The sequence below is a fragment of the Garra rufa genome, chromosome 13, assembly GCF_049309525.1.
Source record: "Garra rufa chromosome 13, GarRuf1.0, whole genome shotgun sequence".
NCBI classification, from domain to species: domain Eukaryota; kingdom Metazoa; phylum Chordata; class Actinopteri; order Cypriniformes; family Cyprinidae; genus Garra; species Garra rufa.
In genome coordinates, this window is record NC_133373.1 from 45712459 (window position 1) to 45773286 (window position 60828).

Below are 60828 nucleotides of genomic sequence, written 5' to 3' on the forward strand. Positions count from 1 at the left end.
AATTGCTTTAAGTTTTAGTAATTTATAGTGTTTTATTTTTTTCTGTTTCAGAATTTTTTGTATATTTATTAAAAGTTGTTTTTATTTTTATATTTAGTTTTTTTGTAGCCTTTTTTAATTTTAGAAATTTTGTAGTGTTTTTGTCATTTTTTATTTATTTTTTGTCTATTTTTATTTCTGTTTCAGTTTAGTTGTTTTAAATAAAATATTTAGTATTGTATTAATATTTATTAATTTATTATTAATTTAATTACATATTTTCTCTCATTGTGTGTGCGTCCATAAGCACTGCTGTTTTAGTATCGTTAATAATATATTTAATCATTAAATATTAATTTATTTTTAATATTTATTTAAATTATATCATTCATGTTTATTAGATTTTATTTCACAATTTCCTGCTTTAAGTTTTAGTAATTTTGCAGTGTTTTATTTTTTCTGTTTTAGTTTAATAATTTTATGTACTATAAAATATTAAGTATTTAATATTTATATAATATAAATGTAATGTAATTATGTATGTGTGTGTGTGTGTGTGTGTGTGTGTGTCATTTTTATATATTTATTAATAGTTGTTTTATATTTATTTTTTGTTCTTTTTTGTATTCATTAATTTTTATTTCTGTTTCAGTTGAATTATTTTTAAATAAAATATTTTATATTTATAAATTTTTTCTAATTTTATAGTTTTTAGTAATTTTTTATAATTTTGTAGTGTATTTTTGTTGTTTTTATTTTATGCTAGGTTTTACTAATTTGTAGTGTTTTTGTCATTTTTATATTTATTTTAATATTATTTTATATCATTTATACATACATATATATATATATATATATATATATATATATATATATATATATATATAGTATGTCTATTTTTTATGAATTTTTGTTATTTTCAAACAAAAATATTTAGAATTTAATATTTATTAATTTAGTATTTAATATTTGTTTCAGTTCAGTTATTGTCAGTAATTTAACAAATTTAAACAAATTAGCATTTAATATGTAATCATTTAATGTTATTTTGTTATTAATTTAATTGTAAAATGTAAATATATACAAATATTTAATTTTAATATATTTATTCGTTTTTATATTTATACTTTCAGTTGTGTTTTTAATTTGAGTGTTTTGTAGTGTTTTTTTTTGTCATGTCTATTTATGTTTTATTCATTTTTATTTCTGTTCCCTTTTTTCAGTAATTTTTAGTATTAATACTAAAACATCTAGTATTTCATATTTATTAATTTAATTAGTTTTTACTTTTTTTGGTTTTCATTTTATTTTTAGTTTTTTTTATTTTGTGTTATTTTTAATAATTTTTATTTTTATAATTATTTTAATAATAAAACAGAACTTCAGTCATCTGACAAATGTTTTTATTACATCATCAAGGTCAAGGTCAGATTTAGGGTCCACAAGATCAAAATACAGCACAAACTGATGGCTATACAGTGTGTTTCTGACGTTTTTATTAGTGGTTTTGTTGGACTGGAGCTGGTCAGAGTTCATGAAGCCCTCGCTATTAGCACAAAACCACTGAAACCACACTAAACCTGATTATGAGGACGTGGCACGAATGCGATAGCGCTAATAACGCCAATAAATATCTACTTGACCTTCTCACAACTTTACTCGTCTTTCACAAACACTTTCTGAATCTAATAACCAGGTGCTTCAGGTTATTGCTCTTGTGGTTAGTAGAGCCAACTCCATTGGTTTGCACTGGTAATCAACACATTAAGTCGTCTTGAGAAAGCCAACTAACTGAAATGCTATTTAAACTTAATATTCTTCTTCTTCCGCTGAGACTAATATTTCTGACTACTCTTTCTCCTAGAGCTTTAACTCTCCAAACTCCAAACTCAGGCCAGATATTCAGACTGATCTGACTCCAGTTGCTGGATCTTTTCAGACTGATCCGACTTACGGTTTTCCTAAAAATAATGATTAAAACTGGGAAAAATCCCATAGACTTACATTGAGGGAATGTTCATATGATCAACACTATTCAAACTCCAACTGACAAAACTCCCACAATCCTTTGAGACTCAATCAAACTGCCCTTCTGTTATATTTCTAATCCATTCAAACTAACTCGCTAATCATGCTAGAAAATTGCTAGTAACATGCTAATCACGCTAGAAACATGCTAATAACATGTTAATCATGCTAAAAACATGCTAGCAACGTGTTAATCATGCTAGAAACATGTTAACAACTTGGTAATCATGTTAGAATCATGCTATCAACTTGCTAATCATGCTAGAAACATGCTAGCAAAGTGCTAATCATGTTAGAATCATGCTAGCAACGTGTTAATCATGCTAGAAACATGTTAACAACTTGGTAATCATGTTAGAATCATGCTAGCAACTTACTAATAATGCTAGAGTCATGCTAACAACATGCTAGTAACATGTTAATCATGCTAGAAACATGCTAACAACTCGCTAATCATATTAAAAACATGCTAGCAACATGTTAATCATGCTAGAAACATGTTAACAACTTGGTAATCATGTTAGCATCATGCTAGCAACTTACTAATCATGCTAAAAACATGCTAGCAACATGCTAATCATGTTAGAAACATGCTAACAACTTGGTAATCATGCTAGAAACATGTTAATCATGCTAGAAACATGATAACAACTTGCTAATCATGTAAATCTATCAAACATTAAGCTTTTAAAACTACTAAACTTCAAATTATTTCATACTGAAAACCCTCAAACTTAAAACGTTTAAAACTTAGAAATCTACTTAAACTTTTTAAACTTTTTTACACTGTTCAAACTTTTTCAAACTTTCTTGTCCAGCTTTCTCAAGCCAACTTATCTTACTTATCTAGTTTTAAATATTATTTTATGTAATTAATTTAATTAATTAATATAAATATATATAAAAAAAGGTTTTAATAATTTATTAATAATTTATTACAGAATTATTTTAAATATATATTTAATATAGTAATAAATTATGTATTATTTAATATCATTTTATTTTCATTGTTCATCTTAATGATTTAATTAATCAATACAGCTTTACATCAACTCATGAATCGGCAGTTTGGGAAACAGTTTGGGAATGTGTGTGTGTGTGTGTGTGTGTGTGTGTGTGTGTGTGTGTGTGTGTGTGTGTGTGTGTGTGTGTGTGTGTGTGTGTGTTGAATTCTTATCAGTGTTTCTCTCGTCCATTGGCTCAGTGTTTGTTCGCCAGTCGGACTTTAGCCTGTTCTTATCTGAAGGTGAGGCTCTGGATGCCCACCTCTCTCTCTCTCTCTCTCTCTCTCTCTCTCTCTCTCTCTCTCTCTCTCTCTCTCTCTCTCGCTTTTCATGTGTTCTATAAATAAACACAAGCAATAAAAAAACCAAGCAACAACCAAGCGAGTAACATTTCAGAGTAAATCTCACGATGACGCACAAAAACGTGTATTCTTCAAATGAAAAATAAATTATGAATATTTTAGAATTTATTGTAAACATTCATATTTTTGAACAAAGATTACATACATTTGTTAAATAAATGAATAAAATAATAAATTACTGAAATGCATTTTTTTAAGATCAGCATTAGATTTAGATTTATATGTTTGTTTTTTTCATTAATATTTATTTAGCAATTATCAACTGAGGGAACTCCATTATCCTATTTTAGTGTTATAGTATTTTCTTTATATTTTAATTTATATATATTATTTAAATTTTTGTGTGTTTTTGTCATATTTTAGTAATTTTTTGTTGTTTTTATTCTATTTATTTTTAATTATTTACTTTTTAAAATATATTTAGTAATTGCTGTTTCAGTTTAGTTATTTTCAGCCTTACTTTTATAGTTTTTATTCTTATACTTTCTTTTTATTTTCATTTTCATTGAAGTTTTTGTGTGTTTATTATATTTATGTCTATTTATTTTTATTTCCTTTTTTTAGTTTAGTTATTTTTAGTCATAGTTTTTATTAGTTTATTATAGTATTTTATTATGTTCATGTATTTATATTAATTTTAAAAAAGTTTTCAGTTTTATAGTTTTTTAAATATTTTTTGTTTTTATAGATTTTAGTAATTTGTAGTAATTGTGTAGTGTATTCTTTTTTTTAATGTCTGTTTATTTTTATTTCCATTTTAGTTTAGTTATTTTCAGTCATAGTTTTAGTTTTATATTTTCTTTTTTCTTTTTAATATGTATTATTTTAATTTTTGTAAAAGTTTTTTGTGTATATTTTTTGTCTACAGTATATAGATTTTAGTGTTTTTTGTAATTTTGTTGTTTTTGCTATTAGTATGTTTTATTATTATTCATATTTTTTATCATTAGTATATTAAAATTATTATTAAACCTTCATATTTTTAACAAAGATTTTTTTTTGTAATATTAAAATATTTTTGTTTAGACAAATAAAGTTTTTTTTCTGTGGCATTCTGACATATCTGTAATATATTTTCATTTTTTTAATAATTAATAAAATTTGTAAAAATAAATTAATTAATTAATAAATTACTGAAATGCATTTTTTTATCAGCAAGCATAAATTAAATTCATTACAACAAATAATGCTTTATTGATAATGCACTTTTGACCTTTTTTTTGCACTTTTGCACGTTTGTATTATTAATTTTTCTCTATATTATTTTATTGCATGAGGTCATCTGAGGGAACTCCCATAATCGATTAATTTGCATTCAACATCATAAAACTTTGATAAATATGCAAAACATTTCTTCTACTTGACTCTATATGAGAAGTTTCAGGACAGATGTCAGGCAGGGAACCTTCAGTTAGTGAGAGCGTGCCCTGTGATTGGTCAGAAACGAGCCAATCACAGAGGCAGGAGTTTTGTGACCTCTCTGTCACGGCGTGTGATGATCCTGATTGGTGAAAGCTGATTGGCCGTAAACACGAGAGGTTAAAGGTAACGTGTGTTCAGCGAGGTTGGGTGCGATTTAGAGAGCACTGATCTACAAACACCCTACAACAACACAAACACACTAAAGCCATTATTACACACCGTCACTAAACCCATCACACACATCGTAACTCTTACTGACAACACGTGGTATAACTGCTCACGGATTGCACTTTCATTGCTCAGGAGACAGAGTTTTGTTTGATTTCAGTATCAGCTTTCTGACGCTTCTCCTAAAATTCCTCAAAATAAATAAAAATAAGACTAGATTTAACTTGTTTAGATGCTGATGAGAAATGTTTAAGTTCATATTGAGAAATATGAGCAGTCTGAAACATTCAGCATCAATTGCCATATATCATTATAACCATAAGAACTTTTTGCTCAATTGTTTTGTGTTTTTGTCAGTTTTATATATATTTTGTCTTTATAGATTTTAGTCATTTGTAGTAATTTTTAAGTGTATTTTTGTTGTTTTTATTATTTGTATATTGCTCTTTCAAGACAGAGTTTTCAAGTTTTGTTCGATTTCAATTTCAGCTTTCTCATGTTTCTTCTTAATTTCATTAAAATTTATAAAAATAAGACTGTAAAAAACAATTTGTTTAGTCAATTTAAAACAATTTGTTACCTTGCTGCCTTAAAATTTTAAGTTCGGTCAACTTTAAACGTGAAGTTGTACTAAGTGACAACTTAGATATTTGAGTTGATTCAACTTAAAATTTTAAGGCAGCTGGGAAGCTTACCTAGCTTTTAAGTTTAACAAACCAAATTTGTTGTTAAGTCAACTCAAATATCTAAGTTGTCACTTAAACTCTTAATGAGAAACATGAGATTATTTACTTTCTTCTGAACAGAGAATTTTTTTTTTTTTTTGCAAATGTGGGTGTCTTGACAGACCTGAGCACAGTTTGAGACATTATTGAGATATTCTTTGAATTTCCTAAGGAGAAATGTGAGATTTTTTGCAAGAGAGATTTTTAAGAAAAAACAATATCTTGGCAAGTCTGAGTACAGTTTGAGACATTGCTGAAATCTCTTCTTTGGAGATATTCCCCCTTTTTTTTTTTGCAGTAAAAACATCAGTTGGAAATTTAAGACTCAAAACTCAACAGTCTCATTTCTGTGCAGAAGAAAAATCTGAGATATTAGAGATCTCATCAAGGATTTTCATACCAATTCGCATGTTCAGATTGTAATCCGATAATCCTCTCCAATCCTGTCACACTTGTAGATGTGATGAGGTGATCAGAGCAGCTCTGCAAACACACACAGACACACACACTCATGTACACAGTGACAGATAGCAGTGATCAAACACACTCACACTCAAACGCCTCTGTCTATAGACACTCACGATGCGGCTCTCAGTCGGCCTGATTCTGACAGGATTGGCTCAGAGAGATAACACGCTGTCCAGATAAGAGCAGTGAACGTACCTGAGAGAGAGATGGTCATCGATCGCTCTTAATTTCATCACATACACACATATCAGAGTAAGATGCCAACAAAAAAACAAAGGTCAAACATGTCTGCTGCATCTGAAAAGATCTTCAGTGCTTGGTGGGATTCATTTAAGCTCTTTAAGATTACTTTTTTGCATAGAATTGAAGCAAGTAGTCAGAACAGCCACACATAATTTCCTAGCAACACAGTATATACCACACTATATACCATAGCAACACCCTGGTTACAGCCTAGAACACCATAGCAACAGCATTGCAACATAATATATGCCACTCAGAACATGACATAGCAACACCCTGAAAACTGCATAGCAACACGCTAGAAATCTGCATAGCAACACCCTGGCAACCATACATAGTAGCAATGCCCTAAAACACACCTGGGATGCTATAGCAACAGTATATGCCAGTAAGAAAAATCAGCAACTACATAGCAACACCTTCCAACTGTATAGCAACACACTAAAAACCACTCAGAACACCTTAGTATCTGCATAGCAACACCCTGGTAACCATATACAGCAGCAATGCCCTAAAATACCTACCCAGAACACCATAGCAACAGTATACTAGTAAGAATACATCAGCAACTACAGCAACACCTTCTAACTGTATAGCAACACACTAAAAACACTCAAAACACCTTAGTATCTGCATAGCAACACCCTGGCAAATCATATTCAGTAGCAATGACCTAAAACCGACATAGAATGCCATAGCAACAGCATATGCCACTTGGAACACACCAGTAAAAAGTATATGCTAGTCAGAATACATTAGCAACTGCATAGCAACAGTCTGGCAACAGTATAACCACACACCACACTAAAAAACATTTAGAACGCCCTAGTATCTGCATGGCAACACCCTGGTAACCATATACAGTAGCAATGTTCTAAAATCTACCTAGAATGCCATAGCAACAGTACTAAATAGCAACACCCTGGCAACTGTATAGCAACACACTAAAAACATATAGAACACCTTAGTATCTGCATAGCAACATCCTGGTAATCATATAAAGAAGCAATGCACTAAAAACATAGCCAGAACACCATAGCAACCGCATATGAAACACATCAGCAACTGCATAGCAACACACTAAAAACCACTTAGTAAACCCTAGTATCTACATAGCAACACCCTGGTAACCATATAGAGTAGCAATGTTCTAAAATCTACCTAGAATGCCATAGCAACAGTACTATATAGAAACACCCTGGCAACTGTATAGCAACACACTAAAAAGCACTCAGAACACCTTAGTATCTGCATAGCAACACCCTGGCAACCATATACAGTAACAATGCCCTAAAGTCTATCTAGAACTCCATAGCAAAAGCATATGCCACTCTGAACACATCAGCAACTACATAGCAACACCTTGGTAACTGTATAGCAACACACTAAAATCCACTCAGAACACTTTAGTATCTGCATAGCAACGCCCTGGCAACCATATACAGCAGCAATGCCCTAAAGTCTACCTAGAACTCCATAGCAACAGCAAATGTCTACCCGAACAGGTCAGCAACTACATAGCAACACCTTGGTAACTGTATAGCAACACACTAAAAACCGTTCAGAACACCGTAGTATCTGCATAGCAACACCAAAAGAATTTTCAGAAAAATAATAATCTAAACCTTGCACATGTTTCCTGAAGAAAGGAAAAATCACAAATGTGATTTCTTTGATTTTCTTCTAGACAGCAAATAATTTGAGCAGCTATCACATTCATTTATTACTGTGTGACAACTATTGACTCATTTGCCTGTTTTTATATCTCCTCAGGTATTTTAGGAGAAACCGCTGAGGCAAAGTCGATTCTTTAATAAACTGTAAGTGGGAATGAAAGAACAAGCTTACATGTTCCTTTGAATTATCATCAATCAAACACATTTCTGAGTCTCTTTGTGAATGCGTGTGTCACTTGTTTTGAGCCGTTTCCTCATTTCTTAGGTTTTGTCCTCAGTGTCCAGGTCTTGTTCTGTCAGTGTTTTCCGTCTGATCCTCCGATGGATGCTCTTTTGAAATGCTCTTCCTGGAGACAGGGGGTCTGGCTGCGCTCTGACCCAGAGGAAGAGGGGCCATGTAGGGCCACCGACCCTGTCTTGAGCCCAAGAGTCTGCACAGAGCCACACAAGGACATGCATCCATCAGAGAACAGGGAAATAATAATGCATCATATTGCTGTCTATATTCTGGACAGTCCTCATGTCAGGAATGCATCGGTAATGGCTGCACACAGTTTGCATCATACTTGTGTGAAGTATGTTGTTTTCTCTTTAAATGCTACAGAGTCAGGACTGTAGGTTTGCAGACAGAATGATGGTAATATTTATTAGTTCACATTCCACCATTTTGATTTTCCGTCTTGCAACACATTCAGTTCTCCAACAAACACACAGTCCTCCCCCCACAGTCAGTCTCATCTATACTATCTATCGTTTCTCCCCGTCTCTCCCTCTATCTGCTCTCGTCTTCGTCACCAAACACCTCGTTCATACTTGCTCTGACAGTGGTCTGGCCCCGAACGAATTACACAGGCGCTTCTGAGCCCAATGTTCAGATAATTCGCACATACCTCACGCAAACACACAAAAACACACTTAGAGACATAAAGAGAAAGAAATAAAAAGCATATGCGACAAGAGAAATGTTTCTCTTGTTATTGTTGGTGTTTTCGAAATCAGTTATCACTAGTGAATGATTCTTTAAATCATATGTCTCAATAAAAAGAGGTGTGTTGTTGCTACCAGTCAGCAACCGCCTAGCAGCCAGAACATCCTGGCAAGTTGAAAGCATGCCTAGCAACTGCATAGCAACACCCTAGCAACCACCCTGAATAAAATGTTAACCACACAACTGTACACAGAAATAAATTCAGAACACTTTAGCAACTGCATAGCAACACCTCAGCTCCAACAACCCCCTAAAACTGCCATAGAAACACATAAAAAATAAGGTGGAACCTTGTAGAACCTGCATGGCAACACCCTGGAAATCACCAAGAATACTATGGCAGCTTTAAAAACAAACAAACAAACACAAAGAACACTTTATTAAAATCATAGCACCACCTCAACTCCCACAACACCCTAAAAATGGCATAGAAACACATTCAAAATTATTTGGAACCTTGTAGCAGCTGCATAGCAACACCCTAGTAACCGCTCAGATCTCGGAATCTTTGGCAACCACATAACAGCACACTGAAAGGCATTGAGAACACTTTACCAAATGAATAGCAACACCTTGACTCATGCAACGCTTAGCAACACATTAGAAATGACTTAAAGATCTTTGCAATCACATAGTATTTATGTGATTGCAACACCTTGACAACCACCCAGAACTCAAAATCTATGGTAAACACATAGCAGCACACTAAAAGACATTCAGAACAGTTTAACATATGCATAGCAATGCCTTGACTCGCACAACACCCTAGCAACTGCATAGCAACACATTAAAAATGGCTTGGACCGTCTTTGCAACTGCATAGCAACACCCTGGGAACCACCCAGAATTTAGAGTACTATTGCAACCACATAGCAACACACTAAAAGCCATTCAAAAACTTTAGCACAGGCATAGGAACGCCTTTACTCATGCAGCACCCTAACAACTGCATAGCAACCACCCAGAATTCAGAATATTATGGCAACCACATAGCAGAATATTAAAAGCCTTTCTGAGCACTTCAACAGATGCATAACAACACCTTAACTTGCACAACACCCTAGCAACTGCATAGCAACACATTAAAAATGACTTGAAACATCTTTGCAACTGCATAGCAACACCCTGGGAACCACCCAGAATTTAGAGTACTATTGCAACCACATAGCAGCACACTAAAAGCCATTCAGAACACTGTAAATAGAATGCTATAACAACCACTTAGCAATGCATTAAAAGCCTCTCTGTGAACTTCAGTAAATGCATAGCCTTGGCAACACCCACCCAGAACTCAGAATCTATGGCAACCACACAGCAAAGCAACATCTAGACTCACACAGAACCCTAGAAACTGCATAGCAACACATTAAAATTGACTTTATACACTTTAGCCACTGCATAGCAACACCCTGGCAACCAGCTAGAACCCAGAATATCATAGCAACCACATTGCAACACTGCAACACTTAAAAAAATGACTTTATATATTTTAGCCACTGCATAGCAACACCCTGGCAACCATCTAGAACCCAGAATATCATAGCAACCACATTGCAACACTTTAAAAATGACTTGGAACATTTTTGCAACTGCACAGCAACACCCTGGTAACCACCTAGAATTTAGAACACTGTGGCAACCACACAGCAGTACACTAAAAGCCATTCAGAATACTTTAGCAACCCCTTAGCAACCATCCAGAACTCAGAGTACCATGGAAACCACCTAGCAGCACATTAGAAGCCTTTCTGTACACCTTAGCAAGTGCATAGCAACACTTTAACTTTCACAGCACCCTAGCAACTGCATAGCAACTCATTAAAATGATTTGGAACATGTTTGCAACTGCATAGCAACACCCTGGCAATCACCCAGAATTCAGAATATTATGGCGACCAAATAATAGCACACAAAAAGCCTTCAGAACGCTTTAGCAACTGCATAGCAACACCCTAGCAACCTCCCACAAAAACAAAAAAATTGAGCTTCTTTTGTAAATAAATCTGAATTGTACTGTTTCTGCAGATGATGCAAATTCTCAAGAGTTCCTGCCTTCTGTTTCATTGTTGTTCATCAGTGAGGATGTCAGCATCACTTTTATATGTTAGATTTATTGTATTATTGTATATCTATGTTCTTGTAAATTATTTTATATGCTGCAAATCGACAATAAAGATTTCGAGACTCATCATTTTAAAATGACTCCTCTATTATTTTGATTATTCTTAAACAGCACTACAATTAAATCTTCATTTCAGAGCCTCTTTAATATATAATGCTTGTATTGTAGAAGCAGAGGATTTTCACGCTGACCAGAAACTTGTTTATCAGACGTGTGATTAGAATCACAGGCCAGCAGCAACAGCAGCTGTGGAAAGCGTCCCATTGAGCTTCACAGAGCCATGAGGATGGAGACGGAGCCGCTGAGGAAGCAGGGAGCGATATGGAGGAGATCTGCTGATTTTCCAACTATTCCAGAACCTGATTAACTTAACCTGCATCCTGCCCTCATCACAGCAGGGTTTGCTTTGGACTCACTATCAATAATATCCTCTGTGATACTGATGTATGTGTTTGAGACCATTATCTACAATGCAGAAATCCAATTCATTCACTCATTTTCCACTAAAAAAATGGTAAATTTGACTCTGGACCACAAAACCAATGTTAAGTAGTACCAGAGTTAGGGAAAGTTACTTTTAAAAGTAATGCATTACAATATTGAGTTACTCCCTAAACAAAGTAACTAATTATGTTACTTAGTTACTTTTTATAGAACTACATTACATTACTTTTGGTTACTTTTTAAATCTGACCAGGGCTTGCTTGTTTGTTTTTAATATAAAAAGTTCTATTTTTGTCAAATGTAAAAGCCTTTTCACAGCAAAAGCCTCAGGCTTAGAGAAAAGTAAATTGACGTCTGTCCAGTAGACTGCAGAAGAAAAAATGTCAACTGTTCAGCAATAAAAAAAAGAAAAACAAATGTTAGATTATCTTGATTAATTTTTGCTTATTAGTATGGATGAATTGGATCATCGAAGCATCATCGGTTCATAAAATGGGATTAAATACATAAAGGATATTTGTATTATTTAACGTATTTAATTATTGCAGGTTTGCGTTGAGTTTCACTGTTTTTATTGATTTTGAAGAACACTGTATCTGTTTTTTTAGTGAGTGAGATGAATTAATGCATGTTCACATTTATTCTAGAACTAAAGTAACATCTTACTCACAATTTCTCTCAACATGGGGACAGGAGAGCTTTTAATCAATAAATGAGGGGAAAAGTAACTGTATTTGAAAAAGTAACTCAAATATTTTCTTGTCAATTAAAAAGCAATGTGTTACTTTACTAGTTATTTGGAAAAAGTAATATTATTATTTAACTTGTGTTACTTGTAATATGTCACCCCCAACACTGAGTAGCACTAAATTTGTAGCAATTGCCAACAATACATTATATGGGTCAATTTTTTTTATTTTTATTTTATACCAAAAATCACTAGGATGTTAGGTAAGGATCATATTCTGTGAAGATATTTGGTAAATATCCTACGGTAAATTTATCAAAACTTAATTTTTTATTAGTAATATGCATTACTAAGAACTTAATTTGGACAACTTTAAAAGTGATTTTAATTTTCTCAGATTGCAGATTTTCAATGAATTGTATCTTGACCAAATATATCCTAACAAACAATACATCAATGGATAGCTTTTTTATTCAACTTTTATATAATGTATAAATCTCAATTTCGAAAAATTGACCCTTATGACTGGTTTTGTGGTCCATGCAACAAATGGGTTTTCCATTTATCTTTATCTTGAAGTAAGCATGAAGACTTACACAGAGTGTTTTAAATGTAAATATTGTCTTCTTATACAGGTTTTAATTGCTAATATTGATACAGAATGAAAAAAACGACAACTCTCTGAACTCTAATTCTCCAAATGGAGCCAAATAAAATGCATTTTTAAAAGGGAAACAACAACATGAAACTACTGCCCGGATGTTCTGTGTTGAAGTGGCCTGGATATTGACGCGGAAGGCGCATATGGAGACGCATAATTGTAAAACGAAGGAAATCGAGTGCATGAAAGTCTCAGTTTGTTTATAAAGAAAAGTGAAATGACAGTAAAAAATGTGTCATTGAAAACAACAGCAGAGAGACTTCCGACCAACACGAGCTGCGGACGCGCATGACGTCAGTGATGCGCGAAACATCAATCATATTAATCATTCTTCCGCGCTTCAGAAACCACTGATAAATGTGACCCTGGAGCACAAAACCTTAAGTAGCACGGGTATATTGTAGCAATAGTCAAAAATACATTGTATGGGACAAAATGATCGATTTTTCTTTCATTCCAAAAATTATTCATGTTCTATGAAGATATGATGATCCTACCGTAAATATATCAAAATGTAGTTTTGATTAGTAATATGCATTGCTAAGAACTTCATTTGGACAACTTTAAAGATTTTCTCAATATTTAGAATTTTTTGCACCATCAAATTCCAGATTATCTCGTTATCTCAGGCAAATATTGTCTATAAACCATACATCAATAGAAAGCTTGCGTATTATTGTAATAGGCCTATTAATATATCAAATATGCGCATTAGTTATGTGAAACATGTTTTTTTGTTTGTTTTACTTTTAAAAGTGACATAATAGAAATTATGCATAAAATTGATATAACACAAGTTTTCTTTATTCTACTGACCTATTAAGTTGAGTGTCAACGACAAAAAATGCATATGGCTTAATTTAAACAAAAAATATTATAATTTAATATCTGGATCATATATTTTATATAATTCTAAGGAAATAATATTGCGATAAAATAATTTAGATCAATTGTACAGGCCTTTATGTATTCCTATATAATCATCATTTTAATTCGGAAAGATCTAAAACTCCTCCCTGCTTTTCTCTATAGTTCCTCTTCTTTTTGTCTTCTTGTCAGTTATCACGCCACATTTAAATAAATTAATCAAAACATTTAGCCTATTGGGGTCCGAGTTAAGTGAGTTTTATCTTTAAATGTGAGTTTTTATATATTCTTTTAATCTATAGCTCATTTCTTGCAATACAGAAAAATAATTGCTTTCCTCTGTGCATGGAGCTATTCAGTAAAAAATGCCTTTTTCCTCTAAGGTTTTCTTTTTTTTCTTTTTTCTCTCTTTTTTAAAATAATGTTTTTAAAAATAGTGTTTTTAATTAATTTATTGATTTATATAAATATATTTATTTATTTTATGCTTCACTGTAAGATCAGTGTTTTAAGGCTAGAACATTAAATGTAATAAAAAGCTAATGGAAAAAAAGTTTTTGTATGACCATATTTTCCATCTTTCTGAAACTGGAGTCTCAGAATGAATTCTTATGCACATACGTTACTATAGGCTACATAATGCAAATATTAGGCCTATGCGCTATGCATATTAAATAAATACAACATGAATTGTTATTTGTGTGCATCACAATGCTTTTAGATACAAATTTATATTATATTAACAAAATATAGCTAGTGTGTTGTTGATTTGCATGACGTAGACATGATCGGAATTAGTTTGCTCCTGGGTCGGTGACCCGAACAGAAATGAGATGCGCGTTACCGGAGGCGGAGAGACTCGGAAAGACGGGGAGGAGTGCTTAGAGAGACTGTCCACCCTCATCATCCTCTGCCGTCAAGTCAAGTAAAGTGAAGCAGAAAATGCTCCCGGCGGGCGCAGGGTGAAGGTCAGCCCGGTAAGATCGACAAATGGAATGATCGCTCACCTGTGGACATGTATCAAGGTGTAACGATGAGCACGAACCACGGACCCGCGTCTTACGAGCCCGGTTTCCTCCACAACGCCGCCTCGGCCGCCGCCTCGCCGGTGTACGTGACACCCACCCGGGTCACCCCGATGATCCCAGCGCTGCCGTACCTCCAGACGCCGCAGCAGAGCAGCCCGGCGTCCGGACACTCGGGATGGGCGCAGGCGGGCGCGGATACGGTCGCTTCTTACAGCTCCACCGGCGGGCACCATCATTCCCCGGTCTCCAGGTTCGCGTTCTCCACGAGCCCTCCGTTAACCTCCGGGGTCGCGACGGCCCGGGACACGGTGAGTTACACCAGCCCGCTGAACATCTCCTCTGGCGGCCGGGAGCACTACGGGTCCCGCGGTCTGAGTGGATCCTATCACAGCGGGTACCCGGCCTACGTCAGCCCGAACATCGGAGGCTCTTGGACGGCGTCGCACTTCGACAGCTCCGTGCTGCACAGCCTCCAGAGCGGAGGAACGGCCGGTGCAGCGCGACACCCGAACTTAGGTGAGTCAAAATGGTTTTCGTACTTTTTTCTTAACCATATCGAAAAATTAGTTATAAATGGAGTCAAATAAAGTTCACTGGAAAACAAAGTGTTATAGAAACGATTTTCACTCAGAAATTGCTAATGAATTTCACAAATAAGCAGAAAGCTCATTTGAAGCTGAAAGACTAAAATTCTTTTTCTTGTGAAGTTTACTCCAATAAATTGATTGTCAGCTTTGAAAAAAATAGGCTATAAGAAGAGTTAATCTGCAAAAACATAACTACAATTTCATAAATCGTGTTTCATTGTGCATACAAATTAATATCAATCAATATTTTGAAGTGAGATTTATTTTGACAGAAAGTAAAAATAGCAAACAAAAAAAAAACACGATTTTCGAAAATTATTTAAAAAACTGTCATCTGTTTTTGCAAATAAACTCTTCATAGTTAAAGAGATGCATTTTTTGGTGAAAGGGATATTTGAGATCTTAGAATTACGTAGAAATTGTAATCGATCGTTTGATTCTGATGTGAATTAGGGTTTAAATGTTAGTTTAAATGTTAAATTGCACGACAAAACTTATTAGTTATCACCTGCATTGAGAATAGGATTAAAAATAAAACGAAAGTAAAACATATCGTGCACATTTAATGCTTATAAATGTACTGTTTTCTTGCGTGAATGTATTTTATTGTTGATGAAAGTTTAAAATTATTTTTATTTTTAACGTAAGGTTGCGTTTTTGAGAGCATGTTTGTAAAAAAATACAAAATTAATATTCTTTTCTATAATATTTGAATTTGTTTTCAGTTTCTTTTCTGTGCAGAATTACAATACATTTATGACAATACATTTAGTTTAGGCAATTATATGTATTAACAGCAGCTTTTGTAAAATATACTGTCTTTTGATCATTTGGGCCTCATATATGTTAGCCGAGATTTTGTTTTAATTAATGCAAAGAACGATTACGGATTGGACGTGTTTATAATAAACAGTTCTGTATTATATTATATTACATTATATAATATAGCCTATTATACACAATGTATGTAAGCCGAGAATGTCTATGAATTCACTCTGATTGGATCTGTCATATTAAATATGTATTGCAAAAATGTCGAAAATCTAAATTAACCACAAATAAAGACTAATATAATGTGAATATGTGAAAATTTGCAGCTGTCACTTTATTCCTTTAGATGTATTTAGTATAAAAATACCAAATTAAATGGTCAAGATGATTTATTTGATCCGAAGCGTCATTTGATCGTCTTTTAGATTTATTTTTCGTTCTTTTGTAGGCTAACCGTTTTGAAAAGGTGCATTTACTGAATTAAAATGAATTAAATTATTTAATAATTACAGTTTTACTATGTCTCTCGCAAGTAAAAAGTAATTATATACACGCCAGATAAAACAATATCATTATTTAGACATGAAATAAACACAGCATACTAAAAAATATCTATTATACGTGTTTGATTAATATATTTTCGTGTTTATTAAACGAAAGCGCTTACTTAGTGAACCAGAAAGTGAAAGTTTCACGTATTAAGGCTTAAAATAATATTTAAATTTTGCATGCTTTATAATAGCAACATTATGTCTTAAAGTAAACATAAATGACCCCAAAAGACGAAATCAAATATGTTTTATGCTTTTCACTTCCAAAACAAATGCATTTTAATCTTTATTAGAATAAAATAAGATTTATTTCGTATCGTTTTTCACCAAAATGCTGTTAAAACCCAACGATACCTTGAAAATATATATATAAAGTATACTTTTGACTATTTATAATCGTGTTTTGTCCAAGTTTGATCAGCAAAATAAATTCACAAACGAAGCAAAATGTTAAGCAGTAAATGTAAAGCCGTTTAATTAACATAAAGTGACACTGCGGGAATTAAAACTCGATTAGTTTATATCTTTATAATAATTATTAATTAATCTATCATTATATAAAACAAGCATATACTCGAGGTCATGATTGTCGCGTGTCTCTGATAAACATTAATTCGCGACTAATTAAAAAGTGTTGAGTAAGTGTGAAAAACACAATAAAGCCTCATTAGTAAACTTAGCAAGTGTTTTCATTAACGCAAAACCATTCGGACATATAAACATTAATGTTTATCATTTTTAAACATTAATACTGATAAATATTAATACGCGACTAATTTAAAAATGTTGGGTAAGTGTGAAAAATCACAATAAAGCCTCATTAATAAACTTAGCAAGTCTTTTCGTCAATGCAAAACCCTTTGGACATGTATCAGGCCTGCTGATGATGATATTAATGCAATAATAGCAGGTAATCAGTAATCTATTCAATGAATCAGTCTTAAAAATCATTAAATAAGGGATCTTTTTTTAGATTGGCCTGACTTGTTTTTTGTGTCTTAATGATGATAATAATTCATAATGACAAAAAACAGTGAAAGTGAAAAAAAGTGCATGGTTTTGTATTTAGTTTCAGTGTTATATAATAATAGTAATAATATTATAAGTAACTTTTAACCCACATGGAATTGTATTAGATTATTTTATACAGATGACACTGGAATAACTGAGGAATTCATGTAATAATGATAAACAATCAGCTGTCATGTGTGTTTTATTTATCAATAACCGCACACTCATTATAATCAAGATTTGATAACGAATAGTTTCTTTCATTTTATTGTTATATTGTGGCATTGAGAGTAAATCTGTGTGCAAGGTATATCATGTTTGCCTTTGGAATAAAATAAACTATAGAAGCAGATTTTTCATTAACCTAATAACTGATAGGAATAAATGTGACCTTTGTCTGATCATGTGCTATTAATAGACGGTCATAAATGAACTAGAGATGGACTTTAAGCTTCCCTTCATTTGTCTTTGGTTCTGTTTTGAGCTCATTTCTAAAGGTTTTGCAGCTTCTAATGACTTTATTACAAAGAAAAAGCAGTTTCATGTGATGCAGATCCATCCATTTCTCATAATTGTGCTCATGTAAAAAAAAGTGTTTGACCTGTAGTGATTAACGCTGACAAACAACTTGTTATTTGCCAATTGAGCTGACGGATTTGTGAGGCGTTTGACAGGCTTTTGTTCGCTTTTCCTGCGGTCTGGGTTGAAATCTCAAGGTTGGAGCTGCTGTCAGCCTTGAGTAAAGGCCACTAACACAAATCTGTTCTGAGAACGTTGCGCTAATGTTCTCTTTAGGTTATGCAAATGTTCAAGGAACATTCTATTTTAGAATTTTGTGAACAAAATGACAATGTTACTTTTGAATGTTCTTGGAATGTTCAGAAACAAGAAGTAACATTTAAAAAATGTTTTGAAAACATTATTTCTGAGTTTTTTTAATGTTTTAAAATGCAACCATAATTTTGCAAACACAAAGTTACATTTGAATGTTCTCTTCAGAAAAAAAATACATGAATAATGCATAAATAATGTTTCTGTGCAAAGTTATAACATTATGAAAGACCAGAGAACTCTTATCTTGCAGTATTGTTTTCAGTATTTGCATAAAGTTTTCATTTTATTTTGCATTATTTTTTCTTTTTGTGTATTTTTTATTGTGTATTTATTGGTTATTTTCTTTTTTTATTTTGCACTGTTTTTATTATTGCAGTATTTATTGTTTTACTTTGCACTTTTTAATTATTGCATTGATTATATTTATTTGTTTTATTTCTCACTGTTTTATTGTCACTGTTTATGTTTCTTTTTTTCTTTTTTTATTATTGCAGTGTGTGTTCTTTTATATTTTGCACTAGGTTTATTTATCATTTTTTTATTTTTCAGTTTTATGTTTACTTGTCATTCACACTTTTGCCCTTTTTATTGCATTAATTGTATTATTTTATTTCTCACTGTTTAATTTTCCCAATATATTTTTTTTTACAATTTTGCACTATTTTTTATTATTGCAGCTTTTTGCTTTTTGCACCTTTTTATTATTGCATTGATAATATTTGTCTATTTCATTTCCCACTGTTTTATTATTACAGTTTATTTTTTATTTTCCTTTTTTTTTGCAATGTATGTTCTTTTTTATTATTGCATTAGGTAAATTTATCCATTTTATTTTTCACTGTTTTATGTTTACTTCTCATTCACACTTTTGCACTTATTGCATTAATTGTATTATTTTATTTCTCACTGTTTAATTTTCTCAATATTTTTTATTTTTATTTTGCACTATTTTTATTACTGCATTTTTTTTCTTTTTGCACCTTTTTATTATTACATTGATTATATTTATATATTTTAGTGTTTATTCTTTGTTTTGCATTATTTTTTATTATTGCAGTGTGAGTTTTTTTTATGTTGCACTTTTTTATAGGCTTATTTATCCATATTATTTTTCACGGTTTTATTATGCTTATTTTTTCATTTGCACTTTCATTTTTCCAATTTTCTTTTTTATTTTGCACTATTTTCTGATTGAAGCCTTTTCAGTGTGTGCAGGAAGTTTATTATTATATTTGTATTATTTTGCATTATTGTTATTATAGCAGAGTGTATATTTGCATGTGCACTATTATTATTGCATTGAATATATTTTTGGATTAGTATGCAATATATAATATAATTTATATAAAAAGGGTTATTAAACACTATTAAAGACTAAATAATAAAACAGTGAAATGTTTTATTTAATCTTTAATAGTGTTTAATAATCTATTTTTTAGCATTTAAAAAAGTCATAAAAGTTGCTGTAAAAACTGAAAAGACTGCAATAAAAAATAGTGCACAATAAAAAATGTTAAAAACTGCAAAATAAATCTTAAAAATGAACACTGCACTAATAGAAAGTGCAACAAAAATTGCTGCAATAAAACAAAAACACTAAAATAATAATAAAAAAAAACTTTCTGTAAACACTGTAAAAATTGCAATAATAAATGAAGTGTTCACTGTTAGCTCTTTTAATCCCATGCATAATCCTCCGACTCATCTGCAATTAGTCTTTCTGTGTCTTGTGTGTGGGTGTTGATATATGACAGATGATTTATGATACTGAATGACTGTGACAGTAACTTGTGCTGGGTTAAAGCAAACAGCTTGTTAAAGGTGTTTGAAAGGCTGTAGAATGGTTTAGTGAGAGAGATGAATGATTATGCGTCTGTCTCATTTGTCCACATTGGTGGGTCGCTCAGTGTTGTAGTTAAGGGCCCCTCAGGGGCCGTCTGTGATATATGAGCGCTGTTTCCATTTATAAAGATTAGCTGAGTTTGTGCAGGACCAGCTCTTATGTCTGACAGAGACACAGCAGACCTCCACAGGCCTGCATGAGCAACAGTGCCTCCTGCTGACCAGGAGCCTTCAGATGCCAAAGGAAAGCCAGACTTCACATTTTTTGCTTTGTTTGAATATTAATGAATGTCTGTCCATCTGTCTCTCCTCAGAGCTGTTTGATGATTTTGCTGAGGGTCGTGAGTGTGTGAACTGTGGGGCGATGTCCACTCCTCTGTGGCGGCGGGACGGGACGGGTCATTACCTGTGTAACGCCTGCGGTCTCTACCACAAGATGAACGGGATCAACCGGCCTCTCATCAAACCCCAGAGACGACTGGTGCGTTACACTGACAACACAACATCATTCTACCTCATATCTACACCTACTGGGATTTGAGAAACTAAAATGTTTCTCTTTCAATCTTAAAACCTATGTATGACTGTATAAACATGTTGTTGAGATATCATAATTAATAAGCGGTATAAAATTATATTTAAAGCATGTGAACTTTGCTTCAATATTATTTATTGTCTATTTTTTATTGCATTTTTTCACTTTTATATTTTTGCACTTTTTTTAGTTATTTTTGCAATATTTTCAGCAAATGTGTTTGTTGCATTACTTTTAATTATTGCAACGTTTATTTAAATTTTTTTATTATTGCAGCGTTTATTTTTTGTGCCATTTTTTCAATATTTGCAGAATTTTTATTTTTATTACTTTTTTATTTACTTTTTTAATTTTTATTATTACAGATTTGTTTTCTATTTTGCACATTTTTCATTTTTATTATTTTGTACTATTTTGTTATTACATTTATTATTGCATTATTTTCAATGTAGCAACGTTTTACATTACATTTTTATTATTGCAGTTTTTTATAATTTTTTTATTGCATGGTTATTTTTATAGTTTTTATTATTACATTTGTTTTTCTATTTTGCACTACTTTTATTATTGCTAAGTTTATTTTTTCAATATTTTGTTGTTATTGCATTGTTTGCAGCAATTTTTGTTTGTTTTGCACTGTTTTTTATTTTAGAGTTTGTAGCAACTTTTTACATTTCATTTTATTATTGCAGTGTTTAATTTATTAGTTTTTATTATGACATGGTTATTTTTGCACTATTTTTAGATTTGTATTATTACAGTTTTTCTACTTTACACTATTTTTATTATTGCAAAGTTTTTTTGCACTATTTTGTTATTACATTTATTATCTGATTATTTTCAGTGTTTGTCGTGATTTTGTTTGTTTTGTACTTTTTTAATTATTTCAGGATTTGTAGCAATTTTTTATATTTTATTATTTCAGTGTTTATTTTTTTATTTTGCACTGTTTTTGCACTATTCTTTTATTACATTTATTATAGCATTATTGTCAGTGTTTGCAGAAATTTTTGTTTGTTTTGCACCTTTTTTATTTTAGGGTTTGTAGCAACGTTTTACATTACATTTACATTGCAGTTTTTAATTTATTAGTTTTTATTATGGCACAGTTATTTTTGCACTATTTTTATATTTTATTATTACAGTTTTTTATATTCTGCACGATTTTTATTATTTTAAAATGTATTTTTGCACTATTTTGTCATCACATTTATTATTGCATTATTTTCAGTGTTTGCAGCGATTTAGTTTGTTTTGCACAATTTTTTTATTTTAGGGTTTGTAGCGACTTACATTTCATTTCATTATTGCAGTGTTTAATTTATTAGTTTTTATTAATGCAGTTATTTTTGCACCATTTTTATTATTACAGTTTTTCCATTTTGCACTATATTTGATTACATTTATTATTGCATTATTTTCAGCGTTTGCAGCAATTTTTGTTTGTTTTGCACTATTTAGTTTTTTATTTTAGGGTTTGTAGCAACTTTTTACATTACATTTTATTATTGCAGTGTTTAATTTCATTAGCTTATATTATTGCAATTATTTTTGCACCTTTTTTATTATTACAGTTTTTCCATTTTGCACTATATTTGATTACATTTATTATTAGTAGTTTATTGCATTATTTTCAGTGTTTGCAGCAATTTGTGTTTGTTGTGCAATTTTCTATTTTACGGTTTGTAACAACATTTTACAAAACATTTTATTATTCCAGTGTTTAATTTATTAGTTTTTAATTATTGCAAAAGTTTCATTTTTGCAGCAAGTTTTCTTTTTTTTTTAATTTGGCACTGTTTTGATTATCTTGCAACATTTTTATTTTTATTTTTGCATAACATTTTTCAGTGCAATCTTTTATTATTACAGTGTTTATTTTTGTTTTGCACTTTTTAATTATTGCAATTGTAATTATTCTGTGCTTCCAGAATATTTTTATATTTTGCATTACTTTTTAAGTAATTTAACTTTTTACTTATTTGTAGACTACACTAACCTGCTGTTTTGTCTCTCGGTCAGTCTGCATCCAGACGGGTTGGTTTGTCCTGCACCAACTGTCAGACGACCACAACTACTCTCTGGAGACGTAATGCAGAAGGAGAGCCGGTCTGCAACGCCTGCGGACTCTACATGAAACTCCATGGGGTGAGACAGACTTTCAAACATACAAAAATATACTCTGTTTGCTCTGTTATAAGTTCACCTTTTCCTTTGGCAATGCAAATGTATAATTTTTTGTGCCAAAAACTCAGTAGTTACACATGTAACCAGCAGATGGAGTCAGATCTCAAAGTTTCTGCTCTTGTGTTCAGGTTCCTCGTCCTCTCGCCATGAAGAAAGAGGGAATTCAGACCCGCAAACGCAAACCAAAAAATATCAACAAGTCCAAACCTGGTTAGTGCAAATACTGATCACTGAACACACGTCTGACTCACTATACAATGTCAAGTTAGAATCATCTTGATGCAGATGAAATCATGTGTGACCTTTGACCTGTCTGTGATTTGTAGGGTCATCTGAGGGTCAGACGCCGTCCAGCGCAGTGAACTCCAGTCCCACAGAAGAACCGCGACCCATAAAGACAGAACCGGACACGGTGTCGCTCTACACACACCATCACATGAACACACCGGTCAGACAACTTATTGACAATTATTCATTTATCAAATGTAAATATCCAAAACAAGCAATTCATTCCAAGCAGACAGTAACACAAAGTTTTTCCTTGGTTCATCCAGGTCTCTGCGTTTCCATCTTATATGGGAACTCCTAGCTCAAATTCTGCTCTCAAACTTTCTCCAAGTGGATCTTCCAGCTCCAAAAGTGAAGTGTGGAACAGTTTGATTCTGGCATAAAAAAACCAAGATACTCCTGCCGAAAGTGTCACTCCCTCTAGAGCTTAGAGATACTTGCAGAACCTCGTCTGAGACCAGAAGAACCGCTCTGTTGGGGGTCAGAACCAGAGAGCTTCAATGACATGAAGATGCAAGAAATTTCTCTTACATCGAAAGATACTGTGCCTACAGTGTGAACTGAACAATGTTCTGGATTCACATCAACAGAGCAGTTGTAGCAGAAAACCCTGGACCTGATTGTAAACATGCTGCGAATCGCAGGAACCAAAGACTCTTCAGTCCCAGCAGATCTTGAGAACTTTACAAAACCTGAATGGACTCGTGCCATAGATACACGTGTTAAAGCAATAGTTCATCCAAAAAATGAAAATATGCTTCATCCAAGATGTGGATGAGTTTGTTTCTTCATCAGATTTGTAGAAAAATGTCATTCCATCACTCAAAAGTGGATCCTCTGCAGTGAATGGGTGCCGTCAGAATGTGAGCCCAAACAGCTGATAAAAACATTACAATAATCCACACCACTCCATTCCATTAGTTAACATCTTAAAAAGACAAAACCTGAAACTACCTAAAATACATTAAGTCCATAATCCATAATAACGCTTCCTCCAGTAAAAAAGTCACATCAAAATCCAGCCACATATTTGTTTAGAGCTGTTTTGGCTTGTAAACGGTGCTTTATCTGTGCAGATTTCTCTCCTGAATTCAGACCTGACCTAACTTTTTCAATGGAGGAAGCATTATTATAGATTATGGACTTGTATTTGAGTATAAAACATCTTAATGATGCATTTGTTTCATCTTTTGTCTTTTTTAATGTGTTAACTAATGGACTGGAGGTGGATTACTTGTGGATTATTGTAATGTTTTTATCAGCTATCAACAGAGCAGTTGTAGCAGAAAACCCTGGACCTGATTGTAAACATGCTGTGAGTCGCAGGAACCAAAGACCGTTCAGTCCCAGCAGACCTTGAGAACTTTACAAAACCTGAATGGACTCGTAGCATGTACTTCACTCATCTTTAAGACTTTGGTTTCATTCACTTTAAACCATTTGAGTGGCATTCAGATGCCATAGATAAATGTGTTAAAGGAACAGTTAACCCCAAAATTCATGTAGATGAGTTTGTTTGTTTATCAGATTTGTAGAAAAATGTCATTCCATCACTTGCTCAAAAGTGGATCCTCTGCAGTGAATGGGTGCCGTCAGAATGTGAGCCCAAACAGCTGATAAAAACATTACAATAATCCACACCACTCCATTCCGTTAGTCACCATCTTGAGAAGACTAAACCTGAAACAAATCTCTCATTAATACATTTTTAACTAAAATTATTTATAAATTTATTTTATTATTTACATTAAGTCCATAAACCATAATAACGCTTCCTCCAGTAAAAAAGTCACATCAAAATCCAGCCGCATATTTGTTTAGAGCTGTTTTGGCTTGTAAACACTGCTTGATCTGTGCAGATTTCTCTCCTGATTCATTGGAGGATTGTATTTGAGTTAAAAACGTCTTAATGATGGATTTGTTTCAGCTTTTGTCTTCTCAAGATGTTACTGATGGACTGGAGTGGTGTGGATTACTTGTGGATTATTGTGATGTTTTTATCAGCTGTTTGGACTCTCAGTCTGACGGCACCCATTCACTCCAGAGGATCCATTGGTGAGCAAGTGATGGAATGCCACATTTGTACAACTTATTTAGATCATGAATGGAGCACATTTTAATTTTTGGATGAACTTTTCTTTTAAAAAATAGTGATGGCAAGTTTTGCACAGGCAAACAACACTTTTCTCAAGAAAATGTAGTAATTGTTGTGGTTTGTTGCAACATTTTTTAAACAGAACAGAAAAGAATATTTAAATGAAGCTCAAAGCACTCCCACTGTATTTTATTGAATAATTCTCTTTTACATCACACTATATCTGCAGGGAAACTTTTTTTTTTTTGTCATGATGAACATTAGTAATCATGTCTTTGAGCAGATATATTCCAAAGAACCTGCGATGTGTTAATCCTGACCTGTCCTTTGCTCACAAAAAAATTCAGAGTTGATCCAATTTAGGTTTTTGTTTTCTGTGGCATCTATAATCAAGACTGTTGAGTCGACCTGAAACCTTTGCTTTAGCAGCCAGAGCCGCCAGTGTTAGGAGACTAACTTCCTGTCTAAGCCACTTCCTTGAAACTTTATAAAAAAAAAAATAGCCCTCACCACAAATTTTACTTCCTCCTTTCTTTTCAAATCTGAAAAAGAAAATCCCCTTTATCACAGCTGAGCTCCTGTAATTATATCTGATTTTTAAATAACTTTTTTATATTTATTTCTATAAAGAAACAGGGTTACAGTTTCTCTTTCCAACTGGAAAGGTGACAAATTGCTTGTAAAGTCAATTTGAACTTGTGCATCTGATCTCTCATTATAGATTAAACATTGTTAGTGTTTCTCATTAGCCTGTAAAGAAAATAGAAAGTTCACATGTAATTCTTTTCATGTAGTAGCATTCTATTATGTTAAATGTATATAACTGTATGTACACGAAACAACTCACTCCATGTTTAACTGTATGTGAAAATTAGATTAAACTGTCTGTAAATTTAGATTCAACTTCTTTCTTTTACAGAGAACAAGGTTTTCCATGTCTTTAATTGCCCAGTAATTTTTTTAATAATAAAGTCAAAAAATATTTAAACAATTAAAAACTAATAAATGCCCAAATCATTTTTATTTGTCAAAAACTAAAGGCCTGTTCACACTAAGAACGATAACAATAATGATATTAGCGGCAGTTTTGCCACTTTAAATACTGGAACGTGTTAAGGCAGGATTCTGATTGGCTGTCATTGTTTCCATCATTACTTATTTCGGAACAAACGCTCTATAGCCACCGCTGATAGCCTCGTGGGCAAATACGCTGACATTTAACGTAATTGCCTTATGGGCGTCCCGAGTTCGAATCCCAACTCAAGGACCCTTCAAAATACCCCGCTCCCCTCTATCTCCCACTTCTCTTACTGTCCTATCATAATAAAGTAAAAACACCAAAAATAAACCTTTAAAAAAACTATCGTTAATTAGTTGGGGAAACAAACTTTCTGAAAGTGATTCTGAAAGATATCTTTGTTGTTATCATTGTAGTTGTGATATGCTATTCTTTTAAATGTAAAACGATTATATGGTTATCGTTATAATTAATGCCTTAAAACGGGCTTTAATAAAAGTAAAAGAGAAGTGGTTTCAGAAATGTATCCGTTGAAGTTCATGTAAAGTAATTATTATTTTAAATAAACTTGTATTTAAACGTAATAAGAACGCATGCAGTCAGGAAAATATTCATAACACATTATGCACAAGAATAGTGTTAAATTACAGTGGTTTCATATTATATAACACTATATTAGTCTTACAGTTATTTATTTTAATGTTTCAGCTCTAATACGCAGCTGAGGTGATTCCTTTACTTTGTATTTCCACCATCCCGGTGTTGGTAATACCTCTCAACGTCATCTCCAGCCTGACCAATTACCGCCTTCCATAGCTTTCTGTCCATCCTACTTGTTGCTGGGCGGGCCATCACACCAGCCGCTCTCGCCGCTCATTGGCCGACGCCCTCTATGACCATGACGCCTCGGCCAATCAGAGGAGTCAGTCGATCGTGTGAGTGAGGGATTGTCGCTGCGCAGGTTAGCTGATGCTGCCCTGGATCTCTATAGAGTTTGAATGGAAATAGCAGCGCGTGAATTTCAGCTCACCTGTACAGAAAAGCGTCCTCACAAACACACGGGGGCAAAATGGACATCCTCAAGTCTCTAGGACACCCGGAAGAAATAATCAACCTATTTAAATACAAAATAGCAGGCTGTCGTTCTGTCATGCCTAAACTGGATTATGTAAGTAAATGCATTTTAAACGTTCATCTGTAATATTCATTCAATGTGCGTGTATGTCCAAGCACAATATATGTTTTGCATTTGTCTGTCATTATGCATTATGCAGCACTTAAACAGAGATTAAATAAAGTTGCATCTGATAGAGTTTTGCATCTAAAGATGCTACATGACTATTATTTTTCAGCAAGCAGGACATAAAGAGAGTGTCAGCATCAAATGGATTTGATTTAATCCTGGACTGGAGGGGAAGGTTAGTTTTAACAGAAAGGAGAACCAAGGATTCGTCTTATATAATGAGCTTTGACGACTGGAGGGTCAGACTGGGGTGATGATGCTCTGCGCATGTTTGACAGCTAATCCACATCCACACCGATAAACACACTCCTCACACTCACTGACAGAACGACAGAACGATAGATAGATAGATAGATACCCATCTGAAAGGGAACGTTCTCAGAACTTTGACTAAGAACTCTCAAAGTTCTGAACAAACGTGCTTTCAGTGACATTAACAGAACGTTCATTCCCAGATAGCACACGAATATGGCAAGCCGTTTTAGCCTAAAAAGTACTAAGCGTTACTCGTCGTAATTGCATTTTTACTAGTAGCAATTCAGTTAGAGAGCTCTATACAGGGGCGGCTGGCCCATGGTGGGCGATAGTGCATCGCCCTCCTTGAGCCACACGAAAAAAGAGAGGAGAAAAAGACTCTTATTTTGCTAGTCCTAGTCTGCATATTACTGTACAATCAACAGCCTGAATGTCACTTTCAAACCTAAAACCCCGCCCCCTTGGGGCGATCTCAGTCAGATTGAAAATCGCCCCAGCCGGTCTCATAGAGTTATATTGTGAGATTTTTTTTTTCAAATTTTGAACCCTACAATGCATTTCAATGGGCACCGGGAGGGCTCGCCCCAACGTGATTTCGTAATACGCACTGATGCGTGCTCGAAGATGTACAGCACGCACGCGTGTAGCGAGACGTCTGAATGCATTGGCCATGCTTTCAATGGAGAGGGAACTTATGAGGAACATGCCTGATTTTAATGAGAGGGTAATTGATCACTTTGCCTGCTTAAAAGAGAAGCGAGCAAAATTTCAATACAAGTGATGTGTGTTATTAAATGGTGAATTGTTTATGTTATCGCGGCCGTAGCCAGCTATGAGGTCACCGAGGTCCGGACCTCGGTCATTTTTTATATTCAAAAATAAAATGTCAAGCTCTTAGAATGATTATTTAGCCGTTTAAACCACCTCATATCACATGAGTGTTTGCAATCCATGTTGCTACGAGAAGCTAGCGCAGTGATAGGGGCTTGAGAACGCGTTGAGTGAGAGCGCGGGTGCAGCAGCCTCCGTTTGTTGCCAGATCCACCTATTATACGTGTTTTTTGACTCGTTTGTCCAATTTAGTGTGACACTTTGGGACGTTTATAAAGTGGAAAGTTGAACGTTAGTTTTATGTCAGTGTCATTATTCTAACGTTATTTTTATAACTTGTTATAAAATAAAAATTCCCTCAGCTAAAAAAAAAAAACGAACTTTCCATGTAAAACATTATACTGAATAAAAAATCTTTCACAATCATCTACATGTCTGTCTATTTTGAAGTTTAGGCTATATGTAGTGCATTTGTGGGTGTTATTATAGCACAATTCTTAACACCTCACTAATTTTCAAACCCTGGTTACGGCCTTGTATGTTATATGTTGTATTCTCCAAATGTTGAATTTTAAATAGTTGTATTGATTGCATATTGGCAGCCAAATTTATACTGAATATGTTCTGGAAAGATTTGATTAATTACAGTTTTAATATGAGAAATAAAAAGTCTTTAATTGTAAAGCAGTATGGCTTTTTTTTTTTTTTTTTTTACTCTTAGAGGGCTAACTAGTTGATGACAATGTGTCTCTTGATGGCCATGGTGGAAGTGTTTCAGTGTATTTGAGACCATTGCGATAAATTTAATATAGCTATTCAAAATACTGTACAGTTTGTACAATTCATGCCTGATGTTGCCATCTAGGAACAGGGAAACCAAATCAAACAATGCAATGTAATGCTGTAAAGTTGGCTATCTGAATTTTATCATTTTACCCATTAAAGCGGTTATCTTTGCCAAAATCGGAACAGTTGCCCCCCCAGAGATATTTGTCAGGAGCCGCCACTGGCTCTATAATTAAAATCCTGCTAGTAACAATGCCAATTAGAGAGCTCTACAAATGAATTTTTACTAGTTACAATTACAATTTGAGAGCGCTCCAATTCAATTCTTACTAGTAACAATTCAAATAGAGAGCTCTACAACAGAATTTTTACTAGTAAGAATTTAAATTAGAGAGCTCTACAACTGAACTATTACTAGTAACAATTACAATCAGAAAGCTCTCTAAATCAATTTTTACTAGTAATAATTCTAATTAGAGAGCTCTCTAAATAAATTTTTACTAGTAAAAATTCTAATTAGAGAGCTCTCTAATTCAGTTTTTACTACTAAAAATCAGTTTAGAGAGCTCTCTAATTCAATTATTCGTGGTAAGAACTGAAGTAGAGAGCTCTTTAATTGGATTACAGAGCTCTGCAATTAAACATATCTTTAATGAGGTTTTTTACTAGTAAAAATGGAATTATAGAGCTCTGTAATTGCATTTATACTAGTAATAATTAAATTAAAGTGCTCTCTAATCTGAATTATTACTAGTAAAAACTGAATTAGAGCTCTAATTGGAATTATTACTAGTAAAAATTGATTTAGAGAGCTCTCTAATTGGAATTGTTACTAGCAAAAAAATATAGTATAGTATATTTAGCATAGTATATTTTAGGATAAAACGGCTTGCCATACAGGTACGTCTGCAAGATGTCTTTTAAAGATCACTTGATCTGGAAAGCATCTGCTGTGAACAAACATCTGACAGATTTACATTTTACATACATTCTAAATCATAAACATCTTAAAGACATCTAATAGACGTCTATTTGACATCTGATATTACACAAACCAAAGATGTCTCCTAGATGTACGTGTGCAATCAGGGTTCAGTTGTCTAGTCTTTAATAATGTTCTCGTAATGTTAGCACAAAAACATTATATATACATCGTTCAGAAACGATTTAGTTGGATGTTTGTCTGACATTCAAAAAAATGTTAACGCTTGTTTTAGAATCTTCGGAGAACATTTAAAAAGACCGCCGTTTACAAAATTCTAAAATGGAATGTTACATAACGTTTGCATAACCAAGATAAAACGTTTTTAAAACATTTTGACAGTTAGGAGAACATTCAGAAATATTGTTTTCATAACTTAATGGAAACGTTAGCAAAACGTTCTTAGAACATAAATTTGTTCATAAATAGATAGATACCCATCTAACAGGGAACGTTGAACAAACGTTCTTACAGTAGCATTAATGGAACGTTCATTCAGAGTTATCTAGTGTTTAATAATATTCTCAAAACGTTAGATATGAGTTATACATCGGAACAAGGAACGATTTTGTTTAGAAACGTTTTTGGATGTTTGTTTTATATACATTTTTAAAAAAGTTGTTTCAGAGAACATTCAAACGCAACCTTGTTTGCAAAATTATAAAATGGAATGTTATCATAACGTTTACATAATAAAGATAACATTTTTAAACACTGGAAATTTTGACAGTTCAGAGAACATTCATAAATATAATTTTCATAACGTAATGGGAACGTTGTTAAACCAATTTTGTTTGATAGATATAGATAGATGCAAAACGTTCTTTGAACATTATTTTGTTCTCTGTACCACTAGATGTCGCTGCATCTTTATACTTTTATTTTCCATGTGTTTCTTTAAATGTAAACGAAATATAGGCCTTCATTCTTCAGTCTTGTTTAATTTCACAAATATGCTTTTAAATCTACATTATAGTATTTAAAAATGCACTGTGTTATGAATTGTGTGCTTAAATGTTTATTGTTGTTTTGTTTTGCTAATATTGCTAATATAAAAGGTTAGCATAACCTATTTTAACGATTATCAGCCTGTATATTAGATTGTATAAAAACAACTTGATTTAATATGTGCGCGTAATTGTTTTAATACAAGTCTATACACTACTATTCAAACGTTTAGACACACGTGACTGAATTAAAGGCTTACAGTGAAATTTGTAGATAAAAAAATAAGATAATCCCATTTGTGAATTTCATTATAAGTCTACTTTTTACATTTTTTAAACTGTAGTAGATAGCAGAGGAAAACAGCGACACGTGTCTAGCGTACGCTTGGATAATCTAATAAAGTTTTGATTTATTTTTATTATTTTATTTTAATTTTATTTCGATGTTTTGGTCACTAGATATTCCCCATACATATTTCTAAAGACTTAGCTGTTAATTTAAAATGTGTAAAAAAAAAAAAAAGTCCTCAAGTTTGAGTAGGCGTGTCCATACTTGACTCGACTAGTAGTGTGTACTTAGCAAACTGCGTGTTTTATCGTTTAAAGCGGGGAGGAGAGTCAAACCCCAGCCAATAATAAAGCCTCAATATGGGGTGAATAGCTTTAATAATCTGTTTACATATCAGGTTACCGATATTTCAGTCGTGCCATTGCGCGTAAAAACGCGCCCCTCTGACGCTCCGCGGAGCGACGGGCGTTTCACTTCCCCTCAGGCGAACAACTTTACAAACAGTTTAAACAAAGTTTTGCACTTGTAAACAAAAGCAAGAGTTGCAGGAGCTCGTTCGCACATGGCTGGAGTCAGCGGTAAGAGCGCCGTGTCGTTCTCCGTGCTCAAGCGCTCGTTCTCCCTGCGCGGCTCCCCGCGATCAGTGCTCACTGGCGGGCGGCGGAGCGCGCAGGAAGGGCGGCTGATGGCCCGTCCTCCTCACCCGCTCCGGACTCACCGACACCCCGCGTATGTGTGTTTCTCCTGCCAGGACTCCATGAGCGAAACCCTGCGGACCTGCTATGCCTATCTGAACCAGACCAGCCGGAGCTTCGCGGCGGTGATCCAGGCCCTGGACGGAGAGCTGCGGTAAGATCTGCAGAGCGCTGCGGGAGAGGCGTGACCTCCGCCAGTAAACAACAGCTTTGGAGAAGCGCTGCACTGTGCACGAGTACTTTAGAGAAGCATATGCACGTTTTAGACGTATTTAAGTGTGCTTTAGTTGTTTGCAAGGTTTGAGTTTATATATAAATGACCTTGAGGAACATGCGCTTTCTTAAGAAGTTGCTCGAGATCACATCGACGCGAGGAACGTACAGATTTGCAAAGTATTTGCTAACCAAATATGCAAATAAAACAAACCTGCTAGCTTATATACACTGTCACATTCTACATTCGTTTACATTCTATAAATTATATGCACATTATGTAAGTACATACTTCAGTGCATGCAATTTTGGAATAAATGTTTGTGTGGGTGTGTGCAAAACAGCAGATTTTTATAGTTTTTAAAATTATATAACTTGAATGTTATACAAATCTGTCATTTTGCATGCATGTGTGTGTGTGTGTGTGTGTGTGTGTGTGTGTGTGTGTGTGTGTATGTGCAGGTAAATATATATGATACAAAGGTGAAACTTCCTGTAGTTTATTAGAAGATATAGAAATATAGAAGTTATAGAAATGTGTTTAAGTTATCTAGCATTTTGCCAAAAATCTTAAGGATATTAAGTAAAAATCATGTTCCTTAAATATATTTTGTACAAAAAAAATATCAAAATGTAATTTTTGATTAGTAGTATGCATTGCTTAGAACTTCATTTGGACAACTTTGAAGGCGATTTTCTCAATATTTTGATTATTTTGCACCCTCAGATTCCAGATTTTCAAATGGTTGTATGTCATCTAAATATTGTCTTATCCTAACAAACCATACATCAATGAAAAGCTTATTTATTAGCTTTCAGGTGATGTATAACTCTCAATTTCCAAAAAATTACCCTTTTGACTGGTGTGTGTATATATATATATATATATATATATATATATAATGCATACCCTTTGATGAAGTGTATATTATAGAAGTTACTGAAATCTGATGTTTATATATATATATATATATATATATATATATATAAACAGACACTCATGTCAAACAACAAAATTACTAAAACTGTAACAAAATTTAAAATGAAAACAGAAAATATACAAATCAATTTAAAAAAAAATTTTAGTTGCAAAAGACTAAAATTACTAAAACTAAAATAAAAATTCATAGAAAATAAACAGACATTTTTAAAAAACAAAAACTAATAAAAACAAAAGGATAAAAGCATAAAAAAGGATATAAAAAAGAAAACGTGAGTTATAAAGGCAGAATTTAAGTGAAAGTACAAAAATTGCTAAAAATAAAATTACTAAAAATTAAATAGACATAAAAAACAAAACAAAAACAACCACAAAATTACTAAAACCTAAACTGAAGTTAAAATAAAAACCTAATTCAAAAAAAATTACAATAAAAGTAAATTATTATTTATAAATAAATATATATATATTATATTTTATATTTATATATATAAACAGACACTCATGGCAAACATTGGGTCGGTCATGTCCGGCATGTTTCTAGACTGTTTTTGGTCTGCAGGGTCGTGGATGTTGTGTTGTATTTATATCAGCTGCTGAATATAGCTTGTGTTTGTTCACTCTGTGTTGTCTATTAATTCAGTGGATGTTAAATGGTTAACTTCTCTCACTCAGGCATGCCGTGTGTATTTTCTACCTGGTTCTGCGAGCTCTGGACACAGTGGAGGACGACATGAGCATCCCGCTGGAGACCAAGGTCCCATTGCTGCACGACTTCCACACGTTCCTCTATCAGCCCGAATGGTGCTTCACTGAGAGCAAAGAGAAAGACCGGCAGGTGCTGGCGGATTTCCCCACGGTTAGTCCAACACAACACATCACAACTAAAGCAAATATTAAAGAATTGCATTTTGTAAAAAGAGAATGAAGTGTATTTTTAGGAATTTTTGCATTGACTTAATTTATTTATTTATTTATTTGAACACATTTTACGTCAAAATTCTTGCTGTAAAGAAACAAATAATTGTACTAAAACTTATTTTTGGGACATAACTCTCATTATTTTCACTCTAATTACTGGAATGTAAATTGTTATTTATAAAGAAATATATAAAAAAAAGTTATTAGTTAATAGTATTTTGCATAAAGAATAAAACCCATTTTTGCAGCATATTTTTAGAATTTTTTTGTATTAACCATTTAGGTTTTTTGGCATTATTTTGATGATATTAAAAATATTTAATATATTGTTATAATTTTTATTTTATTTATGTGTGTGTGTGTGTGTGTGTGTGTGTGTGTATATATATATATATATATATATATATATATATATATATATATATATATATATATATGTTTTAGAATTATTTAGTAATATCTTTTAGTAATATCAATATCAGTTTTATTATTAATTAATTATACATTTTTAACATAAAAATAATTATTAATTCTCAGAGGTGATATATATTCAGTACAGTAATAAATATATATATTATATTTAATTCTTAATACATTTTTATAATAACAGCATTTTTGTAAATCAACATTTAACATTTAAATAAAATAAGACAAAACATAGCATCTTAAACATTAAATAATTATATACTTTTAATTATTTACATTTTGAATAAGAAAAATCCTTCATTTTATCAAACATTTTTATCAAACAATTTTTTTTACTGATATCATTAACTCATATAACGTTAATATTTCATTCAGTTTTATTAGTAATTTATCATTTTATATTTTTAAAATGTCTATTTTGTTGTTAACTTTAAAAAAAAAAATTCTTGTATATTTTATTTTAAGTAATGACAATTTCTTTTACTTCAAGTTTTAGATTTTATTTTAGGTTTTAGTAATTAGTAATTTTTTAAAATTGTTTTTTGATTTTGGGGTGAAAAAAATATATATGAAGCTCAGGTTTCGTCAGACTTACTAAAACAGCAAAGAAGCATTGGAATTTTTTAATTTTTAATTTTATTTCTTCATTCTTCATTTAATTCTTAATTTTGTTGCTTGCTGCTGTTGTAAAATAAGGCATTTTTAATTGCACGTCTGCTTTTAGAAATTTCTGTTGTTTATTTTTTTATTTTTTTTATTATTTTTTTGTTGTTTGTTTGTTTTTATTTAATACACATTCTTGTACTGTTTTCCTCAGATTTCAGTGGAGTTCAGGAATTTGGGCCAGGAGTATCGGGACGTGATTACAGATATTTGTCACCGGATGGGTGTAGGAATGGCTGAATTCCTAGAGAAGAAGGTTTCTTCCATGAAGGAATGGGACAAGGTAAATTTTACATGCGTGTTTGACACACTGGTTGGATATTTATCCATCTGCTCATAGATTTATATGCATATAACTCACCAAACTGAGACGCACAAGTGCTTTCATTGCATTTTAAAGCATTTCAGACATTCTGCATGAGACATAATGTTGTAAACATCTGTCCACTCTGTATGTTTTGCTCTCAGTACTGTCATTATGTGGCGGGTCTGGTGGGGATCGGACTGTCCCGTCTGTTCTCGGCGTCCCAACTGGAGGACCCTGAGGTGGGTCGGGACACAGAGCTGGCCAACTCAATGGGTCTGTTCCTCCAGAAGACCAACATCATCAGAGACTATTTGGAGGACCAGCAAGAGGGACGGGCCTTCTGGCCGCAGGAGGTACAAACCCTGCTCTCGTCTCGTTCCTGATGCATTTCCATGAACATCCACACTGTAAAAAATAAACCTGTGAATTAGAGAGTCCCGTCATGAGCTTATTAAAACAACATTTAGGAATATTTAGCAAAAGTTATTTACCAGAATTTGTTTACAAGAAAAGTAACATGCTAAAATTAAAAAAAAAAAAATTCTGTATCAAAATCAACAGCTGTGATTGCCAGAGCTTTGCCGTCTTTCATTGTTGAAATGATAATCCATGTGTAAATGCTTATGCGTGTTTCTGCTGCAGGCCTGGAGTCAGTTTGCGGCCCGTCTGGAGGATTTCGCTCATCCTCAGCACCTGAGCTCTGCCCTGTCCTGCCTCAACCTGCTGGTGACCGATGCTCTGCACCACGTCCCGGACGTCATCGCGTACCTGTCCCGCCTCCGCAACCAGAGCGTCTTCAACTTCTGTGCCATTCCTCAGGTCTGAGTTATTTCTGACATTAGCTGAATGTTCCTGCTGAACACCAAACCTTGGTCTGTTTAGGTGGAGTTTAATGGCGCTTACAAACACCAGAGCACGTTCAGTGGGATTAGGTCTCACACAATAGTAGTGAGAATGCATCTTTTATTACAAAGTTAGCTAGTGCTAAAAGAGTGCAGATTATAGAAATTGCACACATGGTTTTAAAAGCACATTCCATGCTGCTTCGCTTTTTTTCTGTGCAGACAATAAAATATAATAAAACAAAACGACTTACATAAATTAGAAACAGTACTAGAAATGTGATATAACCAGTTTATTTCAGTTAGCTGTGAAAATATAGTAGAAATAAAAATTCAACATACAATTTAAAAATAAAACTACGACTAATAAATATGATTAACACAACTGAGTTGCTTAAACTTTAACAAAAATTAAAATGAAAACATAAATTATACAAATAAAATCTAATTCAAAATAGAATAGAAGAAATTTTTAGTAGTAGTAGAATTTTTTTTACATTTTTTAAAAGTTGAAGTTGAAGTGCTACATTTTACTAAAACTGAAAATGAAATAATGAAATGAATGAAAAATTTTTTTTAAACAAAATTAAGAAGAAATGTATAAAAACAACTTAAAAATAGAATATAAAAAACTTAAACTTAACTTATTTTATTTCAGTAATGAAGGAGAATTTCTAATTGTTTAGTTTATTAAATAAAATTACTAAAACTAAAACAGAAAAAAGGTAATAAACTAAACAGATGTTAAAAAACAAACTAATAAAAACGACTACAATATAAAAAAATATTAATACTTTAACTAATATTAAGATGAAAATGGAAAATATAAAAACTAAAAATATAAATACAAAGGTAGGATTTTAATTTTTTTAAAGTTGAAGTTGAAACGCTACATTTACTAAAACTAAAAATGAAATAAAAAGAATAAAAACTGAAACATTAAAAAAAAATGAATAAAACACAAAACAATATTTAAATTGAAAAATATTTATATATATATACAGTACAGACCAAAAGTTTGGACACACCTTGGACACACCTTTGAACCAAAGTTTTCTTTATTTTCATGACTATGAAAATTGTAGATTCACACTGAAGGCATCAACACTATGAATTAACACATGTGGAATTATATACAGTACAAAAAAGTGTGAAACAACTGAAAATATGTCATATTCTAGGTTCTTCAAAGTAGCCACCTTTTGCTTTGATTACTGTTTTGCACACTCTTGGCCTTCTCTTGATGAGCTTTAAGAGGTAGTCACCTGAAATGGTTTTATATATATATATATATATATATATATATATATATATACACTTATTTTATATCAGTTATGAAGGCAGAATTATTAAGACTTTAATATTAAGATGAAAATGGAAAATATAAAAACTAAGAATATAAATACAAAGGTAGAATTTTTTTTTTAAGTTTAAGTTGAAGTGCTTCACTTACTAAAACTAAAACTGAAATAAAAAGAACAAAACATTAAAAAAAAGAATAAAACAAAACAGTATTTAAAAGGAAACTAAAAAAGAAACATATATATATATATATATATATATATATGTATACATGGGCGACATTTGACTCTTGAGTCAGGGGGGGCAAGAAAAAAAAAATCAGATGTAAGCATTAAAACAGTGCCCTACGGTATTGCAGCACATCAAAGCAGTCAATTAAAGCGCTGCACTTCAGCCCGGGCCGATGGGCCCTGACTTTTTTTTACAGCCCAGGGCTACGGCTTCGGGCCAATTTTCACGTCATAGTTCAGACCCAGGCCGGCATCGTGCCTGTTTTAGGCTTCTCCTTATTTTCATAATTTAGACATCCATCAATTATGGTGAAGAAAAAAAAATGCCGCGCTGGTGGAAACAACACGAAACTTCACTTTCGCTTTCACTTTTGAGACCGACTCAGACACAGTTTAGTGTGCTTTAGCGCAGCTGAATCCGCGTTCAAGCGCACACAATAGGCTAAAGCTCGCCCCAAGCACCGGCAAAAATAAATAACAATGAATGTGTCGAGGAAAGAGTAAGGACATAAATGAATTATTTATTAATTAATTTGTGTATTCTGAGTCAGTGTCGCAAAGATCCTGACTGGCAATCTCCTTTTTGAACGCGCCTTTAGAGAGAAATTCATCTTTACGGATTACATGAAAGAGTTTGTGCTTTTGATTTGTTTTATTTCGTTAAGTAATAATTTAAAGCTTTCTATAAATGTATTTATTATGTCTGTGAGGCAAGCATTTCGCTTCATTTTATTAAGCACTCCTGTTCAAGAACCAGATGGCAGAAAGCACATAATTTTTGTTTTATTTATTTTATAAAAATGCTGTAACGTTTTTTTTCGATGTATTACTTGTACTTTGTGAGCAAAAATGACGGATAATTTTAAATTGCTTCCAATGAAAAAAATGCAAGTGATCACGCTGGTGCCTCGATGTCCTGCAAGCTTTAGCTTCCACTTTCTGCACAAACTATGCGCATATAGCGCACATTTATCTGTAACGTTTAAACTACCATTGTTTTATACTTGAACTGTTTTATATCTATAGATTTTATTTTAGGCAAGTCGTGATGATTTGAGAAGGCAAACTGATCAAACAGTATGATCAGTCTTCCGCTGGGCGCTGTTCGGTAAATATATATATATTTAACGAATAAAAAATGCTCCAAGCGTTTTTCTAAATTTGCTAAATACAGGGTTCGTACGGGTGCTTGAATTCCTTGAAAATGCTTGAATTTTAATGTAGTGTTTTCAAGGTTTGAAAAATGCTTGGATTTTGGATGAAGTGCTTGAAAGTGCTTGAATATGCAGTTGCATCGGTTTCATATTAATTCGCTTTCATACTTAATAGTTATTTTTTGTTATGCTTATAATATGTAAAAGAAAGAAAAGAAAAAAACAGCTCCGCTCAAGTGTGCACGTGAGGCTGTAGTGTGATCTGCCGGTCTTTCTTGATGCGCGCCCTCTGATGGAGCAGAGCGCTAGATAAAACATGCCAGTTATCAGGAGGTTGTTGCATCAGTCCTCGATGGCATGAAAACGACAAATAAGAATTATGTTTAAAACGAGAATTTGGGGATCGCAAAATTGCCAGCCTGATGTCCCGGGGCTATTGTGTTTTCCAGTCGGGCTGCTAGAATGTTTCACCGGACTATCTTAAAGTAGAGGGCTCGTGCGGGTCATTACAAACTCATCAATTTAGCCTTATCAAAGTTAAGGCCATACAAAGTTTTAAATGTATTAAATAGTATAAGAAAAGGCTTAATTATAAGTTTAAGAGTTAGGGACGGATATACGAGAATCGCGATAGGGCTGGATAAAACTTCAAAAGGCAATGATATCATATTGAATAAACATACACACTGCACGTTTCAAAGTCAAAACGCGGCACGGATGTCTTTATATGAATGTATCTGAAGGGAACCGGCTGTCCTCAGAAACGTGTCGTTGGCATTTTCATTTCATGTCTGATAAAACTGCTTTAATGCTGATTTGTCTACAGCCGTTACTAGGAAACCGTAATATTTCAGCGCTCCTAAAGCGCCCCCTCGTGACAGGGAATGAATTTGCGAATATTCAGCTGTTTAGCAAGATTATTACAAATATTGGCCCATGTTTTTATGCAGCAAACACATAAGAGTTGTAAATGTAAAAGTTATGTGCTTTCTAAAAATCTAAACAATTGAGACAGTAATATTTATGTTTTAAATAAATTATACTTGATATATCAATTTTAAAGGTATAAAGGATGAAATGCCATTGTATAAGATGTTTTGTTCTTGTGAAAATCTGAATTATAAATCATGTCATTTTATGGCTTGATGTTACTGTACATTGTTCAACCCCACTACAGTGTTCATTTTACCTGTGCAGCTCTTAAAAAGGGTCATAAATTGCCTTAAATTGATATTTAAAAATTCTGTAATACACTGTGAAAATAGTGAAAAAAAATACCTTGATATTTGTGAATAGGAAATCAGGTAGGAGTCTAAATGTCAATCAAAAATATTTTCAATGTTTAAAATATGGTCTTTTTTCATTTGGGCCAGTTAAATTTTATTATTAATTTTATAGTGTCTTTTTGACTACCTTTTAGTACTTTTAGGCTGGAATGTGAAATGTATTTGTGAAAATCCTTCAAGTTTTAGAAAGTTTTCAAGTTTTATAATTTTAGTTTATCATATTTTTTTACAGTCATTTTATAGCAGTCATTAATGTATTACCATAGACATTGCCCTACTCCACTCATACAGTATTACTTTTATTTGTGCAGGTCTTAAAAAGCCTTTAAATTTTATTTTTAAAATACTACAGATACTCAGTAAATTATATAAATTATATATTTTAAATTATATAATTTGTATATTGAATGTTGACTATTTATATGGGGCAATGTTATATGCAATCTAGACAGTTGTTTTTTAATAGCACAATAACATTTGATTTAAAATTTATAACTCATGTATGTGAATATGTAATTTGCCACAGTGCTGGAAAATCTTGAAAATGTACCTTGAAAGTGCTTGAAAAGTGCTTGAATTTTACTTTGGAAAAGGTGTAAGAACCCTGTAAATAAAAAACGAAACTAAATATAAACATTTTGCCATTACATACAAAACTGAACTATTTTATAGCTGAAACAGTAAGTTGTTTTGGGAGAAGGGGAAAATATATTTTTATCCCGTCTATTGCTTCACCGTTATTTCGAGAATAAACCCAGCGTAAATATGCAAATGTCACTCCCAAAACATATCAGCTTGCATGTGCCGAAAAACAAAAGTTTCATACAAATTCTAAATGGATTATAGCCTGGAAAGTGCAAAGCACGCTCCCCTTATTATCACTAAAAGTTCATAGAGATGTCACAAAATTCCGTTATAATTAATAAAGCTCTGTAAACTACACAATTAATATTTTATTTACATCGCGTCTACACTCATAAGATGATTCACGAGCGCACAAAACGGCACTTAATAAAAACCGATCAGGCGCTTTCAGCAGTGAGTGAATTCTGACAAGTGTTTCTAATTGTTCGGAAACAACAGATATGTCTGTGATTGGCTACATTGCTCAACGCTGCAAAAACACGTTGGATAGTTTGCCAGATCTTCAATTGCTTTGCTTTCGTTTGAGGGTTATATAGCACCGTCTAGTTCCCAAGTACAACCGAGCCTAAGCTTGGCTAAAGCAGTTGCAGCGGGGCTGTCGAGGATTCCATGACTAACCACAGGGGGGGCAACTGCCCCCCCTTGCCCCCCCCTAATGTCGCCCATGTATGTATATATGTGTGTGACCCTGGACCACAAAACCAGTCTTAAGTCGCTGGGGTATATTTGTAGCAATAGCCAAAAATACATTGCATGGGTCAAAATTATCGATTTTTCTTTTATGCCAAAAATCATTAGAAATTAAGTAAAGATCATGTTCCATTAAGATTTTTTGTAAAATTCCTACTATAAAAATATCAAAATGTAATTTTTGATTAGTAATATGCATTGTTAAGAACTTCATTTGGACAACTTTAAAGGTGATTTTCTCAGTCTTTAGATTTTTTTGCACCCTCAGATTCCAGATTTTCAAATAGATGTATCTCGGCCAAATATTGTCCTATCCTAACAAACCATACATCAATAGAAAGCTTATTTATTGAGCTTTCATGTGATGTTTACATCTCAGTTTTGTAAAATTTAACCTTATGACTGGTTTTGTGGTCCAGGGTCACATATAACACTTATTTTATATCAGTTATGAAGGCAGAATTATTAAGACTTTAACTAATATTAAGATGAAAATGAAAGTATAAAAACTAAAAATATAAAAAATGGTTATTTTCATTTAAAGTACTAAAATTACTAAAACTGAAAAAAATCGATAAAAATTAAAATTATATTAAGAAACAAAAACTAATAAAAATGACTAAAATATACAACAAAATCATTGAAACAAACAAAATGAAAATAAATAGGATAAAAAAAATATTATTTCACCTACAAAGTCAAAATATCTTTTTTTTGTTTAAAGTTGAACTTCTAAATTGACTAAAACTGACCTGAGAAAAACTGAATATAAATAAAAAGCAACTAATAAAACTATATACCAAGATGAAAGCTCTCCTGTTGTTGACTGTTACTGTGGTGGTGTCCTTCCTCTGGTCAGGTGATGGCGATAGCGACTCTGTCGGCGTGTTACAACAATCCCCAGGTGTTTCAGGGTGTGGTGAAGATCCGGAAGGGTCAGGCGGTGACGCTCATGATGCAGGCCACAAGCATGGGCGCCGTCCAGAGCATCATCGCACAGTACAGTCAGGAGGTGTGTCCTAAAACACGTTTCACAGTCCTCCATACTTGAGTCATTTACTCTGATAATCCTAAACCTGTCCTCCTCTCAAAGATCCTGCAGAAGGTGTCCGTCACAGACCCGTCCCGTGAGAAGACGCTGCTCATCCTGAACGTCATCCGTGAGAAGAGCCTGTCTCCAGCCGCGTTGTCGTCTCGCGCGCACCACATCTCTCCGGTCTACGTCTCGGCCGCCATGCTGTTAGCGGCACTCAGCTGGCAGTACCTGAACGCTACGGCCGGACAGCCACCAGGGGGTGCAGACATGCAGGGACACTGAGACGACTCCCGAAAACTCAATCTGCCAAACCAGAACGGTTGAGAAAGACACCAGTTTGGGATTTTTAGGTTTTTTCTATTTCACTGAAAGTTGTTCAGATCATTTTCACCACATAAGCAAATGAGGAAATAATAAGAAATGCATATAAAAAAAAATAATATGAAAAAGTTTTTTATATTTCCTAAATATATGAAAGTATATGTGTGTGTATATATATATATATATATATATATATATATACAGTACACACACACTGCTGCTCAAAAGTTTCATCAAGGCCTCATTTATTTGATCAAAAATACTGAAAAAACTCTAATGTGAAATATTATTTCAATTTAAAATAACTGTTTTCTATGTGAATATATTTTAAATTGTAATTTATTCCTGTGATACAATGTTGAATTTTCAGCATCATTACTCCAGTCTTCAGTGTCACATGATCCTTTAGAAATCAAGATCGAAAATAGTTGTGCTACTTAATATTTTTTTGGAACCTGTGATATTTTTTTTAGGATTCTTTGATCAATAAAAGCTAAAAATTTATTTAAGCATTTATTTAAAATAGAAAGGTTTTCTAACAATATACACTACTGTTCAAAAGTTTGGGGTCAGGAGATTTGTATTCTTTCTTTTTTTTGAAAGAAATTAGTACTTATATTCACCAAAGATGTGTTAGATGAATAAAAAGTGATAGCGTAGATTTATATTGTTAGAAAAGATTTATATTTTGAATAAATGCTGTTCTTTTTAACTTGTTAGTTATCATAGAATCCTGAAAAAAAGAATCACAGGTTGCAAAAAATATTTGGCAGCACAACTGTTCTTGATCCTGATTTCTGAAGGATCATGTAACACTTAAGACAGGAGTAACGGCTGATGAAAATTCAGCTTTGCATCACAGGAATAAATTACATTTTAAGGTATATTACATTAAAAACCATTATTTTATATTGTAATAACATTTTGCAATATTACTGATTTTTTTTCTGTATTTTTGATCAAATAAATGCAGCCTTGATGAGCAGAAGAAATGTTTTTAAAAAACATTAAAAATCAAACTTTTGAGCATATTATATATTAAAACTATATTGATAACTAATTTAAACTATAATTTTTTATATATTGAATTAGTTTTTATGTATGTATTATGTAAAAATACAAAAATAGATATATAACTAATTCATTATATAAAATTATAGTTTTCTTTTTTTGTTTTTGTGGTCAAATATGATCTGATGACGAGTTTTGTTGCATCTTCAATGGATGTTTATGTAGGTACATTTGAGACTCTCAAATGTTAATTATTCTAAAGTTATTTTCTATGACGCTGAGGTTTTTTCATTGATCTTCTGTTTTTGTTCCATCAAATCATCCTAAACGTCAAGCACACAGGAAAAAAATACATTTTCGTTCAAGTATTAAAAAAAAAACCAGTCTGTCATTTAGACAGAAATTTGTAAAAGTTCTAAATTTTACGCAGCCTTTCAAGCAGTTGAAGTCTGATCATTTAAAACCGTACATAACATGGTGTTTTTTTGGGTTGATTATTCAAAAACATGTTTAAGTCATATTTAACCCTAAAATTAAAAAATAATAATAAATTAAGCCTAATTGTTGGACCATTATTATTTTTTAAATTTAATATATTATATTAAAATATATTATAATAATACTAGAATGCTTCACAATGCAAAAAACAATAATATTATAATTACATAAATTATTTTAGATTTTATTTTATTTACAAAAAAAATCTAATATCAGCTCTAAGAAATTATTTAATGAAAATAATGCATTATAGTGCTTTATTGCATTATTTTTATTACAATTTCTCATTGCTGTTATTAGATTTTTGTGAATAAAATAAGACAAATTTAAAAAGTGTATATAAAATAATACAAAAATAATAATTATGAAAACAATGTCACTTTTGCACAAACTTCTGAATCGTCCCAAAAAATATTATTATTATTTTTTTAATTTTTTTTTTTTTTATGGGGTGTAAAAATGACCCGGACATGTTCTTGACTGGTTTTATCAGATTCACTCGTGTGGTTTGGATGTTTGTCACTCATCGTGTGAATTCAGGTTGTATGTTTTCAGAACATATGTGTGCAAATGTCAAAGTAGTTTAGCGTTGTTCAGGTCTCATCTCAACACTGTGAAACGCTGGATTAGAGTCTGGTTTTGCACATGAATTGGTCCATTTTCATTGGGTCAGTTTGAATATTTAGTCACTGCCAAGTAAAGAACCAAATATCTGATGTTTGAACTGCAGCAGACGACTGTAAAGTGCCCTTAATATTCAGCTTTTATGTGGAAAAGCTAGCAAAAACTTTGTACATATCAAAGGATCGGTTTAATTAGCATTGCTATGTAATGTGGGAGTTTGATTTGTATATACATTTAGAGATAATAAATATGGTAAAAATCTATTTCACTGGATTCATTGAATGTGTATGTTAGCTTTTAGGAACTTAGCAACACCCTAGCAACCACCTGGAACACTATAACAACACTCAACAACATCCTAGCAACGCTTTAGCAAATATAACACCAACTATAACACTCTGGCAACCACCCTGAAGACCTTAGCAACACTCTAGCAATCACCTGAAACAGTGTAACAATACTCAACAACATCCTAGCAATGCTTTAGAATCTGTAACACCATAGAAACCACTTAACAACACCCTGACAACCATCCAGGCTACCATAGCAACACTAGCAATCATCTGTAATAATGTAACAACACTCAGCAATATCCTAGCAATGATCCAGCAACTATCACACCATAGCAACCACTTAGCAACACCCTGACAACCATCCAGATTATTTTAGCAAAACTCTAGCAATCACTTGGATCAATGTATCAAAATAGCAACTCTCTAGCAACTATAACACCATAGCAACACCCTGGCAACCACATATATTACCTTAGCAACACTCATTTGGAACACGGTAAAAAGCAACAACACCCAAACAATGCTTCAGCAACTATAACATTATAGATACCACATAGTAACACCTTGGCAACCACCCAAATTACCCTAGCAACACTTAAGCAATCACCTGGAACACTGTAACAACATAGCAACATCCAAGCAACTCTCCAGCAACTATAACACCATAGCAACAACCTGGCAACCACCCAAAATAACTTAGCAACACTCAATAAATTATCTAAAACACTGTAACAATACTCAACAACATTCTAGCAACACTTTAGAAACTGTAACACCACTTAGCAACACCCTGGCATCCATCCACAATACCTTAGCAACACTCTAGCCACCATCTGTAATAATTAAACAATACTTAACAATATCCTAGCAATCCTCCAGCAACTATAACACTATGGAGAGCACATAGCAACACCCTGACAACCACAAATATTACCTTTGTAACACTCTAGCAATCACCCGGAACATTGTAACAACAGTCAACAACATCCCAGCAACTATAACACCACAGCAATCACTTGGCAAAACCTTGACAACCATCCATATTATCTTAGCAACACTCCAGCAATCACCTGGAACACTGTAATAACCTAGCAACATCCAAGCAACCCTCCAGCAACTATAACACCATAGCAACCACTTAGCAAAACCCTGACAACCATCCAGATTACCTTAGCAACACTCTAGCACACACCAGGAGCATGGTAACAACAGTCAACAACATCACAGCAACTATAACACCATAGCAACCACTTGGCAACACTCTGGCATCCACCCATATTATTTGAGCAACACTCCAACAATCACCGGGAACACTGTAGCACCCTGGCGGCATCCATCCACAGTACCTTAGCAACACTCTAGCCACCATCTGTAATAATTAAACAATACTTAACAATATCCTAGCAATCCTCCAGCAACTATAACACTATGGAGAGCACATAGCAACACCCTGACAACCACAAATATTACCTTTGTAACACTCTAGCAATCACCCGGAACATTGTAACAACAGTCAACAACATCCCAGCAACTATAACACCACAGCAATCACTTGGCAAAACCTTGACAACCATCCATATTATCTTAGCAACACTCCAGCAATCACCTGGAACACTGTAATAACCTAGCAACATCCAAGCAACCATCCAGCAACTATAACACCATAGCAACCACTTAGCAAAACCCTGACAACCATCCAGATTACCTTAGCAACACTCTAGCACACACCAGGAACATGGTAACAACAGTCAACAACATCACAGCAACTATAACACCATAGCAACCACTTGGCAACACTCTGGCATCCACCCATATTATTTGAGCAACACTCCAACAATCACCGGGAACACTGTAGCACCCTGGCGGCAACCATCCATATAACCTTAGCAACACTCCAGCAATCACCAGGAACTTTGTAACAATAGTCAACACCTTTCTAGTAACACTCCAGCAACTATAACACCATATAAACCACTTATCAACACACTGGCAACCATCTAGATTACCATAGAAACACTCTAGTAGACGTATGTAACACTGTAACAATGCTCAACAACATCTTAGCAACACTCCAGCAACTATAACACAATTAAAGCCACGTAGCAACACCCTGACAACCACCCAGATTACTTTAGCAATACTCTAGCAGTCACCTGGAACACTGTAACAACATCCAAACAACTCTACAGCAACTATAACACCATAGCAACCACTTGACAACACTCTGGCAACCACCCATATTATCTTAGCTACACTCCAACAATCACCTGGAACACTGTAACACCCTGGCAACCATCCAGATTAGCTTAGCAACACTCTAACAATCACTTGGAACATTGTAACAACAGTCATCAACATCCCATAACTGCTCCAGCTCCAACACTATAGAAACCACTTAGCAACACCTTGGCAACCACTCAGATTATTTTAGGGACACTCTAGCAGTCACCTGAAACAGTGTGGCAATATTCCACAACTTCCTACCTACACTACAGCAAATATAACATTGTTAAAACCACATAGAAACACATTGGTAACCACCCAAACTGCCTTAGCAACATTCTAGTAATCACCTGGAGCAATATGACAATGCAACAACATCCCACTTACTCTCCAGCAACTATAACACTGTAGAAACCACTTAGCAACACCCTGGCAACCATCTAGATTACCTTAGAAACACTCTAGTAGACGCCTGTAACACTGTAACAATGCTCAACAACACTCCAGCAACTATAACACAATTAAAGCCACGTAGCAACACCCTCACAACCACCCAGATTACTTTAGCAATACTCTAGCAATCACCTGGAACACTGTAACAACATATCAACATCCAAACAACTCTCCAGCAACTAAAACACCATAGCAACCACTTAGCAACACACTGGCAACCATCCAGATTACCTTAGAAACATGCTAACAAACACCTGCAACACTGTAACAACACCCATAAACATCCTAACAACACTCCAGCAACTATAACATTGTTAAAACCACATAGCAACACCTTGGTGACAACCCAACCTACCTTAGCAACAATCTAGCAATCATCTGGAACAATTTAACAACGCAACAACATCCCACTAACTCTCCAGCAACTATAACACCATAGAAACCACTTAGCAACACCCTGGCAACTACCCATTCACCTTAGAAACACTCTTAACAATCACCTGCAACACTGTAACAACACTCATCAACATCCTACCTACACTCCAGCAAATATAACATTGTTAAAAACACATAGCAACACATTGGCAACCACCCAATCTGCCTTAGCAACATTCTAGTAATCACCTGGAGCAATATAACAATGCAACATCATCTCACTAACTCTCTAGCAACTATAACACTGTAGAGACCACTTAGCAACACCCTGGCAACAATCCAGATTGCCTTAGTAACACTTTAGTAAACACCTGTAACACTGTAACAATGCTCAACAACATTGTAGCAACACCCTGACAACCACCCAGAATACTTTAGCAATACTCTAGCAATCACCTGGAACACTGTAACAACATATCAACATCCAAACAACTCTCCAGCAACTAAAACACTATAGCAACCACTTAGCAACACCCTGGCAACCATCCAGATTACCTTAGAAACAAGCTAACAACCACCTGCAACACTGTAACAACACCCATCAACATCCTACCTACACTCCAGCAAATATAACATTGTTAAAAACACATAGCAACATATTGGCAACCACCCAATCTGCCTTAGCAACATTCTAGCAATCACCTGGAACAATATAACAACGTGACAACATCCCACTAACTCTCCAGCAACTATAACACTGTAGAGACCACTTAGCAACACCCTGGCAACCATCCCGATTGCCTTAGTAACACTTTAGTAAACACCTGTAACACTGTAACAATGCTCAACAACATTGTAGCAACACCCTGACAACCACCCAGAATACTTTAACAATACTCTAGCAATCACCTGGAACACTGTAACAACATATCAACATCCAAACAACTCTCCAGCAACTAAAACACTATAGCAACCACTTAGCAACACCCTGGCAACCATCCAGATTACCTTAGAAACAAGCTAACAACCACCTGCAACACTGTAACAACACCCATCAACATCCTAGCAACACTCCACCAACTATAACATTGTTAAAACCACATAGCAACACCTTGGTAACAACCCAAACTGCCTTAGCAACATTCTAGCAATCACCTGGAACAATATAACAACGTGACAACATCCCACTAACTCTCCAGCAACTATAACACTGTAGAGACCACTTAGCAATACCCTGGCAACCATCCAGATTGCCTTAGTAACACTTTAGTAAACACCTGTAACACTGTAACAATGCTCAAGAACATCTTAGCAACACTCCAGCAACTGTAACATTTAAAAGAACATAGCAACACCCTAGCAACCACCCAGAGCACTCCAGCAGCATGACGGTGGTGTATTTTGTATTAATGTGAGATTTCTGGCTGTTGTTTTCCTGATGGAAGTAAACACAGCTCTGAATGATGCAGTCAGATGTTTGCCTCGTGTTCATACCTGCAGACGTAAACATTTTCTCCAATTTAGACCTTTGCTTGTCTTGTGACCTTGTAAATACCACCTGACAGTCCATCACATGATGTTTTACTGCCGGAGGGTTTTTAACGGAGCAAATTTCACGTTTTGTCACTTTCTGACTTTTCAGCTTCAGAGACAGAGGAACAGAATCTGATGATCAGGTACAGTCTGCTCTTTTAATGTAAATCTGCATGATAGCAGTTAAAGTGAGAGACTTGAAATCAAATGTTTCTAATTCATTTTAATTCTGTCAGAGACATTTTATCTTGACATTAACAAATGCAAGCATAATCATTTACAAGTAGACTTAGAAAGATGTTTTTTTTTATTCACATGAATATTATAAACCCGTTTAATCAAATGTTGAAGTGAATTTTTAACCAGTTTATTTTAAATAAAGATTTTAATTATGTATTTAATTTGTTTTAAATTAAGATTTAAATCTCATTTAAATATATTTTATATTTTAATATAAAAGTCATTCTAATTTGCATTCATCTTTATTTGTCTTTTTTCATACGGGTGAATATTACAAACATGGTTAGTCAAATATTTCAGTGACATTGAGTCTTGTTTTTCATTTTTGATTTTTCATTATTTTTTTCTTATTCATTTTCTTGTTGAATTTGTCTTAATTTTTATTTTTTAGTCATATGAATATTACAAACATAAGCAAATATTTCAATAAAATTGAATACAATTTCAAGAAAAGTTTTAATCAACAAAATTCAAAGTAGTTATTTTGTGCATATTTTATTTTTTTTTATTTAGATTACGTTTTTTGCCATTTTAATTATTAGTCTTGTTTTTTATTATTTGATTTTTCATTATTTTTTCTTATTCATTTTCTTCTTGAATTTGTCTTAATTTTTCTTTTTTATGCACACAAATGTTAAATATTAAATCTTAAATTTCAGTAGTAAATCTGAACCTGTGAGCCCATAATAACTCTGGTTTCCTTCGCTCTCAGGATGTGGCGTCTCTGTTTGCTGTTCGCTCTGCTGTCCGTCACCTGCGGCCGCCCGCAGCTCTCTTTACGCTCACATGAAATGATGAACTTCATCAACAAGGCCAAGACCACGTGGACGGTGAGAGTTTACTGTGGTGTCATGAGTGAAAACATCTGTCTGTGTTGATTCACCTCATCATTGCTCTCTCTTCCTCTTTCTTATTCCTCTCGCTTTCGTTTCTTCACAGGCAGGTGAGAACTTCCAGAACGTGAAGTACGAACATCTGAAGTCTCTCTGCGGGACGATGCTGAAGGGCCCTCAACTGCCTGATACGTGAGTCACAATAATAACATCATATGTGACCCTGGACCACAAAAGCTTAAGTAAAGTCTTAAGTAGCACAGGTATATTTGTAGCTATAGCCAAAAATACATATGGGTCAAAATTATAGATTTTTTTTAATGCCAAAAATCATTAGGATATTAATGAGAGACACTGTAGGCAGAAACAGTTTTTTCATGCACCTGTCAAGTTTGAGATTTTGGGCTTTTTGGTGTTTCATGAAGTGTTTTTTCAGACTAGTGGAAAGAAAACACCCAAAAGACACTGTAAAGTGCTTCTTTTATAGCACTTTATCTATTCGTGTCAATAGATTTCAATTACAATACAGATTTCTCAAAATGAGTATTTTCTCCTACACTGAGCCTTAAATCTCCACTTCAGTAGCACCAACACACACCAAACTTTTTTATTCCTGTCTACATTCTGAAGGTTTTTACAGAGGGATTTGTTCACATATGATTTGCTTGATTTTATACATTTTATTCCCCAAAAAATGTTAAAAAAAAATACATTGTTTCCTGTCTGTTCTAAGTATTTTCTAATTTATGTGACAAAATGAGATACCCAAAATTCCCTCTGTAAAAACATTTGACTCTAATAGGTAAAAAAGAAGTTAAAAAAAGAATTTTGAAACTGACTTCATCCAGTGTTTAGATTTTTTTTTTACTAGAAATGTATGCAAATTAGCGCATATTACATTAAATAATGCCTCATTTGCATATTTAAACCTAAGATTTTTGAAAAGTTGTAAAACAAAAAAAACGTTTGCAATTATCAATGTAATCAATCAACTGGGTAAGTAAGGTGATAAATATTAGTTATTTTGTATTTTGTAAATATTGTAAGATATTTTGTAAATGTCCTACTGTAAATATATCAAAACATAATTTTTCGATTAGTAATATGCATTGCTAAGAACTTCACTTGGACAACTTTAAAGCCGATTTTCTCAATATTTGGATTTTTTTGCACCCTTAGATTGCAGATTTTCAAATAGTTGTATCATGGCCAAATATTGTCCTATCCTAACAAGATAGAAACTTGTTTATAAATGCAATTTGCATACAGAGTCTTTGATTGATATTGGTATAGTTCAATTGGTAGATCACAGTGCTTGCAACGTAAGGGTCACAGGTTTGATTTTCAGGAAATTGGATAAAAATGCAATGCAACTTGCTTCAGATAAAAGCATCCGGAAAATGTGCATTGGTTTTTATTACAGCAACTCCTTGATTTTATATGACTGTTATATAATGCACATAATTTTATTGGAAACCATAAACAGAAATAAAACCATATCTGTGTCTTATTGTCAGGGTTACTACACTGTAAAATACAATACATTCATTAAAGTGTTAAGTAAAAACTAAATTCTTATTATGGTCATTTTCATTTTAAAGTATTAATATATTAAGGTAATATTGTAGAAATAAATTGATTTTACATTGATTGTATTTATGCTGATTTCTCTAAACAATAAACAAAAAAATAATACATGTCATTTTATATTATTTTTAATATTTGTATTAATATATTATGGTGATATTGTACACACACATACACACACACACACACACACACACACACACACACACACACACACACACATATATATATATATATATATATATACTGCCACTCAAAATTTTGGGATTAGTAAGATTTTTAATGGTTTTTAAAGTTTCTTCTGCTCATCAAGGCTGCATTTATTTGATGAAAAATACTGAAAAAACTGTAATATTGTGAAATATTATTTAAATTTAAAATAACAGTTTTCTATGTGAATATATTTTAAAATATAATTTATTTCTGTGATGCAAAGCTGAATTTTCAGCATCATTACTGCAGTCCTCAGTGCCACATGGTCCTTCAGAAATCATTCTAATATTCTGATTTATTATCAATGTTGCTTAATATTTGGTTGGAACCTGTATTGTTTGTTTTTTTCAGGATTATTTAGCAAATAAAAAGTTGAAATCTTTTGTAAAAATATAAACTACCATCTAAAAGTTTGGAGTCAGTCAATTTTATTTGTTCTATTTTTATTGGAAGAAATTAATACTTTTATGCACCAATGATAATTATAAAATATATAAAGATATATATTTTGAATAAATACTGTTCTTTTTAATCTTTTATTCATCAAAAATCCTGAAAAAAGAATCACAGGTTCCAAAAAAATATTAAGCAACAACTGAAGTAATGGCTGATAAAAATTATTCAGGAATTAATTATATTTTAAAATATATTAATATAGAAGACTATTACTTTAAACTCTAAAAATATTTCACAATATTACATTTTTTCTGTATTTTTGATCAAGTAAATAAAGCCTTGATGAACATATAAGAATTCTTTAAAAAATCTTACTGATCCCAAACTTTTGAGTGGCAGTGTATGTATGTATGTGTATATATATATATATATATATATATATAATGAGAAATAATGACAAAAAACTTCCAGACACATGAAAGCAAAGACCATTTAAGATGTAAATGTGTTTAATTGTCATGCAAATAATGTCATGATTACAAAACGTCCTAAAATAGGCTTAATTTTCTGTATATAAAATATAATTTTGTAATTACATTAACATTTATTTATTTTATTTTGGAAATAGTATTTTCAACAAAATTTGAAAAGTGTTTTTGAAAGTGCATGTCGATAACAAAATGAATGCATGATGATTTTTTTTTAATTCCATTGACAAACATAGAAAACATAGTTTAAATTAAATAATATTTATTTAATTTTAAATATAAACATGCAATATATATATATATATATATATATATATATATATATATATATATATATGCATTTATTTATTTACCATTAATTAAATCTTAAAACATTTTTAAAATTTAATTACAATTTTGTTTCTCCATCTGTAGAGTGAAACACGCCAGCAACATTAAACTTCCTGACAATTTCGACGCGCGTACAGAGTGGCCCAACTGTAAGACCATCGGTCAGATCCGGGATCAGGGCTCCTGCGGCTCCTGCTGGGTAAAAACCGCCTCACACTCCAGCGCTGATGATATTCTTACTGTCATAAAGTACACATATGAGCGTGTGTTTGTGTCCCGCAGGCGTTCGGTGCGGTCGAGGCCATCTCTGACCGCATCTGCATCCACAGCAAAGGCCAAGTGTCAGTGGAGATCTCAGCTGAAGACCTGCTGACCTGCTGCGATGAGTGCGGATTCGGGTACGTCATAAAAAACTAGATAAAAAAAAGTTCTTGAGAAAAGCCTGATCAGAAAGTTTGAAAAAGGTTTTCAAAGTTTTTAGAAGTTTTAAAAGTTGTAGAAGATTTCAGTCTGAAAAAGATTAAAGTTTGAATATTTTGAAGGCAATACAGCATGTTTTAGCATGTTACTAGCACAATTGACATATTACTAGCATGTTTCTAACTTGATTAGCATGTTACTAGCATGTAGCTAGCATGATCAGCAAATTACTAGCATGTTTCTAGCATGATTAGCATGCTATTAGCTTGTTGCTAACATGTTTCTAGCATGATTAGTAAGGCACTCTCACGTTTCTAGCATGATTAGCATTTTGTTAACATGTTTCTAGCCTGATTAACACATTGTTAACACGTTTCTAGCATGATTAACATGTTGTCAGCATGTTTTTAACATGATTAGCATGTTACTAGCGTGTAGCTAGCATGATCAGCAAATTATTAGCATTTTGCTAACATGTTTCTAGCATGATTAACATGTTGTTAGCATGTTTATAACATGATTAACATGCTACTACCATGTTGCTAGCATCAATAACATGTTGCTAGCATGTTTCTAGCATGCTTAGCAAGGCACTCTCATGTTTCTAGCAGGAGTAGCATGTTACTAGTGTGTAGCTAGCATTATTAGAATGTTGCTAGTAAGATGGTAGTATTAGTAGCATGATTATCAAGTTACTAGCATGTTTCTAGCATGATTAGCATGTTGTTAGCATGTTTCTAGCATGTTGTTAACGTGTTTCTAGCCTGATTAGCATGTTGTTAGCATTTTGCTAGCATTTATTAACATGTTTCTAACATGATTAGCATGTTGCTAGCATGGTCAGCAAATTATTAGCATGTTTCTAGCATGATAATAACATGTTTCTATCATGATTAGCATGTTGTTAGCATGTTTCTAGCATGATTAGCATGTTGTTAACATGTTTCTAGCCTGATTAGCATGTTTCTAGCATAATTAGCATGTTACTAGCATGTAGCTAGCATGATAAGAATGATGCTAGCATGATGTTAGCATTACTAGCATGTTTCTAACATGATTAGCATGTTACTAACGTGTTGTTAGCATGATAAGAATGATGCTAGCATGATGTTAGCATTACTAGCCTGTTGTTAGCATGATTAGCAAGTCACTAGCATGTTTCTAGCATCGATAGCATATTAACATGACTCTAATTGCTAGTCTTGATTAGATTTATGCTTAATAAACTGAATCAAATAATGCAATCAAATAGTTGTAGAATTTGTGAGTTCTGAGTTTTTTTGAACGGTTCTATGTTGCAGACAAACACAAAATTAATCGTAGAATTTCTGGGTTCTGTTTTTAGGAATTTTTGTAGAAACATCTGAGACTAAATCCTTTGCATCTCCTGAGCCACAAAAGCTGTATTATTCCTCATGAAATGCTGTGAAATCACTCTTTTGGTTTGTTTGTCCTGAGGCAGGTGTTCTGGAGGTTTTCCATCAGCAGGGTGGGATTACTGGACGAAATCCGGCCTGGTGACTGGAGGACTTTATGGCTCCAATGTGGGTGAGTCTGGATCAGAACAGCGCTGTCATTGTAGAAAGCAGCGTGTTGAGCTCATCTGAAATTTTTCAGCCTTTCAACAAGAATAAATGAACTGAAGATCATCAAATACAATAACAGAACATCTAAAACGTTCATTTAGCTGAACTGGGGTTAAGAATAGTGGATTTAAAAAGTTTAATTTCTTGCAACAACATACTTTTATGAACACCCATAGCAAAAACCCATGTGAGTTTGAAGGACATTTTACAAACATAGACAACTGAAATAAATGGAGGGGAAAAAAACATTAGAATAAAATAGTATTTCAATTTAAATGATTAACAAACCGCTTCGAAATCCCGATCTGAATCAAATGTTTCACATTCAAATGATTCGCGAACCCGCTCCAAAGTCCGAACTAAACCAAATGCTTCACAATACGCAACGTTCCAAACTATATCAAATGATTCGTGAACCCACTCCGAAGTTCCGAAATAAATAAAACTATTCACAATACGCGATTTGAAGTCCCGATCTGAATCAAACGATTCACATTACGCATTAACATTCAAAAAGATCCCATAACTAAGAAATACTATGTTTTTACTCTCTTTAAGTTGTAGTGAGATAACTGCATTCGCCTCAGATCAAGCGGCATGTGAATCAATGATATTTTCCTCTTTAATATTTGCAACATGAAATAAACATGAAAAAATATTTGAATGCATGTTAAAAAAAAAATATATATTTTATTTATTTACTCCATTTGTGCATGCATGCATGGATTTCTATTTTATTGCATCCGTGTGCATCCGTTTTATTTTGCTTTTCTATTTTTTGGTTTACTCTATTTGTTTCTGCATGTGTGCATGCATGCTATTATGCATGTCCACATTTATTTGACTTTAGTTTATTTACTATTAACATTTATGCATGCATGCTTTGTATTTAGGATGTTTTTATTTATTTTTTTTAACCTCATTTATGCATTTTATTTTGCGATTTTATTTTTTTATATCATTTTATTCTTATTTACTCCATTTGTGCATGCATGCATAGATTTCTATTTTCATCCATTCTATTTTGCTTGTCTACTTTTTGTTTACTCTATTTTGCATGTCTATTAATATTTCATTTTTTAAATTTTATTTACTCCATTTATGCATGCATGCTTTTTATTTAGTTTTTTATTTATTTTTTAACTTCATTTATGCATTCTATTTTGCATTTCTATTTTTGATTTTATTTTTTCACTTTGTGAAGCGCTCCTCCTCAAGACAGAGATGGCAGAAAGCACAAGTTTGTTTTGTTGTCTTGATCCGAAACGGTGGTCCGTGAATCATTTGATTCAGATCGAGATTTCGGAGCAGTTTGGAATCATTTCGCTAATTGAATGAAGTGCGATTTGCGCTCCGAGTCCTGATTTAGATCGGAACTTTGGAATGGGTCCGTGAATCATTTCGCGAATTGAATGATTCATGATTTGCGTTCTTGAGTCCTGACCTGAAACTGTGGTTCGCGAATCATTCAATTCAGATCAGAATGGGGTTTTTTTTTTCTGATTTTTTTATTAAACGGTCAGAAAACATCAAGCAATTAAGGCAGAACAGTTTTAAAAACAAATAAACTTTGCCATTAAGGTGTTTTTGATCATTTCTAGGTTGCAGACCATACACCATTGCATCCTGCGAGCATCACGTGAACGGGACACGGCCGCCGTGCTCAGGAGAGCAGGACACACCTGAGTGTACCACCGCTTGTATTTCTCAGTACAGCATCCCATACAAACAGGACAAACACTTTGGTGAGTTTCTTCTTCTGCCCTCTTGGGTCTTTAAAGGAGAAGTTCACTTCCAGAACAAAACAATTACAGATGACGTACTCAATCCCCCTTGCCATCCAAGATGTTCATGTCTTTCTTTCTTCAGTCGTAAAGAAATTATGTTTTTTGAGAAAGACATTTCAGGATTCTTCTCCATATAGTGGACTTCAATTGTGCCCCGAGTTTGAGCTTCCAAAATGCAGTTTATACGCAGCTTCAAAGAGCTCTAAACGATCCCAGCTGAGGAAGAAGGGTCTTATCTAGCAAAACGATTAGTTATTTTCATTTAAAAAATACAACTGATATACTTTTTAATGTCAAACACTCATCTTGTCTTGTTATCCCTGTCTGAACTCCTGTTTTCTTCTGGTTTAAGACAGTAAGGGTATGTCGAAAAACTCCCATCTTATTTTCTCTCTCAGCTTCAAAATATTTCTACATCGCTGTTTTACCTTTTTTTGTTAAAGGTGTTTGATCTTCTTTGCATGTTCACTTTGCAAACACTGGGTCAGTACTTCTGTAGCGATGTAGGATGATTTTAAAATGATTTTTGAAGTTGAGGGGGAAAATACGATGGGAGTTTTTCTACATACCCTAACTGTCTTAACCCAGAATACACAGAGTTCAGGGAGAGCAAGACAAGACGAGCATTTGAGGTTAAAAAATAGGGATGCACCGAAATGAAAATTCTTGGCCGAAGCCAAACAAAATTAAACCCTGGACCGATTACTGAACAAGGTTTTTCGTGTTTTGGCAACAAATTTTGCCATTTTTTTCACCATTGCCTAAATTAAATAGCCAAAATGTACTTTTTCCGTACAATTTTGTCTTGCTTTGCAAAAAAATAAAAATAAATAATTACAAAACATCAATTTAAAAATATTTACTTAACACTAAACATTTTTAACATTCTAGTAGACATTATAGCCTGCCAACAAAGAACAATTAACTTAAAATTAATAAGTAAGTAAAATAATATTCTTTGGCATATTTTTTAGACCCCCTTCTTGAATCAGGCATGTGTTTTTAATGTACAAATAAATGCAGCCTTGTCCTTGTTCGGTATAATTTATTCAGCTTTTTCACTTATAATTTCAGTTGCCGAACACTCAGTGCATCCCTATTAGAAAGTATTTAAATTGTATTTTTTTTTATTAAAAATAACCAATCGCTTCGCTTGATAAGGCCATTCTTTCTCAGCTGGGATTGTTTTAAGCCACATTTAAACTGCATTTTAGAAGTTCAAACTCGGGGCACCATAGAAGTCCACTAAAATGTGAGTGAAGAAAGACATAAACATCAGGGATGACAAGAAGGTGAATACATTATCTGTAAATTGTTGTTCTGGAAGTGAACTTCTCCTTTAAGCTTTAAAGTTTCCTGATCTAACTCTCACTGTGTGTCTCTGTCACCCCCTGCAGGCTATAAATCGTATAACATCCCCTCTGACCAGCAGCAGATCATGACTGAAATTTACAACAACGGGCCTGTGGAGGCAGCATTCACCGTCTATGAGGACTTTCTGCTTTACAAGAGCGGTCAGTGTTGGGGAAAGTTACTTTTAAAAGTAATGAATTACAATATTGAGTTACTCCCTAAAAAAAGTAACTAATTACATTACTTAGTTACTTTTTATGGAAAGTAATGTGTTAGGTTACTTTTGCGTTACTTTTTAAATCTGGCCAGGGCTTGCTTGTTTGTTTTTAATTTGAAAAGTTCTATTTTTTGTCAAATGTAAAAGCCTTAGATTATCTTGAGTTAATAAAATGGGATTAAACACATAAAGGATATTTGTATTATTTAACATATTTAATTATTGCAGGTTTGTATTGAATTTAACAGTTTTTATTCATTTTGAAGAACACTGTATCTGTTTTTTAGTGAGTGAGATGAATTAATGCATGTTCACATTTATTCTAGAACTAAAGTAACATCTTACTCACGATTTCTCTCAACATGAGGACAGGAGAGCTTTTAATCAATAAATGGGAGAAAAAGTAACTGGTGTTACTTATTTGAAAAAGTAACTCAGATATTTTCTTGTCAATTAAAAAGTAATGCGTTACTTTACTAGTTACTTGGAAGAAGTAATATTACGTAACTTGCGTTACTTGTAATGCGTTACCCCTAACACTGATTATGTGTGTCTAACAATCATCTGCATAAGAATACACAACAGCATGTTATTTGGTTTGATCTTTCAGGTGTTTATCAGCACGTGACCGGCTCTGAACTGGGGGGTCATGCCGTGAAGATCCTGGGATGGGGAAAAGAGAATGGGACACCGTATTGGCTGGTTGCTAACTCCTGGAACGAAGACTGGGGCGACAAAGGTGAGGCACTGATGCACACTTCTGTTTTTGATG

At 33.2% G+C, this 60828-nt stretch overlaps 3 protein-coding genes across 4 annotated transcripts in view; all 3 read left to right on the forward strand.

The window, feature by feature from the left end:
• The first annotated feature begins 14750 nt into the window (after positions 1 to 14750).
• On the forward strand, positions 14751 to 26883 carry LOC141283132 (transcription factor GATA-4-like). Its single transcript, XM_073816407.1, has 6 exons — positions 14751 to 15389; positions 20784 to 20950; positions 23027 to 23152; positions 23320 to 23401; positions 23518 to 23639; positions 23746 to 26883. Exons 1-6 carry the CDS (start codon positions 14861 to 14863, stop codon positions 23860 to 23862), a joined length of 1143 nt encoding a protein of 380 aa, XP_073672508.1. The 5' UTR covers positions 14751 to 14860; the 3' UTR covers positions 23863 to 26883.
• Positions 26884 to 27551: 668 nt separating this feature from the next.
• On the forward strand, positions 27552 to 45992 carry LOC141283131 (squalene synthase-like). 2 transcript variants are annotated; one of them, XM_073816406.1, is made up of 8 exons: positions 27552 to 27760; positions 32677 to 32774; positions 34449 to 34632; positions 35938 to 36066; positions 36252 to 36443; positions 36733 to 36909; positions 43099 to 43251; positions 43333 to 45992. In XM_073816406.1, exons 1-8 carry the CDS (start codon positions 27662 to 27664, stop codon positions 43555 to 43557), a joined length of 1257 nt encoding a protein of 418 aa, XP_073672507.1. In that variant the 5' UTR covers positions 27552 to 27661; the 3' UTR covers positions 43558 to 45992. The 2 variants fall into 2 exon arrangements, with proteins under 2 accessions (XP_073672507.1, XP_073672506.1); XM_073816405.1 differs by lacking the exon at positions 27552 to 27760 and having other exon boundaries at positions 32388 to 32774.
• Positions 45993 to 50658: 4666 nt separating this feature from the next.
• Positions 50659 to 60828, forward strand: part of ctsbb (cathepsin Bb) — an 11062-nt gene continuing 892 nt past the window's right edge. Inside the window, exons 1-9 of the mRNA XM_073816409.1 lie at positions 50659 to 50749; positions 51559 to 51676; positions 51786 to 51871; positions 54778 to 54892; positions 54976 to 55091; positions 56576 to 56661; positions 58301 to 58444; positions 59884 to 60000; positions 60667 to 60795. Coding sequence (XP_073672510.1) covers positions 50742 to 50749; positions 51559 to 51676; positions 51786 to 51871; positions 54778 to 54892; positions 54976 to 55091; positions 56576 to 56661; positions 58301 to 58444; positions 59884 to 60000; positions 60667 to 60795 — 919 coding nt within the window. The 5' untranslated portion in view covers positions 50659 to 50741. The remainder of the gene's footprint in view (positions 50750 to 51558; positions 51677 to 51785; positions 51872 to 54777; positions 54893 to 54975; positions 55092 to 56575; positions 56662 to 58300; positions 58445 to 59883; positions 60001 to 60666; positions 60796 to 60828) is intronic.

What these genes read in the sequence shown, in the direction of transcription:
- LOC141283131 (XM_073816405.1), top strand. Translation starts at nt 32,488, where the DNA reads ATGGCTGGAGTCAGCGGTAAGAGCGCCGTGTCGTTCTCCGTGCTCAAG. An exon ending in GCCCTGGACGGAGAGCTGCG is followed by an intron (nt 32,775 to 34,448) that starts GTAAGATCTGCA and finishes TCTCTCACTCAG; the next exon opens with GCATGCCGTGTGTATTTTCT. An exon ending in ACTTCTGTGCCATTCCTCAG is followed by an intron (nt 36,910 to 43,098) that starts GTCTGAGTTATT and finishes TCCTCTGGTCAG; the next exon opens with GTGATGGCGATAGCGACTCT.
- LOC141283132 (XM_073816407.1), top strand. Translation starts at nt 14,861, where the DNA reads ATGTATCAAGGTGTAACGATGAGCACGAACCACGGACCCGCGTCTTAC. An exon ending in AGCGCGACACCCGAACTTAG is followed by an intron (nt 15,390 to 20,783) that starts GTGAGTCAAAAT and finishes GTCTCTCCTCAG; the next exon opens with AGCTGTTTGATGATTTTGCT. An exon ending in ACCATCACATGAACACACCG is followed by an intron (nt 23,640 to 23,745) that starts GTCAGACAACTT and finishes TGGTTCATCCAG; the next exon opens with GTCTCTGCGTTTCCATCTTA.